This window comes from Dasypus novemcinctus, chromosome 24 (genome assembly GCF_030445035.2).
Source record: "Dasypus novemcinctus isolate mDasNov1 chromosome 24, mDasNov1.1.hap2, whole genome shotgun sequence".
Taxonomy (NCBI): domain Eukaryota; kingdom Metazoa; phylum Chordata; class Mammalia; order Cingulata; family Dasypodidae; genus Dasypus; species Dasypus novemcinctus.
In genome coordinates this window covers 65,950,517-66,019,190 of record NC_080696.1, presented here as the reverse complement: position 1 = coordinate 66,019,190, position 68,674 = coordinate 65,950,517, and the positions used below count along the sequence as shown (strand labels likewise).

The 68,674-nt window shown below is 56.7% G+C and overlaps 3 protein-coding genes across 3 annotated transcripts; 2 read left to right on the top strand and 1 right to left on the bottom strand.

Moving 5' to 3' along the window:
* The first annotated feature begins 18,925 nt into the window (after positions 1-18,925).
* Positions 18,926-34,186, top strand: RBBP8NL (RBBP8 N-terminal like). The gene is made up of 14 exons (XM_058287293.2): positions 18,926-19,052; positions 27,864-28,002; positions 28,669-28,711; positions 29,056-29,151; positions 29,357-29,469; positions 29,933-30,005; positions 30,307-30,449; positions 30,533-30,612; positions 30,750-30,886; positions 31,355-32,027; positions 32,211-32,313; positions 32,745-32,821; positions 32,901-33,030; positions 33,720-34,186. The coding sequence occupies exons 2-14, from the start codon at positions 27,942-27,944 to the stop codon at positions 33,842-33,844; spliced, it is 1,854 nt and encodes a 617-aa protein (XP_058143276.1). The 5' UTR covers positions 18,926-19,052; positions 27,864-27,941; the 3' UTR covers positions 33,845-34,186.
* Positions 34,187-38,106: 3,920 nt separating this feature from the next.
* Positions 38,107-50,696, top strand: CABLES2 (Cdk5 and Abl enzyme substrate 2). The gene is made up of 10 exons (XM_058287292.1): positions 38,107-38,516; positions 44,356-44,427; positions 44,515-44,607; positions 45,637-45,714; positions 45,880-45,988; positions 46,501-46,666; positions 46,864-46,967; positions 47,217-47,323; positions 48,058-48,262; positions 48,476-50,696. Exons 1-10 carry the CDS (start codon positions 38,107-38,109, stop codon positions 48,614-48,616), a joined length of 1,485 nt encoding a protein of 494 aa, XP_058143275.1. The 3' UTR covers positions 48,617-50,696.
* A 129-nt stretch (positions 50,697-50,825) lies between these two features.
* RPS21 (ribosomal protein S21) lies at positions 50,826-52,127 on the bottom strand. Its single transcript, XM_004456826.3, has 6 exons — positions 52,033-52,127; positions 51,813-51,875; positions 51,662-51,725; positions 51,409-51,480; positions 50,974-51,029; positions 50,826-50,885 (listed from the first exon to the last, which is right to left on the bottom strand). The coding sequence occupies exons 2-6, from the start codon at positions 51,860-51,862 to the stop codon at positions 50,876-50,878; spliced, it is 252 nt and encodes an 83-aa protein (XP_004456883.2). The 5' UTR covers positions 51,863-51,875; positions 52,033-52,127; the 3' UTR covers positions 50,826-50,875.
* Positions 52,128-68,674: the final 16,547 nt, after the last annotated feature.

Genomic DNA, 68,674 nt, shown 5'->3' with positions numbered 1-68,674 from the left:
CATGCGCAGTGCTGATGCACACAGGGAGTGCCGTGCCACACACGGGCGTCCCCCGCGTAGGGGAGCCCCACATGCAGAAGTGCACCCCGCAAGGAGAGCTGCCCCTAACGAGAAAGAGAAAAGCGCAGCCTGCCCAGGAGTGGTGCCACACACATGGAGACCTGACGCAGCAAGATGACACAACAAAAAGAGATACAGGTTCCCGGTGCTGCTGACAAGAATGCAAGTGGACACAGAACCCACAGCAAATGGACACAGAGAGCAGAAAATGGGGGAGGGGAGGGGAGAGAAATAAATAAAAAACCTTTAAAAAAAAAGCAATGAGCAGACAGCAAGCAGAAACAAATGAGCAAGGAGCAGATGTGACTCAAGCAGTTGAGCACCCACCTCCCACATGGGAGGTCCCAGGTTCAGTTACCAGTGCCTCCCCCCAAATATAAAACAGACAACAAGCAGACCATAAGCAAAAAAAGCCAAAACACCAAACAACCAGCAGACAAGTGCAAACAACGAACAGATAGACAAGGGAGCCATCTCAGAGGGAAAAATGAAGAAGAAATTTAAGGCGTTTATAGATAAACAAAGGCTAAAAGAATTCGTTATCAGATCTTTCCTACAAGAAATGCAAAAGGGAGCCCTGCAGGCCAAAATAAAAGGGCACTAGTCAGGAACTCAAAGCCAGGAGAGAAACAAAGAACATCGGGAAAGGTGGCTGCATGGGTAAATGGAAAACCTGTGTTACTGCACTTTTTGTTGCAACTGTTCCCCCCATACGACTTAACAGGGAAATGTGTAAAATAACTAGTAAAGTCTAAGTTAACGGGCAAACAATGCATAAAGATGTAATGTGCGCCAATGACAGTGTAAAGGGGCAGGGACGGGCAGAGCGAGCCTGTCCACTACAGAAACTCGGCTGGAACCAGTCGAACAGGTCAGCATTAGTTTAAGATGTTCAGGGCAATTCAAAGGTAGTCACTAAGAAAATAAGAGAAAAGGAGAGAAGAAGGGAATCAAAGTGGCACACTACCCCAAAAGCCACTAAATGTTTTTAAAAGGCAGGAATGGAGTGATTGAGGGACAAAAAAACACACAAGACAGACAGAAAACACGTCTACATGGCAGAGGTAAGTCCTCCTTCTCAGCTACGGCAGTGGGCTAAACGCCTACTAAACGGCGGGGACTGGGAGACTGGCTGCTGGGCGGGACCCAGCGTTGCTCTCTAAGAGGCTCACCTTAGTATAAAGACGCAGAGCTGGACAGTGGAAAAGCATCCCCGGAGCAGTGCTCAGAGAGCTGGAGTGGCTACATTATCTCATAGCCAGACAGAGACTCAGCTGAAAAGTGTTCAAGAGACAAAGAAGGACATTATGTACTGACAAAGAGTCAATCCAGCGCACACACGCACACACTGCATGCACTTCCAATACCAATACATTTTTAAAAAATTCTCTTTTAAAGCAATTTTATAGACATGGGGAATCTAGTTGATTTCATCGTGAGGTTGAAAATACCTGCATTTTCAGAAAATAGGATAGATATCAGCATTACGGCATAAGCTACTTTTTTTTTTACACTTTTTAAATTAAAGTTAATAGATCACAAAGAATGTTACATTAAAAAACATTAAAAATATAAGCGGTTCCCATATAACTGCTCCCCACCCCCCACCCCATCATTTTTGTAAATTGTATTTTTTTGAAGATATATACATCACAAAAAAAGTTACATTAAAAAATATAAGAGGTTCTCATAAGCTCCCCACCCTCCCACCCCATTCCCCCCACACCAACAACCTCCCCCATCATCGTGGCACACTCATCACACTCGGTGAACACATCTTGGAGCACTGCTGCACCGCATAGACAACAGTTTACCCTGCAGTTCACACTCTGCCCCAGCACATTCAGTGGTTTATGGCAGGATATATAAAGTCCAGCATTTGACCCTGTAATATCATTTAGGACAACTCAAAGTCCCAAAAATGCCCCCACACTACATCCCTTCTTCCCTCTCCCTGCCCTCAGCAACTACTGTGCCACTTTCTCCACCTCGATGCTACAATTTCTTTTATTACTAGTCAAAATAGTTTTATAGTAGAATATCAGTAAGTCCACTCTAATCCATATTTTATTCCTCCATTCTGTGGACCCTGGGATGGTGATGTTCCCTCTACCTCTAGATCGAGAGGGGGCTTAGATTCCACATGGCTGATGGATGCAATTCCTCTGCTTGCAGTTGTTGGCACTCTTGGTTCCCTGGTGTGGTGGTTGACCATCTTCACCTCCCTGTTACCTGACCTGGGTAAGTCCAGCAAACTGGAGAGTAGGAGTCGCAACTCTGCTGAGGCTTAGGGCCCAGCTGGAACATGAACAGTCCAGAGATTCAAGTCCCCTGAGTATACACCATCCCTAATGCCAACCACAGGGTCAGTAAAAGTGACGGAAGAGGCATGTGTAGGAAGGTCACATCTGAGTCCAACTCCATCACACTCTGGAGCACAAATTCCAAAGTAGGGCCCTCTGACATGGCACAGAGCTCCAAATCCATTTGCCATGACCATATACTCTGTGGATCTCCATAGCTTTCAGGAAAACCTGCACCTAGGGTTGCATCTACTTTGGCTCTCTCTGGGGTCCTGCTGAGGTGCGCATAAGGGTGACCACTCTGATAACCTCCCGACTCTTTTTGAAAGACTCTTAGCCATATAAACCCACTTGTCTTTGCCACTTCTCTCTTTTATTCAAGGTCAAAAGGCAGTTTTTAACACTTAATCCAATATGTAGGCTGAGATATTCTGCTGGTGTGAGTTGACCCTTTTATTCAAGGTCTCTTTCTAGTTGCATCACCAGCTAGTGATTGATAGTTATCCCTCAGTGCCAGGGAGGCTCATCCCTGGGAGTCATGTCCCATGCTGAGGGGAAGGTAATGCATTTACATGCTGAGTTTGGCTTAGAGAGTGCCCACATTTGAGCAACATGGAGGCTCCCAGGAGGTAATTCTTAGGCACCCTGCAGCTCTAGGCCTAGTTCATATCTCAGGCACACAGGCTCATAAGCATAGTCATCAGTATCAAAGGCTCATCATTGGACCATCCTTCCTTGTTGGTCTTTGCCTTTGCACTTGGGGGATTATTGTTGTTCCCTTGGGGAATGTGACAGAGCTCCCCTGGGTAGGAACTCAGCACTCCCTCAGTTGATGTTTGTAACTGTAACTACTATTAAAAAAACCCAACATATATCAGAACATTTTTATGTCCCCTATATACATGCCCTGGAGAACTCCCCCCCACCCATGTGCCCACCATCAATAACACCCCACACCAGTGTTCCTCCCCTGCCATAGATGAACCTCTCTGTGGTCCAAAACTTTTTCAACAATGAAGTCTAATATTTTGCCAAATTCAGTCAATAGGAAATTGAAATATAGTGATGGGTTTAAAGTTTAGAAATAGAATACATACTAATTTAGAAATACTAAAAGTAAGTAAAAATAAATTGGTGTATTAAAAAAGTGAAAATACTTTAAAGCTTTGATTTTAATGTTTTGCCTTTCATCACTGTCGTAGGTGTTGTCCTGTATGTACAGTGGCAAGGCAGTTTCTTTCATTTCTTCCTCAGTGTCTACATCCTTTCTTATCTTTTGTTTTCTACTTTTTAATTTTGTCTTCAAAAAAGTTTTAGATCACAGTAATTCACATACACAATATAGGGGACTCCCATATATCCAACATCAAACCCTTTTCCCCTTTCCCCAGCAGTGTTTTTTTTTTACATGTTCATGCTATATTTGCTACAGCTGATGTACAGATTTTGAAACATAGCTACCAAACATGGTTCCATTTTGGCTTACATTATGGTTTATATTTTAGACTGTACAAATTTCTAAATTTTTAACATCCTGGTATTTTACATTATGCTTTACATTTTAGCTTATAGACTTTTATACACTTTTGGTGTACGTTCACATGTCCTATATCCATCATTGCATGATCTTGTGGAGCACTTCCATTGACCCCAGTTACCCTGCTTCCATCTATTCTATACCTCTCTCCCCCTCCCCTCAGGGCCCACAGTGACAATCAATCTTCACTAATTGAGGGACTGGATTTACAGATACTTGAAACAATGCTGAGGGCTTGACATACTAGACTGCCCTAACCAATTGAAGCCACCGAGTCTCTCGAGAGACACAATTCCCACTGTTTGAGAACATCAGGTCTCCCCAGCATGTGTATGGGTCTCCACCCAATGATATAACACACTATGACAAAATGAGCACTCACACACTCCCTAGAAGCCAGCCCCTGTGCCAGATGCCCCCCTTAAGCACCTTAAACACTTAATCCTTCCTTATTATATTTTCTAAAGAGTTTTCTCAGCACTGTAGTTTCAGTCACATACCTGACCGTCTCCCACATTCAACTGTTCCCCCCAGCCGTCCCCCCAGTTCCATGGGCCATCTGACCCATCCTCCCAACCCTAGCCCCCCTCAAGCCCGCAAAGCCCCACCCAAAGGTGTCCCTATGCCCCCATCTTATCCCTTCCCTGTACAAATACTTACCTCCAGCTTATCATGGACTTCACCCATGTAGGCCTCAGCTCACAACTTTCCTCTCCCTTCCAATTCCTTTAAGCCTGTCATCCAGTCTCTAGCTCTCTGAGACAGCTTGGGTTGCTTGCTTCCTATCAGAGAGTTCATGTAGTATTTGTCCTTCAATGCCTGGGTTGCTTCACTCAACATAAGGTTCTCAAGATTCATCCATGTTATCACATGTAGTGTATTCATTCTTAAAGCAGAGTAGTATTCCATTGTATGTATATACCACATTTTATTTATCCATTCATCTGTTGGTGGGCATTTGGGTTGATTCCAACTTTTGGCGATAGTGAACAATGCTGCTATGAACATTGGTGTGCATGTATCGGTTTGTGTCCTTATCGTCAGTTCTTTGGGGTATATACCCAGCAGTGGAATTGCTGGGTCATATGGCAAATCTATAGCTAACTTTTCGAGAAACCGCCAAACTGTCCTCCAGAATGGCTGGATCCTTCTGCATTCCCACCAGCAGTGGATGAGTGTTCCCATTCCTCCACATCCTCTCCAGCACTTGTAGTCATCTGTTTTTTTGATAGCTGCCAATCTTATGGGAGTAAGATGGTATCTCATTGTAGTTTTGATTTGCATTTCCCTAATAGCTAGTGATTTAGAGAATTTTTTCATGTGCTTTTTAGCCATTTGTATTTCTTCTTTGGAGAAGCGTCTATTTAAATCTTTTTCCCATTTTTTAAATGGGCTGTTTGTCTTCTTAATTTCAAGATATAGGAGTTCTTTATGTATGCAGGATGTAAGTCTCCTATCAGGTATGTGGTTACCAAATATTTTCTCCCATATTGTAGGCTCTCTTTTCACTTTCTTGACAAACTCCTTTGAGGTGCAAAAGACTTTAATTTTGAGGAAGTCCCATTTATCCATTTGTTCTTTTGCTGCTAGTCCTTTGGGTGTGAAGTTCATGAAGCCATTTCCAATTACAAGGTCCTGTAGATGCTTCCCTACATTGCTTTCCAAGGTCTTTATGGTCTTGGCTCTTACATTTAGGTCTTTGATTCATCTTGAGTTGATTTTTGTGTAAGGTGTGAGTTTGTAATCCTCTTTCCTTCTTTTGCATATGGATATCCAGTTCTCCAGGCACCATTTGTTGAAGACGCCATTCTCTCCCAGTTGAGAGGATTTGGTGGCCTTATTGAATATTGTATGACTGTATAAATGAGGATCTATATCAGAACTTTCAATTCAGTTCCATTGGTCAGTGTGTCTATCCTTGTGCCAATACCATGCTGTTTTCACTACTGTAGCTTTGTAGTATGTTTTGAAGTCTGGTAGTGTGATTCCTCCAGTTTCATTTTTCTTTTTCAGTATGTCTTTGGGAATTCAATGCCTCTTTCCTTTCCAAATAAATTTCATAGGTAGTTTTTTTAGTTCATTTAAAAATGCTGTGCTGATTTTTGTTGGGATTGCATTGAATGTGTAGATCAGTTTTGGTAGGATAGACATCTTAATAATATTTAGTCTTCCTATCCATGAACAGGGAATATTCTTCCATTTATTTAGGTCTTCTTTGATTTCCTTGAACAATGTTGTGTAGTTTTCTGTGTATAAGTCTTTTACACTTTTAGTTAAATTTATTCCTAGGTATTTGATTTTTTTATTTACTATTGTATATGGTATTTGTTTCTCGAGTTCCTCCTCAGATTGCGCATCATCAGTGTACAGAAATGCTACTGATTTTTGTGCATTAATCTTATAACCTGCGACTTTACTGAACTCATTTATAAGTTCTAGAAGCTTTGTTGTAGACTTCTCAGAGCTTTCTGTGTATAGGACAATGTCATCTGCAAAGAGTGAAATTTTGATTTCTTCCTTTCCTATTTGGATCTCTTTCATATCTGGTTCTTACCTCAGTGCTCAAGCAAGTACTTCTAACACAAAGTTAAATAGAAGGGGTGATAGTGGGCATCCTTGGCTTGTTCCTGATCTTAGAGGGAAAGATTTTAGGATTTCACCATTGTAAATGATGTTCGCTGTGGGTTTTTCATATATACCCTTTATCATGTTCAGAAAGTTTCCTTCTATTCCTTTCTTTTGCAGTGTTTTTATCAAGAAGGGATGCTGTATTTTGTCAAATGCTTTTTCTGCATCAAAGATATGATCATGTGATTTTTTTCCTTCAAATTTTTTATGTGGGGTATTACATTAACTGATTTTCTTATGTTGAACCATCCTTGCATACCAGGAGTGAAACCCACTTGGTCATGGTGTATAATTCACTTAATGTGTTGTTGAATACGATTAGCCAGTATTTTGTTGAGGATTTTTGCATCTAGGTTCATTAGAGAGATTGGTCTGTAATTTTCCTTTCTTGTGATGTCTTTGTTTGGCTTTGGTATTAGGGTAATGTTGGCATCATAAAATGAGTTAGGCAATGTTTCTTCTATTTTGATTTTTGGAAGTTTAAGCAAGATCCATGTTAGTTCTTTCCAGAATGTTTGGTAGAATTCCCCTGTGAAGGCATCTGGCCCTGGGCTCTTCTTAGTTGGGAGATTTTTAATGACTGACTCTATCTCTTTACTTGTGATTGGTTTGTTGAGCTCATTGATTTCTTCTTTCGTCAATGTAGGCTGCTTATGTGTTTCTAAGAATTTGTCCATTTCCTCTAAATTGTCTTTCTTGTTGGAATATAGTTTTTCAAAGTATCCTCTTAGGATAGTCTTTATTTCAGTGGAGTCACTGGTGATATCCCCTTTCTCATTTCTCATTTTGTGTTTGCACCATCTCTCTTATTTTCTTTGTTAGTCTAGCCAAGGGTTTGTCAATTTTATTGATCTTCTCAAAGAACCAGCTCTTTGTTTTGTTTATTTTTTCAAGCACTTTCTCATTTCCTATTTCATTTAGTTCTGCTGTGATCTTTGTTCTTTCTTTATTCTTTCTTTGGGGTTAGTTTGTTGTTTTTTAACTGATTCCTCCAATTGTCCAGTTAGTTCTTCAATTTTAGCTTTCTTCTTTTTTGATGTATGAATTTATGGCTATGAATTTCCCTCTCAGTACAGCTTTTGCTGCATCCCATAAGTTTTGATATGTTGTGTTATCATTTTCATTAGTTTCAAGGTAGTTGTTGATTTCTGTTGAGAATTCCTCCTTGATTCACAGTTTTTCTAAGGTGTGTTGTTTAGCTTCCATATCTTGATGCCAAATCTGGGTCTCTGGCCCTTGCAGATTTCCAGCTTCATTGCACTGTGGTCAGAGAAATTATTTTGTATGATTTCAATCTTTCTGAATCCCTTGAGACTTTCTTTGTGGCCTAGCATATTGTCTATCTTGGAGAATGATCCATGTGCACTTAAGAATAATGTATATCCTGCTGTATTTGGGTGTAATGTTCTGTATTTGTCTATTAGGTTCAGATCCTCTAATATATTGTTCAAAGTCCTTGTTTCTTTATTGATTCTCTGTTGAGATGTTCTTTCCAATGGTGATAGTGGTGTATCCCCACTATAACTGTAGAGGCATCTATTCCTTCCCTTAATTTCTCAGTGTTTACTTCACATATATATAGGTGCCTTTGTTAGGGGCATATGTGTTTATGATTGTTTTTTCTTCTTGAAAGATTATCCCTTTCACTGATATGTAATGGCCATCTTTGTCTCTCAGAATAGTTTTGCATTTAAAGTCTATTTTGTCTGATAATAGTATAACTACACCTGCCTTTTTTTTTTTTTTTTTTTTGGTTATTGTTTGCCTGTAAGATTGTTTTCCAGTCATTCACTTTCAGTCTCCTTAATCCCTGGGTCTAAGAGTGTTTCTTGTAGACAGCATATGTATGGGTCATATTTCCTTGTCCAATCTTCCAATCTGTGTCTCTTAACAGGTGAGTTTAATCCATTGACATTCAGTGTTATTACTTTCAAGGAATTACTTATATTAGCCATATTTTCTTTGAATTTGTGTTTGTCATATGTTGTTTGTTTTCTCTTTTTGTTGTCTTAGTTGATCTTACACTCTCCTCCACCTCTGTCTCTCCTGTTTTTTCCTTTTGTCCTGCAGAACTCCCTTTAGTATTTCCTGTAAGGCAGGTTTCTTGTTAGCATACTTTCTTAGTTTCTGTTTATCTGTGAATATTTTGAACTCTCCATCATTTTTGAAGGGTAGCTTTGCTGGATAGAGTATTCTTGGTTGGAAATTCTTTTCTTTTAGTACCTTGACTATGTCATACCACTGCCTTCTTGCCTCCATGGTTTCAGATGAGAAATCAGCACTTAATCTTATGGAGTCTTCCTTGTATATGATGGTTCTCTTTTCTCTTGCTGCTTTTAGTATTTTCTCTTTGTCTTGTGCATTGGATAATTTGACAAGTATATGTCTTGGGGTAGGCCTGTAGGGATTTATGCTGTTTGGGGTGCGTTGTGCTTCCTGGACATGTACATGCATCTCCCTCAATAGGTTAGGGAAGTTTTCAGCCATTATTTCCTCCAACACCCCTTCTGACCCTTTTCCCTTCTCTTTTCCTTCTGGGATGCCTGTAATGTGTATGTTTGTGTGTTTTCCATTGTCCTTCAGGTCCTAAATCCCTGCTGGGTTTTTTCTATCTTTTTATTGATTAATTCTACTATCATTTGATTTCGGATGTACTGTCTTCCACATCACTAATTCATTCCTCTGCCTCTTCAAATCTGCTTTTATTTACTGAGAGTATATTTTTTATTTCTTGGATTGTGCTGTTGATCCCCATCATATCGTTATGTTTTTGTACATGATTACAATTTCTTCTGTATGCTCTCCAAGTGTTTTCTTAATATCCTTAGTCTCTTCTTTCACTTCATTAAATAGATTCATGATACATGTTTTGAGAGCTTTAATTCTTTGTTCAGTGTTCCACTCCTCTTCCTGGTTTTTAGTTTGTTCGTGGGTTGAGTCATGTTTTCCTGATTATTGGTCCGGCTCGTTGCTGTCTGGTCATCATTTTATCTTGTTGGGTTTACTCAGTTCATTAGGTTCTTCAGCTTGGGGTTTAATTAGTTGTTGTTTTTGAGTGCCTGTTAAGTCTTCTCTTTGTCATTTTGTTCTTCTTATTCTATCTCCTTATTGTTGGCTAAGTTCCCTAGAAGGAAAAGATTAGGGTCAGAGAAAGCAAAAGGGGTAAGAAAATAAAATATAGTAGTAGTATTGATAGTGAACATTAGCAGAGGAACCTTGTGAGATCTAGGAGACTGGATATTGAACTCATGTAAGCTGTGTAGAGTTATAACTGTAAAAAAGTGGAGTTCCTGTAATGAGATAATAAACTGAATATGGGGAGGAACATAGTGTGAATTAAAAGGCCAGTGTGGTCAGGAGAGAGGGAAAGAGAAAAGAAAGGACAGTAATATAAGGAGTGAATAAAAGATAGAAAACAGATTAGAGGTATTAGAGATAAAATGTTGGAAATATTGGGGACTAAACAAAGAGAGGTGGAATGTAAGGGAAACAATAAATGATGGAGGATAGAAAGATGTAAAGGAAAGGGGACAGCGTTGGTAGCCAAAACCAGTACACCTAGGAAAGAGGAAATTGAGGATGAGGAAGTACAGCAAATAAGAAATGTTCCCTGCAGCACCTAAAATAAATAAAGAAAAAATAAGAAAAGAAAAAAGAAAAAAGTGAACAAGAAAAAGAGAAAGGAAAAACGAAAAAGAAAAAAAAACAGGAGGCGGGTACCCTGGGGAATACAGGGGAAAGAAAAACAAGAAAACAAACCAGCAAAAGGAGCACTTAAGGCCTCAGGCAAGGAACCCTCTTTGCAGTTGAATAAACTGCTTAGGAATCTGACCTCCCCCCTTTCTCCCTTCCTCCCTTCCCTCTCTCCCGGGGCAGCAGGAAGGCTGAGTGAGGGCTCCCGTAGGAGATTCAAATGGGTCCCTGGTGAACCAACTCATCTCAGAAAATAACGTCTCAATTTCTTGAGAGAGAGCACCCACCCCTTGCCAGGCACCCTAAAGATGCTACTGGAAGCCTGCAGAGCACGTCCTGCTGTCCCTCTCCCTTAGGTGTGCTAAAGGGGGCTAGTTAATTTCCTGACTCCACCTTCTCCCAGACCAAGTTTCCTATCCCAGGGCGTTTAGGTAAATCAGGCTCTCTCAGCAGATTCACCTCTCCTCTCTTCCTAGGCTCTCCCCAAGTCAGCTGGTTTGCTCCTCCAAACTCAATAAAAAGGGGGGACCAGAAAGTTGAACCTGCACCCCTTGGCCCCTCTGCGCCTCCCCCCTAAACCCTCCCATTCCTGGAGTTAGTCCAGGGCCAGAGGGCGAGGGCGGTGCCGGAATTCCGGGAGTGCTGGGTTTGGGAAACAGAGGCCGGAGAGAATGTGGACTCGGGGTACGTGGGTCTGTGAAATGTGGGTTGTGGGGGTTCAGGGAACACGGACTTGGGGTTCACACGTTTGGGGAACGTGGGGCTGGGAACTCTGCTGCGCGACCGGCAGTTCTCAGGGAGCGCTGAGCCCTCAGCCCTGGGGGGAAGGGAGGAACCTTCCACGGCCTCTGAGTTCAGTGCTGGAAACCCGCCGCTCCACCTTGAGCAAGCACCAGCTCTGCCGCTGTCTCTCCAGATCGACGTCCAGACGCTTCCTGCCCCGCGGATTCCGGAACAGCCCGCTGCGTCACCACTCAGCCGGTCCTTGGGAGAGACGTGTGCTCACTCGGACGCCAGCTTCCCGCCTCCACATAAGCGCCTCACTTTTAGAAATCCATGAAAAAGGTGATATAAATTTAAGCTTTTTTTCAGAAGTTTTAAAGTTCCTATAAACCTTTTTGTCCCAATATTCATCATTTTACTAAGGTGCACCAAGGACCCTGAACGCGGCACCGGTGTCGAGGAGGGGCGCCCTCTCTTTTTCACAGTGGAATCGCCCTGACGCATCCTGATCCCAGCACGGCCTGGGTGGCTGGGTGCCCCCTGGGACCCGCCTCCCCACGTGGGAGCACCTTGAGCTGAAGATGCTGCCCCTCTCGAAAAGGTTCCTACACCTCAGACCCTGCGCGGAACGCGCGTCGCCGTCCCCTCCTCCGGCCCCTGCCCCGTCCCCGCGGCTGAGGGACTCTCATCTGCGCGTCCTGATACGAATCAAGGGCCGAGATGAGCAGCGCGTAGTGAGGCCGGCAGGGTTTCACAGGTCACGTCCACGGCGCTTTCTGGTCGGCAGATTGCGTATTTTGAAAGCTTGAGGTATTTTGTTGTGAAACACGCCCTGTGGAATCTTTGAAGCAAGAGTCCGTCCAAACACCTGAGAAAGCCTCACTCACCTGGCCGGGGGGCTCCTCTCCACCACCGAGGCCAACCGGGCAAGGGGCAAACCCATCCCCGCCGCTCCGGGTTTTCACTTCAGAAATGTGCAGAGTCTGGCTTCAGAACCGAATGGAGATAACTACAAAGCTTCTGGGGAAACGGTCAAGCAGTCGGGCTCCCGTCTACCACACAGGAGGTCCAGGGTCCGACGCCCAGGGTCTCCTGGTGAGGGCAAGTTGGCCCACGCGGGAAAGCTGCCCCGCGCAGGAGTGCCAGCCGACGCGGAGAGCTGGCACAGCAAGACGACGCAGGAAGCGACACAAAGGAGAGAAAATAAGAAGACGCAGCAGAACAGGGAGACGAGGTGGTGCAAGAGAGTGATCGCCTCCCTCCCACTCCGGAAGGTCCCAAGATAGATTCCCAGAGCCACCTAATGAGAAAACGAGCCGACACAGAAGAACACACAGCGAATGGACAGAGAACAGACAATGGGGGGAACAGAGTGGGGGTGGAAATAAATTTTAAAAATAAAATAATTTTTTTTAAAAAGTCTAAAAAATATAGAAAACTTCTGAAAAGGAAAGAAGTATAGAGAAAAAGACAAATGGAAAATAAAAACCTTCAATCAAAACGTGCCTAAAAATCACAGCATGATTACCAATGAAGAAAACCAATCAAAAATAAATTAGCTTATGACCAACTCTAAGAAAAATATTAAAGAATAATTTTATAATGATTGAACATTTTCAGAGATTAAAAAAGGAACAGAATTTTTAAAAAGACAACAGCAGACCAAGATCTTTTAAATTAAACAGAGGAAGTGGACTTGGCCCAGTGGTTAGGGCATCTGTCTACCACATGGGAGGTCCACGGTTCAAACTCTGGGCCTTCTAGACCCGTGTAGAGCTGGCCCATGTGCAGTGCTGATGCACGCAAGGAGTGCCGTGCCACGCAGGGGTGTCCCCCGCATAGCAGAGCCCCACGTGCAAAGAGTACACCCTGTAAGGAGAGCCTCCCAGTGAGAAAGAAAGTGCAGCCTGCCCAGGAATGGTGCCACCCACGGAGAGCTGACACAACAAGATGATGCAACAAAAAGAAACACAGATTCCAGTTCTGCTGACAACAACAGAAGCGGACAATGAAGACGCAGCAAATGGACACAGAGAACAGACAACTGGGGTGGGGGGGAAGGGAAGGGGAGACAAATAAATAAATAAATAAATAAATGAATGAATGAATGAATGAATGAATGCATAAATCTTAAAAAAAAAAAAAAGCCCACAGCAAATCCCATACTCAGTGGTGAAGGACTGAAACTTTCCCTGTAGGGTCTCGCCTAGACAAGGACACCCGCCGTCATCTCTGCTGGTCAACATTGCCCTGAAAGTTCTAGCCAGAGCAATCAGGCAAGAGGAAGAAATGAAAGGTGTCTAAATTGGAAAGGAAGAAACAAAACTTTCCCTATTCTCAAATGACATGATCCCATATATCGAAAGTCCTTAAAATCTGCAAGAATCCTTCTAGAACTAATTCAGCCAAGTTGCAGGATACAGGATAGATTTGCAGCAGTCAGTTGGATTTCTACACAATAGTAATGAAGAATCTGAAAAGGAATTCAAGAAACTAATTCCATTTACAGTAACATCTAAAAGAATAAAATACTGAGGAACACATTTAACCAAGGAAGTAAAAGTCTTGTACACTGATACCTACAAAACATCCCTGAAAGAAATGAAAGAAGCCCTAACCCGATGGAAAGGCATCCGTGCCCACAGGTCAGAAGGCTTCACGGCATTGCGAAGGCACCGTCTACAGCAAGCTACAAAGTCACTGCAACTCCTGTCAGATTTCCAGGAAACTTTTTTGACAGAAATATAAAAGCTCCTCAAATTCATACGGAATTGCAGGGGGCCCCGAATGCAAAATCAGTCTTGAAAAGGAGGAACAAATTTGGAGGACTCACACTTGCCGGTTTCAAACTCACTGCAAATGTCCCGTGATTAAAGCAGTGCGGCCCTGGCACGGCGACAGACGTGGAGACCACGGCGGTGAACTCGGCCCAGGGACCAGCGCACACGCCTGTGGCCAGGCGGCTTCCAGCAGGGTCCACTCAAGCGGGAAGGACCAGCCTCCTCAAAACGCTGCTGGGACGGCTGGACGTGCCCGCAGAGGAGTGGCTGCGGCCCCCACCACTCACCATGTACAAAAGGTGGCGCACCACAGGCCGACGACCCAAGAACGAGGGCTGACACTGCAAAACCCTGACGACAAAACCGCGCAGCCCCGTCAGGGCCTTGTGCTAGCAACGGTTTCTTAGAGATCTCACCAAAAGCACAGCAGCAAGAAAAAAAGGTAGATAAAAACGCTCTTCACCAGAATGAAAACCTTTACGCATCAGAAGACATTGTCAGGAGAGTGGAAAGACGATCGCGGGAGGGGAGGAAATACCTGGAAGGCAAGTGGCTGGTAAGGGTCTCATATTCAGAATATATAAAGAACCGTGAGTCAGCAACAGAAAGGCGAAACCCCGAAATTAAAGGGAAAAAGGGCCAAGGATTTCAAGAGACATTTCTCCAAAGAAGATATTCCAATGGTCGATAAGTCCATGAAAAGATGCTTCACATCATTAGTCATTAGAGAAACGCAAATTAGAGCCACGGTGAGATACCGCTTCATTCCCACGAAGACGACTATTATTAAACAAAAAACCCGGGTAGGCGTGTCGGGGAGGCTGTGGAGAGGAGGGACCCTGGCGCGCGGCTGGCGGGAATGTGAACCGCGCGGCCGTGGAGAACGCGGGCGGCGCCTCGAGAGCGGGACAAAGAGCCGCCCGGGACGCGGCGAGTCCCCTCCTGCTCATGAAGCCAACAGAGCCGCACGCAGGGGCTTGGGCGGGCCCGGGGCCCCCGCGTTCAGCGCAGTGCTGTCCACTGCGGCCGAAAGGTGGACGCAAGCCCCGCGCCCGTCGAAACGAGCGGAGGAACAAAGTGCGGCCGTAGAAAGAAGTGCAGGCTGGAACATGCCAGAACACGGCTGCACCTTGATACAAGCACAAAAGGACAAATAGTGTAGGGTTTCTCTTTTCTGAAATACTTAAATAAGAAAATTCTCACGTGTTTCACACGCCCACCGGCACAGAAACCGGCCACCCTGCAGCCTCGGGTGTGACCGCGCAGGGCCGGCCTGGATTTTCCATCTCCCAGGTGCTCCTTGGTGCGGGGAGGGTGGGGTGCACCCCAACGTCACAAAGGGCAGCCCCCCCCCCCCGCTTCCGCGGCCCTCTTAATAGGTGACACATTTATCTGGGGGCCAGGCTTGCAGCTCTCCCCCCTTATCTATCAATCCAGTAACACAAACACCAGGCAGGACCGGCAGCCTCCAGCAGGACCGGCAGCCTCCAGCAGGACCGGCAGCCTCCAGCAGGACCGGCAGCCTCCAGCCGGCATCTACAGGCCGCCTTTGAAGCCTGATCTCGCCAGCCTCCCAGCCCGGATGAAAGCCGGAGCCGCTCCCCGCGCCGGGCACGTTGCCCGCCCCCCCCCCCCCCCCCCCGCCCCCAGCAGGCCCAGGAAGCTGGAGCCCAGGAGAGAGCCAGGTGGACCACTGGGAGCCAGTTCTCAGGTGGCCGCACGGCTGAACGTGGGTGGTGGACGCTGCCACATGTGCCTGCGGGCGGGGAGGCGGGGCCTGGCGAGGCTGGAGGGCCTGCCCTGGGCCCCTGGATGTCCAGGAGAGGCTGTGGACTCCAAACCCAGGCCCTCCGCCCCAAGGGGTGGCCCTGACCTGAGCCCTATCCTGGGCGCTGAGAGGGCACCCTGCCGACGCTGCGGGCTGCGCCGTCCCGACGGGGAGGGGCCAGGCCTCGGTTGCCCTGACCCTCGGGGGCACGGAGGCGGGTGGCAGGGAGAGCGTGGGGGCCCCGTGGGGACCGTCAGGGCAGGGGGTCCAGGAAAGGCTCCCGCTGGCCTTGCCTCCTGCCAAGCGTGCGCACCCTGGCTTCCTGCGTGCCCACGCAGGGGTCCACGGGGGCTCAGACGGGGCGCTCGGGGGGCCAGCAGAGCCTTCAGCGTGCTTGGGTCTGTGCGCCTCCAAGAGCACCCACTTCGGGGGATGCCAGACCCTTCACCCCACAGAGCAAGACGGAGCCCAGGCCAGGACGGATGCACGGAGCTGGGGAGGGAGAGTTGGGGGCGCAGCCACGCTGGGGGGGGGGGTCTGCACCCAGCCCTCCGGGCCGCCTTTGGGCACAGAGGTGGGGGTGGCGCATGGGTGCCTCTCGCGGGTCCACGCCCCTGGCAGGGCACTGGCCCCCAGCCTCGACCTCCTCGCCCGTCGCAGGGCCACTCTCAGGGGCCGCCGCCCGGACAGTGCTCGGACCCCCGGGCCTGCGCGGCGGAGCTCACGCGGTCACTGTCACTGCAGGGAGGCGGCGGGCACAGGGGTCCCGAGCGCCCAGCGAGGGGCACGCGGTGCCACCCACACGGGGGTGTCCGGAGGAGGAGGTGAGAAGGCCCCGTGAGCGTCCACCCGCAGGCGGAGGAGGCAGCTGTGGCCTCTCCTAGAACCCAGGCGAGGCCTCAACGAAAGCAGGCGGCGGGCAGGGCCAACAGGACCATGAGGCCTCCCTGCCTCCCCCACGTCTGCAGCCCAGGTAGGGGCGAGTGCCAGCGCTGCCAGATGGAGGCCGGGGGCCAGGGGCTGCCATGCCCACCTCGGGATCCCAGGAAACACCGGCGTTTTTCTTTAGCCGACCTCACTGTGCCGTAATCGACATAAAGCAAATTTCACCCGTTTCAGGCCCTCTTGGGTGAGTCGTGCCAGATACGACCTCGGGTGGCCGGGCAGGGTCGGGGAGGGACCCAGAAAGCTCCTCCTGCCCTTTCACCGTGGGTGCCGCCCCCGGGACCCGTGCTGGATGCTCCAGCCCCTCCATGTGGCGCTGCCCACCTGCCACCCTCCTGCCACCCACCCGCCGCCCACCCGCCGTGGCGGAAGCTGCTCCCTCCCCATCACTGCTGCGGGAGACGCCGCGCCGCCTGTCGCCGCCTCCTGGGGCACACCTGGGTCCCCCCTGGTTTGGGGCAGTTCTGGGTCAAGCTAGGGGGCTGCGTGGAGGAGCCTCCGTCAGGATGCGGGGAGGGGCAGCCCGCACACCCCAGACTCACCGCATCCGCTCAAGTGCAGGCACTGCCGCGTGGCAGCCACCGCTCACCCGACCTGGGCGGGGGAGCATCCACTTCGGGCGTCCCCAGGGACAGACCTCAGCTGAGGGCTTTGCCAGCCCTTTGCACCTCCCGGACCCCCCGTCTGCTGACAGGGCCTTGGGTTCAGAGAGGTCAGGGAGTGGCTCCAGGCTGCCCAGCACTCGGGCGGAGTCGGGATTCCGACTTGGGGCGGGGCGCGCGTCACAGTGCCAGCCCCCCACCCCTAGCCCCTCACCCAGGGTCTTGAGGCCCATGTGAGGGTCGGCGCCCCCCCACTCCTGCTCTCCCATGGGGACACCCCCCGAAAGGCAGGTGACGGCTGCACAACAGTGTGAATGTGATTAGGGGTAGACTCGGGAGGCTCGAAAGGGGAAAGTGCAGGTTGTCGATGTTCCCAGAATAAAACTTTGCGGAAGCCACAGGCTGCGCCCCAGCAGGGACCCCTAGAGCGGACGTGGGCTGTGGGCGACAGTGTGGCCCTGACAGCACTGCTCCCCCGACTGCAGCCTTTCCCTCACAGGGCAAACGAGCTTCACTAACGACGGGGACACGGGGACACGGGGGCCTGGACCTCCTGCTCCATGTTTGTAAACCTTCAAGGCTCCTCCATGCGCCCAGGCCCCCCGCCGTGCACACGGCACCCCGGCCCCACGCGCGTGATGAGAACGTGCCCAAACATGCGCTCCCGTGCACTCAGCAGGACATACACATGCATGGTAACCACACGTGTGCACATGCCCACACAGGCACAGGTACACACACGCACAGGCACACGCCTCCACGTGCGCACGCCTGCACATGCACACGCACCCACTGCACATGCACACGCACACACACGTCGGGCTGTGTCCACACGCACCACGCCCGCGCTCTCCTACATGCACTGTTCACACCAGCACACACGTGAACACGCCCTGGGGGCCCCTGCAAGGTCCCCAGCAGGCCGGACCCTGGCTGCTGCCCCCCAAGAGCCGTGGTGGGCTGCAGGGGCGCCTCCCGGGGCTGCCGGCCGGGGGCCCGGGCCCTCCCCGCACAGCGCTGAGCAGGCCCGGGCTGATGGGCACCGCAGGGGAGCCGGTCGCCACTGCCCCTGCCCCAGAGCCTCGCCGCGCCTGGAGGAGCCGAGCCAGGTGGGGCTCCGCACTGGCCGCGTTCTTTCCACCCGAGGGTGGCCGCGGCGCCGCCAAAGCCCCACAGGGCCCGGGACTGCAGGCCCCCGCCCCACGGGGCCACCAAGGCCCCAGAGCAGCCGGGACCATAGGGCCTGCCCGCCTCCCCCCGGAGGGCACCCCAGTCCCAGCAGGGACGCCTGAGGACCGCGACGTCCTCTGCTGCCCCCGGCTCTGGGGCAGCCCCCGTGCTCGGGTCCCCGTTTACAGACAAGGAGACGCGGGGGTGGGGGACGTCCCTCGCCCAAGCTCACCAGAGGTGACAGGGGACGTGACGAGCCAGTGGAGGGGCTGGGCGGGCGACCCCCGCCGCCCCGCGCCCCGCTGCCCCGCGCCCCATTCCACGCCTCATCGCCCCGCAAACCCCACCCCACCGCCCCACGCCCCCCACCCGGCCCCCCCCCGCCCCGCGCCACACCGTCCCACCGCCCCCCACGCCCCGCCGTCCCACGACCACTGCCACGTGCGGCCTCCCCGCCCCGCCACCCCACATCCCCTGTCCCCCGTCCCCCACTCCGCCACCCCGCGCTCCCCGCCCCGCACCCCTGGTCCCCCGTCCCGCGCCTCCCGCCCCGCCGCCCGGCCTCCTCCTCCGCCGCTTCTTCCCAGTCCGCAGCTCGGGCCGCGCGCAAACCGGGACAATCGCTGCTTGTGCGGCCGGGTGGACCCGTCGGGCCGGTTCCCGGTGGCAGAGCCCGTCCCGCTCTGCGGAGGCCGCGCCTTTCTGCTCCTGGCTGGGAGAATCGGAAACCAGTCGAACGGGTCGGGCCGCAGGGATGTCTCGTTCCCGCGGGGTTCACGCACTCTCACCTCTCCGCGCCGGCGGTTCCGGCTCCAGCGCGGAGGTCGCGGGCCCGGGGGCCATGTGAGTACCCAGAAGAGGCCGGAGCTGCGGCGGGGGCGCTGCGGGCGGGGGCCCCCGGGTGGGGACAGGGGCCCGGGGCCCCGCACGGGGTGTGTGACTGGCTGCTGGACGGGCCTCGGGGCGGCACGAGGGCCCGGCCACCTCCTCCCGGGGCCGGTCCTGGGGGCCGAGGCAGGGCGGCCCCGCGGCTCCCCGCGTTCTGGAGAGGGTGGGGGCCCAGGTCGGCGCGGCCGGGGCGGCCCCACTGCAGCAGCAGGAAGTTCATGGGCAGGGGCAGCCTCTGGCGAGCCTCGGGGCCCCCGGGAGGGGCCGGGCGGCCGCGGGCAGGAGGGGCGCGGCCGTGGGTGCGGGGGAGCGCGATGCCCCTGCCCGGCGCTGGGCACGGGGCACACGGGCAGCGCCGGAGGCTCCCGGGGGGCGCCAGGGTCGGCTGCAGGACCGCCGTCACCTGAGCCGGCCCGCCGAGCTCCAGGCCGCGTTCCCGTGTGCATGTGCACGCGTGCAAGTGCGCCGCGCGTGGGCCTGTGCCGCCGGCCCTGGGGCCACGCGCGGCGGGGAGGGCCGGCCCGGGGCGCCGCGTGCCGGGGCATTGGTGCGTGTGGCTGCACGAGCGTGGGCTTCTCCCAGCCTGGAGACGCTGCCGCACGCACGGTGGGTGTCGGCGTCACACGTGTGCGCGTGGACCCCATGGAGAGTGAAACCAACTGGGCGGGGACACCAGGACGTCCCCAGAGACAGTGCGGTGCCCACCTCTGCCCCTCGCAAGCCCCTGGCCGTGGACAGGGGCCGTCTCTGAGCCTGCGATTCCTCGACTGTGAGACGGGGCGTCGTGGCACCGTGTGTCGTGGCACCCCGCTGTGTGTGAAGCTGCCGCCGGAGCCTGGGGCTGGGCTGGGGGCAGCGCTGCTCCTGGGGGCCCGGGCCCCCTGCCGGCTGAGCGGTCATCGCTGGTCGCCCACCCCGGGCCAGGGTTCCTGGCAGCCCAAGGGGGCTCAGCCTGCCTCCAGGAGCCAGCACTCGGGGCTCACCTGGTATCTGGACAGGGAAACTGAGGCATGACCAGGATTTCATCACAGAGGGTGGGTGACTCCAGCTGGAATCCTGCCTCGACAAGCTCATCTCTCGTCGATGTCCCACTCTGTATGCAGTAGGTGCAGCATCAGTGCTCTCAGGTGCCAGGCCCTGGGGGGACCTGGAGGAGGCAAGTGGGGCAGGACTCGCCTGGAGCAGGTGCTGAGGGCGGGCGGCAGGCCACGGCGGCGCTCCCGGCTCGGGGTCCTCTGCAAAGCTTCAGGGTGATCGCGTCGGCCCTGCAAGCGGAGGACGTGCCCCCCGAGGGGTGAGCGCGCAGGCCGGACCCCAGGGAGGCGCGTGACCACAGCAGCCTTGCCCAGGCTCCTGTGGGCTCCTTGCTGGGACAGGTGGACACTCAGACAGACAGCCCGGTCCTCGGAGGAGCAGAGTCGGCCCAGCTCGAGGGGCCTCCTGGGGCAGGGGGACCCCAGCCAGGAACGGCGGCCAGCGGGGAGACGCCCTCGGGCCGCCGCGCCCTCGGGCCCCTCTGGGGCAGCACCCGGGGGCGTCGGGGAGCCCCCACCCCCGCGCTCCCCATGCTCAGACCGCCGGAGGGCCCGGGCAGGGCCAGGGCAGCGAGTGGTGGGTGCCCCCCATGGGGGTGGGCATGGCAGCCCCCCCCCCCCGGCTCGGCCACCGAGGCTCAGGGCATGCAGAGCCACGCGGTACCCGGCGGCCCGGAGCTGCGCGGCGGCATGGCGGCGGCTGCGAGCAGAGGCTCCGCCGACCCCGGGGGGGCTTTCATTCCCCAGAAAGGTGGTCTCGAGGCAACGGGACCTGAACTCGTCCAGAAGGAGGCTCGCCTGGAAGCAGCCCCGAGGGCTGTCAGGAGCACGGGCCACCTGCCAGGTTCCAGCTGCCGTTAGCTGCGCTGCCGGGTCGGAGCCTCACAGCCGCCCAGTGTGGGGGGAGGCCCAGAGAGGTCAAGCGACTTGCCAAAGGTTGCACAGAGGGTAAAGGGTAGGGTCGGGAGCCACAAGCAGGGCTGTCGGCTGCGACGTCCGCTCCTTGTGCCGTGGGGGAGGGGTGCACCCGCTCCTTCGGATGCTGAGAATCCAGCCTGGCCGGATTGTCAGCTGCAAACCTCCACCCTCTCGAGCAGCCATTCCGGCAGGTTCTAGGAGGCAGATGGGGGCCCAGGAGGGCAGGTGGGGGCCCGGGAGGCAGGTGGGCCAGTTTCTGACCGTGTTCACGACCCTCTGCCCTTAAAGTCACCTCAGGGCATAAGGCGGCTGGTGGGGCCCAGGCCAGCTGAGTGCCAGCCCCACCTCCTGCCAGCTGGGACCTTGGGCACGACCCCTGCCTCCAGGCCAGTGTCCACTGTCCTCGTCTGTGGCCTGGTGGAGTTGGGGGCAGCTGAGGCAATGGACACAGTGCAGCATCTGAGCTGTCCCCTTCGGAGCCCCTGACACAGGGGCTTCCCACCTGCTCTGCCCTCGCCCGGCTGGGAGCGCAGGTGAGGGCAGGTCGCCAGCCCCGGGCAGCCCCCAGGCCCCCGCAGGAGCCTCAGGCCACCCTCTCCTGGGCATAGCCCCTGCAGGACCAGAGGCAGCCGCCCAGCCCCCTCGGCCCCCAGGCTGCTCCCCTAAAGCATCCCCACTGAGGCCCCGCCCCGCTCCAGGCCCTGGCACCTGCGCCACCTCCAAACCTGACAGCTGTGCCAGAAGCACCAGCACTGGGGAGACCCCACTCCATCTGCAGAGTTCCCTGCACCCCCAGCCCAGCCCTCCCCCCCACAAATGACCCTGCGAGCCCCGGGTCAGGAGACCGCCAGGGTGGGGGCCTGGGTGGAAGCTCTGACAGCCCAGTTCCCCTGACCCGCGCCTCCCCCCCTTCCCTAGGTCACTGCTACAGTCCAGGGGTGCGAGGCTGGGGGAGAAGGGGAGGTGGTGGGGACAGAGGTTGGCATCAGCTCCGTTAGAGCTGCCGGTCATGGAAGGACAGGAAGGACTGTGCAAACTGTAAAGTGCCTGCAGGGGGGTGTGAATGGCAGCCCTGGAGAGTCTCTCCTGCTGTCTCTCGGGGACCTCGAGAGGAACAGCGGGCCTGCCAGGTGCACACCAGGGGCTGGGCCTCCCTGGCCCCACCAGGCGGGCTCCACACCGTGTGGCTTCCCGGGAAATAACGCAGGCCTCTCCCAGCTCAGAGCACCTTGGGCTCGGCCCTCCGCCAGCGTGGCAGGCCTGGAGCAGGGAAGGCTCCAGCCGGGCGGGTCGGGGGTGGAATTTCAGGCCCCGCCGCCTTCCGCCGGGGCACCTCGGCGGGTGGGGCCAGCACGGCGCTGGGCAGGCGCAGCTGGGGGCTGGGCGCAGCGCGGGAGGCGCTCGGGAGCAGAACCCGCCCCTGGCCAGCGGCCTCAGGCCCCACCGGGCTCTCCTCGGCCGCCTCCGCTGTCCCCTTACCCGGCCAGGACGTCGTCCCACCTTCCCAAGGTCCGGCCCCAGCCTCGAGATGGGGTGAGGCGGAGGGTCAACGTGCAGGCTGGGCCCTGCTGGCCCCGGCGCTCGGCCGGGCTCCGGACCTGGGGGGGGTGCTGGCTGCAGAGCCCTGGGGTGACGCAGCTCGAAGAGCGGGACCCGGCTCACTTCGCACCTGGAGGAGCTGGAGAAGAGAAGCAGCACTTACGGGGAGGAGACGGAAGGAGAGCAGGGGAGCGCTCTAACGGAACAGGAGAGCAGTGGAAGGGGACTGATGAAAACAAAATGGGCTCTTTGGAAAGGTCAGTAAAATTGAGAAACCTTTTGCAAGGCCAAAAAAGAAAAAAAGAAGACACAAATAACTAAAATTGGAAGTGAAGGTGGGGACACTACTACTGATCTTGGAGAAATTAATAGGATTACAAGAGAATACTGTGAACAACTGTACGCCAATAATCAGCTAATCCAGATGAAATTGACAAATTCCTAGAAATGCATAATTTACCTAAAACGACTCGAGAAGAAACGGAAGATTTCAACAGACCTGTAACAAGCGAGGAGACTGAGTCGGTCATCAAAGCCTCCCAACAAAGAAAAATCCAGGACTGGGTGGCTTCATTGGTGAATTTTATCTAACACATGAAGAAGAATTAACACCAGTCCTTCCCAGGCTCTTCCAAAAAAATAGAAGAGAAGGGAACATTTCCAAACTCATTCTAGGAGGCCAAAGTTACCCTGATCCCAAAGTCAGACAAAGACACGCACAATACCCCTTAGGAACACAAATGCAAAAACCCTCAACAAAATACCAGCCACCAACTCCAAAGGCACAGTGGAGGGATTTTACACCACGGCCAAGTGGGATTTGTTCCAGGAATGCAAGGGAGGTTCCACAGCAAAATCCATCAACGTACAACCACGCGTAAAAAGGCAGAAAGGAAAAAGCACCTGATCTCAATGGATGTGGATAAGACACTTGACAAAATCCAGCACCTTTTCATAATAAAAACACTCTGGAAAAGTGGAAGCAGAAGGAAACTTCTCACCGTGGTAAAGGGTACAGCCTGAAGACCCACAGCTAGCGCCGTGCTCAAGGGTGAAAAACTGAAAGCTTTCCCCTGAGATCAGGCCCAAGGCAAGGCTCTCTGGCAACACTGTGCTGAGGTCAGACAAATCAGGCAGGAGAAAGAAAAGGCAGCCAAACTGGAAAGGAAGAAATGAAACTATCGACAGGTGGCACAATCCTTTATATAGGAAATCTCAAAGAAGCCGCAGGGAAACCGCTAGAGCTAATAAATGAATTCAGCCCCGTTGCAGGGTACCAGGCGAGCACTCAAAATTCAGTTGTGTATAAACCCACAACTCCTCTAATAATTTTTAAAAATCAGTTGTGTTTCTGTATACCAGCAATAAACAATCCAAAATGGAAATTAAGAAAATTCCATTTGCAATTGCATCTTAAAGAACAAAATATTTAGGAATAAATTTAACCCAGGAGGTGAAAGTTACACACTGAAAACGACACAACACTGCTGAAAGAAATTAAGGAAGACCTAAAGAGATGGATCTACATCCCGCGTTTGTGGATGGGAAGGCTTGGTGTTGTTAAGATGCCAATACTACCCACAGTGCTCTACGGATTCAGTGCAGTCTGTCTTAATTCCAGCGGCCTGTTTTGCAGAAACAGAAAGGCCAATCCCAAGTTCATGTCGAATTCAAAGGCGCCCTGAGGAGCCAGAACCAGCTTGAAAGAACAAACTTCCTACAAAGCGCTAGTGATCAAGTGTGCAGGACGGGCATAAAGATAGACACAGAGACCAGTGGAATAGAACTGGGGTTCAGAAACGAACCCTCACCTCTAGGGCCAACCGATGTTTGACAAGGGTGTCAAGTCCACTCAACAGGGACATATTAGTCTCATCCACAAACGGTGCTGGCAGAACAGGAAACTCACATGCCAAAGAACCAAGTTGGACTCCTGCCTCTCACCATGTGCAAACTAACTTAAAATGGACCAGTGACCTAAGGATGTCAGCTAAAACCAGGAAAGTCCTAGAAGAAAACATAGCAGAATACCTTCATGACCTTGAATTTGGCAATGATTTTATCTATGACACCAAAAGCACAAGCAACAAAAGAAAAAGCCGATGAAATGGACTGCATCAAAATTTAAAACTTTCGTTGATGTGGGAGGAGTGGGAGGGGATGGGAAGTGGGGTATATGGAAACCTTATATATATAAATATATTTTTTAATATTTCTTTTTTATTTATTTCTGCGCCCCCCGCCCCACCAGTTGTCTGCTCTGTGTCCATTCGCTGTGTGTTCTTCTGTGACCACTTCTACCCTTATCAGTGGCACCAGGAATCTGTGTTTCTTTTTGTTGTTGTTGTTGCATCATCTTGTTGCATCAGCTCTCCGTGTGTGCGGCGCCACTCCTAGGCAGGCTGCACTTTCTTTCTCGCTGGGCAGCTCTCCTTACGGGGCGCACTCCTTGTGCGTGGGGCTCCCCCACGCAGGGGACACCCCTGCGTGGCACGGCACTCCCTGCACACACCAGCACTGCGCATGGGTCAGCTCCACACGGGTCAAGGAGGCCTGGGGTTCGAACCATGGACCTCCCATGTGGTAGACGGACGCCCTAACCACTGGGCCAAGTCCGCTTCCCCCTCATATTATTTTTAATGTAACATTTTGTGTTTATTTTTTCTGGATAAGGGTTTTTTTTTTAAAGATACACAAAATGTTATCTTGAAAAAAATCCCTCATCCAGAAATAAATAAATTAAATAAATAAATAATTAAAAACTTCTGTGCATCAAAGGATGCTATCAAGAAACTGGAAAGACAACCTACAGAATGGGAGGAAATGGTTGCAAATCATATATCTGATAAGGGCTTAATACGCAGAATATATAAAAAACAGCTGCAACTCTAAAACAAAAAGACGATCCTTAAAAGAAAATGGGGGAGTAGGTGTGGCAAGCAGTTGGGTGCTTGCCTCCCACATGGGAGGTCCTGGGTTCAGTTCCCGGTGCCTTCTGAAAACAAACAACCAACAAGCAAAACAATTGAAAACACCAAGTCAGGGAAGCCAGTGTGCTCAGTGGTTGAGCGCCAGCTTCCTACATGAGGTCCCGGGTTCAATCTCCAGTCCCAGTACACCCCGAAAAAGAAAAAAAAAAAATGGGTCAAGAATTGAACAGACAATTCTCCAAAGAAGATATTTGAGTGGCCAGTAAGTACATGAAAAGATGCTCGGCGCCATCAGTCGCCAGGGAAATGAAAATCAAAACCACCGTGAGCAGCCCCTTCCCACCCAGGAGGACGGCTACTATTTAAAAAGTGGGGAACGTGCCAGCGGGACATGGAGAAAGACCCTCGGCACTTGCTGGTGCAGCATCCAGCGGAGCAGCCGCCGTGGGAGCCACCCTGGGAGCCGCCGGCGGCCCCCCGGGAAGGAAGCACAGAGCATGAAAATCAAAACCACCGTGAGCAGCCCCTTCCCACCCAGGAGGACGGCTACTATTTAAAAAGTGGGGAACGTGCCAGCGGGACATGGAGAAAGACCCTCGGCACTTGCTGGTGCAGCATCCAGCGGAGCAGCCGCCGTGGGAGCCACCCTGGGAGCCGCCGGCGGCCCCCCGGGAAGGAAGCACAGAGCTCCCCGTGGCCCTGTACCCCCAGCCCTGGGCTCATCACCCCAAAGAGCTGAGACAGGGACGCGGACAGCAGAGCCCCTCGCGGCGCCCAAGAGCCCGGGCGGAGCAGCCGAGGGGCCGGCGGCGGCGAACAGAAACAACGCGTGGTCCAGCCACGGAGAACAGGAAGCCGCCACAGCGACTACGTGGACGAACCTCGAAGACGTGGCGTGGAGAGAATGAGCTCAGACTCGAGGGGGCAGCGTTGGACGAGTCCACCGGCGTGAAATAACTAGATCACGTGCATTCCTGGAGACAGAAGGCACGTGCCTCCCCGCGGTCCCACGCGTCGGCCCTGGGGAGACGGGCTCTGGCCCCTCCTCGGCGCCCCCAGCCTCTCGATATGGGCCTGGCTTCGTCGGGCAGCTGGGGCCGGGGTGTGCCTGTGTGTGCATCCATGTGTGCCCGTGCATCCGTGCCCGTGTAGCCATGCCCGTGTATCCATGTCCGTGTATCCGTGTCCATGTACCCGTGCCCGTGTATCCATGTCCGTGTATCCGTATCCGTGTCCATGTACCCGTGTCCGTGTACCCGTGTCCGTGTATCCATGTCCGTGTATCCGTGTCCATGTACCCATGTCCATGTATCCATGTCCGTGTATCCGTGTCCATGTACCCGTGTCCGTGTATCCGTGTCCGTGTCCATGTACCCGTGTCCGTGTATCCGTGTCCGTGTCCATGTACCCGTGTCCGTGTACCCGTGTCCGTGTATCCATGTCCGTGTATCCGTGTCCATGTACCCATGTCCGTGTATCCGTGTCCATGTACCCGTGTCCGTGTATCCGTGTCCGTGTCCATGTACCCGTGTCCGTGTATCCGTGTCCGTGTCCATGTACCCGTGTCCGTGTACCCGTGTCCGTGTATCCATGTCCGTGTATCCGTGTCCATGTACCCGTGTCCATGTATCCATGTCCGTGTATCCGTGTCCATGTACCCGTGTCCATGTACCCGTGTCCGTGTATCCGTGTCCATGTACCCGTGTCCGTGTACCCGTGTCCGTGTATCCATGTCCGTGTACCCATGTCCATGCATCCGTGCCCATGCATCTGTGTTCGTGTACCCGTGTCCGTGTGTGCTGCCTGACTCTGGCCCCAATCAGAGCTCTGTGGTGGTGGCTGGTGCACACTTGGCGGGAGGGGGCCACAGTTCACCTCCCGTCGGCGGGGGGGGGCATCCGCCTGGGGTGTGTGCTCTGTCTGGGCGTGGCGTGTGTGCGCGTGTTCGTGTCCCCGCGCGGCAGTGTCGCTGGGCTGGCACCTCTGGCCCACCTTCACGGCAAGTGCTGGGCAGGGAGTTGAGATGGAGCAAGGGTGTCCCCACCCATCCTCCCCAGCCCCCTGCAGGGGTGAGGGGAGGGTGCAGGGCAGGTGCTCTCAGGGTGGGTGGTGCAGGGCCCGCTAGGGGTGGAGGGCACTGGGGCGGGAAGGGCAGGACTTCTCGTGGGGACAGGCTCAAGCTTGAGAGGCCCCTCGGGGGGCTCCCAGTGGGGGGTTGGTCTAGGGCCTCCAGCCCCACCCTCCCGGGGGGGCTCCCCTCGCGCAGGCGGCCCCCAGACCGGACGCTGCAGAGCCCAGGCCCCGCCTAAGCTGAGGTGCCCCTCTCCCCACCGCCTCCCCCGCAGGCTGGAAACAGGGGAAGTAGAGGCCAGGAGCCGCGCCCACCCCCGAGGCCGGAGGGAGTGACCGCGGCCGCGGCCGCCATGGAGAGCTTCGTGGAGTCGCTGAACAGGCTGAAGGACATCCATGAGAAGGAGGTCCTGGGTGAGCAGCCAGGGGGCTCCGGGGGGGTCTCCAGCACCCACACGCAGAGAGCGGTCCTGAGGCCAGGGCGGGCCAGCGTCCCCGCGCACACCCCCCAATTCCCACCAGCACTCAGAGCAGCCAGGTGGCCAGCGCCTGCCAGGGTGGCCTGCGCGGCCCAGCCGGAGACCCCCACCGGGGCGCAGCCCCCAGCACCTCTGCGCCGTGCGCCCCAAAGGGCCGTCCCAGGGAGCGGGCGAAAGGCGCCGTCCCTGGCTGCGTGGAACCCCAGGAGCTCCCCTCGCGGCAGAGGAGCAGGGGCGCGCCACCCGAGGCCCCTCCGGAACGTTGTCGGGCCTTGAGCTGAGGTGCTTCGGTCCCCTGCGGGATGCCCCTCCACGCAATCCTCCATCAGGGGTCTCCCCACTGGGGCCCCCTCACCCCCCAGGCAGACACCACGGAGCCAGGGACCCCTCGAGAAGGGGGAGGCATGTGGCCTGAGCGCAGGCGGCGGCTGTGCAGAAGGGAGGCCCGAGAGGCCGGGGGCAGTGCGACGGGGACGCGCAGGGGCGGGGCAGGCTCCGGTCCCGCCCGGGGGGGCGCCAGGCGCGAGAGGTCCACGGGCAGGCGGGGGTCCTCGCCGCGGAGGGTGCCCCGGCTGCGCTGACACTGCGCCCCCTTCCGCAGGCCTGCAGAGCAAGCTGCTGGAGCTGCACGCGGAGCGGGGCCGGTGAGCCAGCGCCCCCCCCAGGCGGGCCGGGGGCCAGGACCGCTGCCGCCGTGGCCCCACGCTGCGGAGGGACACCGAGGCGGGTGGGCAAGCAGCCCGCCCAGGGCCGCGCAGCGAGCAGGTGACGGGGCCGGGCTTGTGCCCAGTGCCCACCGTGGGGTCATAACCACGGCGTTAGTAATCACGTCACCCATCCAGAAGCCCCTGCGACGTCGCCTTGCTCGGCCCCGTGGGGCAGGCCCCGGGGTCCCCGGACGGCTGCGGGCAGGGCAACGCCACGGAGGGGTGCTGGGCCGCCCCGCTCTGGGCGCTGGCTGAGCACCGGCCCGGCGCCCCCGCCCCAGGGACGCCCAGAGGCTGGAGGAGCTCTTCACCAAGAACCAGCAGCTCCGGGAGCAGCAGAAGGCGCTGAAGGAGAACGTGCGGGCGCTGGAGAACAGGTGCGCGGCCGGGGCGGGGGCGCAGGGCAGGGCGCGGGGGCTGCCGCCTGACCTCCCGGGGCCCGAGGCTGCCCCTTCAAGACCCCTCAAGGGCGGCTGAACCCGGGGCGGGACCCCCGGGGCGTGGGGAAGGCAGGGCCAGGCCCGGGAGGGGCAGGGGGCCTGCCCCGGGCCTCCGTCTCCCCTCACGCCCCCCACCCCCCAGGCTGCGGGCCGGCCTGTGCGACCGCTGCGTGGTCACCCAGGAGCTGGCCAGGAGGAAGCAGCACGAGTTCGAGAGCTCCCACCTCCAGAGCCTGCAGCACATCTTCCTCCTCAGTGAGCCCCCGCGCCCCCGCCCGGACCCCCGCCCGCCTCCCCCAGGCACCCCTCCCACCCCACCTCGCCCCGCCCCACCTTGCCCCACCCAGACCCCCTCCTGTTCCGGGCCCCAGTCCCCCCCCACCCCGCCCGCTGGACAGTGTTTTCTCCGTCCCCCTCCACAGTGTCTTGGGGGAGGGGGAGAGAGTGCTCATCCCTGCGCCTTCAGGAGGGACCCCACACCCCATCTTAGAGACCCTCACCCAAGACCTCCCGCTGGGACAAGCCCCCAGCGGGCCCCAGCCACGCCCCTGGCCTGCCCGTCCCCTGGGGGGCCCCAGCTTCCCCCACCCTGTGACGGCCCCAAGCGCCCCCGGGCCAGCGCCCCTGTCTGAAGCCCCCGGGGACGAGCTCGGCGCTGGGGAAGGGGTCCCGCCGCCCCCGGAGCCCCCGCCGCGGGGCTGACCCGTGCCGCTTGCAGCCGGCGAGGTGAACGGGCTGCAGGAGGAGAACCGGAGGCTGAAGGGAGAGGTGAAGCGGCTCCGCGGCCTGCAGTGAGTGGGCAGGGGTCCGCCAGGCCCGGCCACCGCTCCGGGCCCCATGGGCACGCACCCAGCGTCCCACCCGCGGGGGGCCCGGGGTACACGACGCAGAGGGGAAGGGGCTCGGGGAACCCGCGGGGCACCCGGGCTCGCTGCGGGGGGTGGGGGTCCCCGCCGGCCGTCCACCACGGGACCGGCTCCCCCGAGGCCCGGGCGCGAGGCCAGCCCCCCGCCCAGCGGGGCCCCCGGCCTCCCGGGTCTCTCCGCAGGGAGCCCGCCCGGGACCCCAACCCTGCCCGTGCCGCCCCTCCAGGGCCAGGCCCTCGCCCCTGAGCAGGGAGGGCGGCTCGGACACCCCCTCGCCCCCGCCGCTCCCCTCCCCGGGCGGCCGGAAGACGGGCGCCGAGAAGCCGCGGGGGCCCCAGGAGGACGCCGAGGACGCGTCCCCGAGCGCAGGTGCTGTGGGGGCCGGCGGGGCCCGGGCGGGCAGCAGGACCTCGAGCCCCCGCCCGCACCACCAACCTCTCCTTCCCCCGCAGACGGGCCCCCGGGGCGCAGGACGCCTCCGGCCAGAGCCTCCCCGGGCGGCGCCCTGCCCGAGCCGCGGGCCCTGGACACGGTGAGGGCGCCGCCCCCCCACTCCCCTCGCTTGCGCCCGGCCCCGCCCACGGGATCCCTGCGGCTCAGGGCGGGGTGCGCTCAGGGCCCGAGTCGGGCACCGGCCCCACCCGGGCTGACACCCCCCGCCCCGCGCAGGGCCCCCAGCACATCTCCAACCAGCTGCACGGGACCATCGCCCTGGTGCGGCCCGGTTCGCGGGCGTGCCCCAACGACTGCGGTGCCACCGACGGGACGCCCCCGCCGCCTGCGAGGTGCAGCCCCCCCCTGGACAGGTGAGGCCCCTCCGCGGGCTCTCGTCCCACCCTCTGGTAAGGGACCAACAGTCCAGGAAGTCCCTCCGGTTATCCCTCCAGCAGCCCTACCTTTCTCTGACCTGGCTTTTTCTGGCACTGTGGGGTACAAAGCTCCCAAGCAGACACGCCCCGCGTGGCCAGTGTTGGGGTGGGTGGGGAGAAGATGGGGTCCCAGGAGGCCTCTCACCACTAAGACCCCGATAGCACATTGAGAGGCAAGTGCGAGATGGCGGCAGGGGCTGGCGGCGCGGCGTTCCAGCACAGGGAGCGGGCCCGCGGGAGCTTGGCAAGTGGCCGGGGAGCCCAGGAGAGGCGGCCAGGCCTCCCCAGAGCCCGCGGTGGCCTCCAGGCCTCCCCACTGCGCCGAGGGGCCCCGGGCGGCTCGCCTCACCTCTCTGGGCCTCGGTTTCCCACCTGTGAAATGGGGCTGCTGCTTCTCTCAATCAGCTTCCTGCGGGCCTCCCGGGCCCCCGCAGCGACCTACGCGCCCTTGAAGGGCGGCTTCCGGGCCGACGGCCTCAGCCTCCTGCACCGGCACCCGTCCCTGCACTCCCAGGACCCCCGCAGCGCGCCCCCAGCCCCCGCCAGTCCCCGGCCCCCGGCCCTGCAGGCCGGGGAGGCCTGGGAGGAGCCCGCAGGCCTGCTGGACCCACTGGGGGGCACGCGCGACCCTCGGCTGGACAGCGTGCTGCATGCGCTCCTGGCTCAGCAGCAGCTGCGGGCACTGGGTCGCCGGGCCAGGCCGGGAGGTCCACCCCCCTCCCCACCAGCCAGCTCCAGCTCTGACAGCCCCAGGAGCGAGGTGGCCGACGCAGCTCTGAAGGCAGCGGCGCTGCGCCAGGGGCCGCTCCCACGGTGCCCGGCGCTGGGCAGCCCCGGGGGCCAGGAGGCCGCGGCCAGGGTGGAGGGCCATGCCCCCGACACGCCGCTGGACCTGTCGGACCCGGGCCGGCGCCGGGACGTCCCCAAGCCCACCGGCCGGCCTGGGCCCCGCAGCCCCCCAGCTGCCCAGACGGACAGCCCGAAGCCACCACAGGAGCCCGAGGCCGGACCCCTGCCCTCCGGCAACGGCATCAAGAGGGCCAGGGTGGCAGAGCCCGGGCGGCCCCCCACCCCCGCGGTGAGGCCCCCTGCCCCGGCACGGGCACTCGCCGCCTCCACCTCCGCAGGCTGGTGGCCAGGCTGTCCCCTTAGGACCGCCCCGTCCTCCCCTCCCCAGGCCGGGTCCTGCAGGCTGGGTCCAGGGCTGGGGCAGCAGGCAGCACCCCCAAATGAACTCAAGCCACACACGTGTCCTCCCCAGGACCCCCCACCTCCTCTCCCGGGACATGACCCCAGCCTGCCCTCGGCAGGGGGCATGGGAACGGAGGCCTGTCCCCAGCGGCCGGACGCTAACGGCCACCCAGGTAAGGGGGCCCCACCCAGGGTCACGAGAGCCCATCCTGGGAAGGGAGGCCACCTCGACGGCCAGGCCCCGCTCAGCCCCCTCTCTGCCCGGCCAGCGCCCAGGCCTGGGGTCCTGGAAAGGGGTCCAGGGGTCCAGGCTGGTAACACACAGTGAAGGGAAGAGCGTCGTCACCCTCAGGGCCGTCGGGAGGTAGTGAGCTCCCCGCCACTGGGGCGACCAAGCCGAGGTAGGGCAGCCAGCCGGCGGGGTCACTGCAGGTCCTGGACCTGGATTCGAATCCCAGCTCTGTCTCCCAGTGGGGTGGCTTTGGGCAGGTAACTCAGCCCGTTGCCTCAGTTTCCCCATTTGCAGAGTTGTCGGCGCCCACCCTAGTGGTTCACTAGATCCCAGGGCCGCCAGCCTGGACTGAACCTGCCGTGTCTTGTCCAGACGCAGAGCCCTGCAGGGCCGACACGCCGAGGGCAGAGTCCAAAGACCCGGGCGAGCCGGACTCCTCGGACGGCGAGGTGGGCTCAGCCACACGCGGCGGGCGGCGCAGCGGGCTGCCGGGCGGGGGCCGCGCCCTGACCACACCCTCCTGCCCAGGTGGCCACGAGTGCCGAGCTGGGCGCCGAGCCGGGCGCACCGGGGCAAGGACCCAGGTGCACCTGCGCCCAGGAGCACGGGCAGGGGCAGCCGCGGAAGCGGAGACGGGCCTCAGACCCCGGGGGCAGAGGTACGCCGGCGGGGGGGGGGGGGGCATCACCACGCTGGGTGGGCCGCTGGGACCAGGGACTCGGACTCCCCCAGGGTGCCCCGGGCCAGTCGCCTCCACGGCGCCCCGGTGTCCTCACCTACCCAGGTGAGGCTGCAGACCACGCAGGGAGGCTCGGGCAGAGCCGAGGGCGCCGACCGTGCCCATCTCCACCGTCGCCGGGACCCCTGTCCCCCCCAGCGCCCCTGGCTGCCGGGAGCACAGCCCGCAGGGGGTACAGAGTGGCTGGAAGGCACGCAGGGGGCACGGGCCGGGGCGGCACAGCTCTGCCTCCCGCTCCGTGCACGGTGGCCACGGCGGGCCCCGGGTGCCGAGCCAGCCTCTGACGCCCACAGCTAATAGACGGGGGCCCGGCACACGGCCGGCGCAGCGCGTCCCTGTCGCCGGGAAGGCGTCCCCACGGACGGCTGCCCCGGGGGGTGGCGGCGAGGCCCACCCTGCCCGCAGAGCTCGCGCTCCAGCATGCCCTGCCGCCCACGCGGGACGCCGACGGGGCCTGGGTGTCGCGGCGGCCCCGAGCACCCCCGCAGGGCAGCGAGGAGTAGAGGGGCGTCAGGGTGGAGCCGTCCTGGGGACTCACAGCTGGGGGGGTGGTGCCCTGGCCTGCCCTCGGGAAGGGGGGCACCCGCCTGACCGCGCCCCCTCTGCAGCCTCCAGGAAGCCGCCCCGGGGCAGAAGGCAGCCACAGGAGGCCCTGACTGCCAGGCCCTGGAGCCCGAGCGGCGCGGAGCGCGGCAGCCCCTCACCCAGCGACGGGGGCTGGGAGCCTGCCTAGCCCAGCGCCGCGCCACCAGCAGACGCCCCGGCCGGGGGCGGGGACCGCCGCGGGGGGAGGCCACGGGGGCCCCGCATCTGCTCTGGGGTGTCGTGTGGGACAAAGGGGCGCAGAGGGGCTCGCCCAGCCCAGCCCCCACCCCTGCTGCCCACCCCCCCAGGTGCCAGCCGCCCCTTCCCCGCCTGGCGTGCCAGCGACTCCCGCAGCGTTCAGGCGGTCTCGGACGCCCTCTCGTGGGGCCCGGGGGGCGTCTGCGGCGAGGGCAGAGGAAGGCGGGGGCCCCGGGCGCAGCCACCTCCGGGTGGGGCCCTGGGGCGCTGGGAGAATAAACCTGTGAAGGAAGCATGTGTGTGTGTGTGCGCGGCTTGGGGGCAGGTAACCACCCACCGCCCGCGCCCACCCAAGAGGTGCTTGGACGTGTCTGGGTCGGGCAGGTCACTCCCCTGGCAAGAGCAAAACCAGCTGCGACACCGCCGGGCAGGCACACGCCTGCGCAGGTGGAGTCCCATCCTCAGCGGCAGCTCCCGCGCCTGCGTTCAGCCACGTGCCCGGTTCCAGGCAGCCCGCCCAGGGGCTGGCGTCCACCCTGCCACTGAAGGAGGTGCAGGAGACTCCTGGGACCCACCCCCTGACCGCCGAACCAAGATATGCTGGGAGGGCCTGGGAACCTGCATAGGTAGAAGTTTGCACATGATGTTTGAGAGCTGCCCCTTCCAGGGCAATGGCAGCTGGCACTGGCCCCTCAGCAGGCATCAGGGAACCTCTGGGCAAAACGGCAATGGCACCTGTGTCCCTTGAGGAGGGGAGGTAGGGAAGAGGGACGCTGAACCTGGGGAGGTCAAGGAGAGTGGCACCTGAGTTTTGAGGGATGAATAGGAGTGCGTCGAATAGGCACTGTGTTGCGGGAAGTTTGCTAAAATCAAAACTCCAGGAAAGTCGACTAAAGATGAGGCAAACAAGAAAAAGGGGGAGGCAAGGAGAGCGGACCTAGCGGGCGCTCAGGGCGGGGGCACTGGAGCCTCGCGGTAAGTCCCAGCCCCCAGGGCTGTGTGCCTGGCCCAGGTCACCCCAGGGAGGAAGGCAGGGTCCCAGGATCCCAGGGGTGTGCCCGGGGGGTGGCGGGAAGCCAGGCTGCAGGGGAGCCCCAGTGACCCCAGCCACACCCCCACACCCGCTGGTCTAACCTTCACCATGACAACGGAGCCCTCCACGTGCCGAGAGCGCCACCCTTCAGAGCTCGGCGTCCTCCCCGCCCCCTGATGGCGGGTCTCTACCCCTCCTCGGACAGACCCGACCCGAGGAGCCCCCGAATCATCAGGGCCACCCCCGGAGAGGCAACCACAGCAACTCAAGCAGAGAGAGGTGAAGGTTAAATCGCACGATTTGATACCAACTCCTATCAAATTTTTTGTTTAGTTTTTTTAAAATGTATTGAAATACATCACTCATACATAAACATACATAAACAATAAGTGTGTAATAGTTGTGAACTTACAAAACATACTTATATAACATCGAAAAAACATATATAACATATCATCCTACCACCAATAACTTGCATTATTTTCAAACCTTTTTAATGATTAAAGAGCATTGTCAAAGTATTATTACTAAACAAAGTACTTTGCCCCTAACCAATCCTATTATTATCTTTATATCATATATATATGAACATACATAAACAATTAAATGTATAGTAAAGTTGTGAACCCACAAAGGAAACATGCGTGACATCGTACAGGGGTCCCATACATCAACCTTCCACCAATACCCTGCATTGTTATGAGACGTCTGTTACAAACTATGAAAGAACACTGTCAAAATCTTTTTGCTAATCATAGTCCTTAGCTTATATTTGGTGTATTTTCCCCCCAACCCACCCTATCAATGTCCTATTAATTTTTTTTTTAAAGATTTATTTATTTCTCTCCCCTCCCCCCCCACCCCGGTTGTCTGTTCTCTGTGTCTATTTGCTGCATCTTCTTTGTCCGCTTCTGTTGTCAGCGGCACGGGAATCTGTGTTTCTTTTTGTTGCGTCATCTTGTTGTGTCAGCTCTCCGTGTGTGCGGTGCCATTCCTGGGCAGGCTGCACTTTCTTTCATGCTGGGCGGCTCTCCTTACGGGCGCACTCCTTGTGCGTGGGGCTCCCCTACGCGGGGGACACCCCTGTGTGGCACAGCACTCCTTGCATGCATCAGCACTGCGCATGGGCCAGCTCCACACCGGTCAAGGAGGTCCGGGGTTGGAACCGCAGACCTCCCATATGGTAGACAGAAGCCCTATCCACTGGGCCACGTCCACCGCCTCCTATTAAGTTTTAATGTAACAATCTCTTTAATATAAAAATTATAACGGGATCAGTATAACAGAGATTGGCTCAGAACAAGGGGCCAGAAAGGAGCTGGAAGGAGCAGCCAGGGTCCCTGGGGCTGGCGCACAGCCCCTCCCCTGCCCCGCGCCCAGGGCTGGGACCCGCGTGCCCTGGGGAGGGGCAGCCGTGAGTCACCGGCTAGAGAAGCCCACCCTCCGGGGTCCAGCAGGGAGCCAGCCACAGGGTGGCGTCCGGCCGGGACCTGCTGCAGCGCCGTCGAGGGGCTGCCCGGGGCACTGCCAGCCACTGGGGCTCGCGGAGCCGGGCAGCAGGAAGCCGCCGGCCGCAGGACCCTGGGGAGAGGGGCACACCGGCCCCTGGGAGACACCCCCTGAGCCCCAGCACCCACCCTTGCCAATGGAGCCACATGACCAGCCCCGCCCGGTCGCCACGAGCAGCCGCGAGCGCGGGACGTGGGGGCAGTAAGCTGGGAACCGACTCCTGCCCGCCGCTCCCTGCCCGCCTTGCCCCCCAGGGCCGGGCCCCCCTCGCCGCCCTGCCCGGGGCGCTTCCCAGCTGCGCTCGCTCACGCCGCCCTTCAGGAGCCCCGAGATGGACCAGAGGGGCCCTCGTTTTAGAGGAAGAAACCGGAGCTCGGGCAGGTTAGAGGGCTCGGCCCGGGGGGCCTGGCTGGGACCCACACTCAGGCCCCGGCTTCAGACCCGGGACGGGGGGCACATGACCCCCCGGGGGGCTCCCGTGTGCAGGGCCCTCCGACCACTCCCCAGGCCCCCTCGCCCCTGTGGCTCAAGCCCCCACCCTCCTGGCGGCCCATCTTCCTTCCAGGCCTGGGAGGGGCCTTGAAGGCTGAGCAGAATTGGAAGGACAGAGGGAATGGGGCAGACAGAAGGGGGCTCTGTGGGGGCAGGAGGGGAAGGGGCTGAGCGGGGGCCGCCCAGGGGGCCCGGGGCCACAGCCAGGCCTGGCCTCGGCCAGCTCTCAGGGCCTCCACTGTCCCCCGGTCCGCACCGAGGGCCAGGTCCCTGCTCCCCCGTCCCCAGCACCTGGCGCAGAAGGTGCACTGGCGGCCGGCTGGCGGCACCTGCTGAGCACGCCCTGCAGCCTCGCCGTGCGGGAGGGGTGCCGCCATCCCAACAGCTCCCCGGGAGGTCCCACCGGTCAGCGAGGAACGGGAGCCCCCCAGCTCCTCAGGGTGCTTTCTCCACGGCTACCTGCAGAGAGCCGTGCACCCCAAGGCAGCACCCGGGCCTGGCGCCAGGCCAGAGGAGGCCAGAGGAGGCCAGGCCGGGCAGGCTGGAGGCCGGGCTGCAGGGAAGTGCGGGCTCTGCCGGCTGGAGGCCCAGAACTGCCCCGGCCAGGCTGTCGCCGGGCAAGCACCTTCCCCCAGGACCCTCTGTGTCTTCTTCAGCCAGGGACACCTCAGGCCATCCCGGGAGCTGAGAGGCTCCTTGAGGGCACACACTTTGCCACCTGTAGCAATGCCCAGGTCAGAGGCTATCTAGAGGGGCCTTCAGTCCCCAGCCCCCCACACACCTTCCTCCCACTCACAAATGCAGGAGGAAGCGCCACCTGGGGGCCGGCCCCGCGGGCCTCGCCGACCCCACCCCAAGTCCAGAGCCGAAGAAGTTTGACTCGGCCGAGGCTGACCCGCCGTAGCCCAGTAAGAGTGTCGGGGACCGGCGCCCCGCGGCCGCACCTTCCGCCGCCGGGACTCGAACCCGCGGGGCCGCCCCCTGCTCGCAGCAGCCCAGGCTCCGCGGGGCGGGGGAGGAGGGGCGGTGCGCGCGAGCTCGGCGGCTCCGGCCTGGCCAATGGGCGGGCTTGGCGGCGGCTCATTTGCATGGCGGCGCGCCGCGGCCAATGGGCGACGGGCGCGGGCGCGTGCGCGGGCGGCGGCGCGGGCGGCGGCGGCGGCGGGCTCAGTCGGAGAATGGCCGCGGCCGCGGCGGGTGGGGCCCCGGGCCCGGCTCCCGGCGCGACCCCCAGCCCCGGGCCCGCCGCGCCGCCGCCGCCCGCCGCCCCCGGCCCTGGCCCCGGGCCCGCCGCCGCCCGCGCGCTGCGGAGGCGCGGGGACTCGCGGCGCCGCCAGGCCGCGCTCTTCTTCCTCAACAACATCTCGCTGGACGGGCGGCCCCCGAGCCTGGGCCCGAGCGGAGAGAAGCCGCCGCCGCCGCCCGCCGAGGCCCGCGAGCCGCCCGCGCCGCCGCCGCCGCCGCCGCCGCCCGCCGGGCCCGACCCCGGGCTGCCCGGCCCCGCGGGCAGGCCCCCCGGCGCCCCCCAGGCCCTGCTCAGCCCCTCGCAGGCGCCCGCCGGCCTCGCCCTGGACGTGCAGCGCCAGAGGTGAGCCCGGCCACCGTGTGGGGGCCCCGCGGGTCCTCCCGCCGGCGGGGTCGGCCCCCTGGGTGGGAGGACAGGGCCCCCAGGCCGGATCCCCCCAGGCCTGTCCTCTGCTGTGTCCGCGGGACGCTGGCCGCCCCTTGCTGGGACCCGGGCCCCCCCAGCCACACAGCCCTGACCTCTCTCCCCGGGGCCCCCACACCAGGCCAGCCGCGGTCCCACCGCCTCCGCTGACCCCCGGGCCCGCCGGTCTGCATTACTCCCAATGCCCTGACCTCTGGAGCCCCCCCAGACTGTCCCCCTGTTCCCCCTGCCCGGCCCAGAGACCCTCCTGTAGCCCCCCAGAGTTCCGCAGCGTTCACTGCCCTCTGGCGCTGGCCTCCAGGTGACCCTCCTGGGCCCTGGGGACCACCCTCCAGCCCCACCCTGGGGAGTGACCGGCTTCCGGGCGGGGACGCTTGGCCCTGGCTGCCGTCCTCTCTCTGGGGCGGCCCCAGGGAGTCTGGGGTGGGGGAGAGGACGTCGTAAAGGACAATGTAGAGGACGACGGTCCAGCACGGGTGAGGCGAGGCAGGTGCCATCCCCGAGTCTCGATGCAGCCGCCGTCCCCTACCAAGTCACCACAGCCGCACTGGCCAGCTCCGTGGCCTGGCCCTCAGGCCGTCCAATGGGAGGGGGTCTTCTGAGGGCCTCTGGTGGTTTGCCAAGCTCTTGAACCATTTAGCGGCCAAGGCTAAGCCCGTGCCCGTTGCCCTCAACTTGCCGCACAACCAGACCTTCACCTTGGGGGAGGAAGCGGCTGCCCCGGCAGGCCGTGCACCTGCTCGCTCCTCCTGCGGCCGGCAGGCTGGCAGGGGTCAGGTCTGTCCGCGTGTGCGGTCACCGGGCACACATGCGCTCAGCCTGCTGGCCTTGTCCTTGGGAAGCAGGAGAGGAGGGATTGCTCGTCCGAGGGGACGGAATGAGAAGAGCCTCTTGGCTGGGCAGAGATGCGCTGTTCCGGCAGAGCCCTGGGCCCTGCCCATCCTGGGCCGGCAGTCCCACGGAGGCCGCGGTCACTGCTGCAGCCAGCCCTTGGCCCCGAGGAGGCTGCACCTGGGGTGCTCTTTGTGTGAGGATTCCGGGGTCCCCGGGGCTTCAAGACCGGGCCCGAGCCATCCCTGACCGTCCTGTTGTTGGATGTGGAGCTGCCCTCTTCTGCTTGGCTTGTTTGAGTGCTCAGGTTGGAGCAGTGACACCAGGCCACTGTCCATCAACGTGGAGCAGTGACACCAGGCCACTGTCCATCAGCGGGCCCATGGGCCCCTGTTGCCACTGGCCTGGAAGCTTGCCCCGCCCCTGCGAGCCCATGTTCTGGTGGTCGAGGGTCTCGGGGCCTGGCTCTGGGCGGTGCTGGGGACAGGTCAACTCTGTGGCCGAGGGCTGCCCACGGCCCACGCCCCCCCAGCTCTAACTGCTCGCCCACCCGCATCCACGTCCACCACCCCTCGCCTCGCCTGGCCGTGCCTGCACGCGCTCCCGCCTGCCCCCTCCCACTGGGTCTGCAGCGCCCGTTCCAGCGTCCTTCCTCACCCTTTCGGGGCCACGCCTGCCCAAGGCGGACTCCCGCTCTCCTGACCTTGGGCCTGGGGGTCCTGGCCTCCCCTGACAGGCAGGTCCCCAGGGTGAGGGCTGTCCCTTTCCCTCTGGGCTCCCCAGCAGAAGCCGCAGGGGGGGCTATAGCTCGGTGAGGGAGGGGCAGCTGGGCCTCGAGAGCGCCAGGATCTGGTTTTTAAGGAAACAGGAGTCACCCCAGATGCCCAGACCGGGCCGGGAGGGTTAAAGCCCAGCTCTGCGGCAGCCCTGTGTTCGAATCCTGAGCCTGTGATCACAAGCAGGTGAATTCACCTCTCAACGCGCCACCGCCTCTGAGATGGCGTCAGGGTCACGTGAACCCGCGAGGGCCACTCTGAGGGCCAGGTGTGTGAAAGCGTGGGCCGGGCACGTGGCGCTAGAACAAGGGACGCCAAGATGGTGACCACACAGCCGCGCGGGAGCACGCGTCTCCGTCTCCTGGGAAAGTTTGTATCTCAGCTTGTCTCGGTGTGGGACATCTGTTTTTCGGGTAAGCCAACGAGCCACTGCAGTTTTTATTTTCCTCACAGGACTTCTAACGTCAGCGTTTATTTCTACTTTTAACATGGCGATGGCTCTCGGAGGCTCCCACGTGGCCCAGAACAAGGGGTGGGTGCTGCTTTGTGCAGGCGTGCTGCATCCCTTCTACCTGGGAGGTGCTGCGTTGTGCAGCAGGCCTGCACGGGGCAGGGCCCCTCCGTAGGGACGGCAGCAGGTGCAGGGCTGCACGGGCAGGCGTGGGCGCAGCGCCAGCGGGGTGCAGAGCTGGTTCCGAGACGCCTCCGGCGTCGGCTGCAGGAGCTGCTGGCTCTAGGCGCCTGTCGAGTTCAACTCGCTTTCGTCTATCTAGCAGCTCTGGGCTGGAAAAGCAGTGAGGTGGGAGCCTGGAGGCCCTGGACCACCCCCCGCCTGGGGTGGCTGGATTTGGGGATTGGCCCTGCCTGGAGCGGCTCAGAGCTGGGGCCCAGGACCCCTTGTGCCGCGGGCATGTCGAGGCGCATCGGGGGCAGACGCGACACCTGGGGCTGGCACCATTTGCAAGGCTATTTCCCCCACCCGTGCTGCTCAGGGGTGCCGATGGGGACGTGGTTTCGGGGAGCAGCCCTGCTCCAGTCTCCCCGGGGCTGCTTCACCCACAAAGTGGGCAGTTCTGACGCTGGAAACACATCTCGTGGGGCCCTCCTCCCCTCCCCGCCGCGCAGTCCTCAGGAGGCACTGGTGGCCGCAGCAGGAGTGGCTTCCGTGCTCTGAAGGGGGCATTTCCAACGGTGAGTCGGTGACGTGGGCGCAGTGTGACGCCATGATGGCCGGTGGCCACCTCGCCCTGGAGACCGCTGTGACTTAGAGCAGAGGTGCTCCCGGGACCCTGGCATGGCGTGCGCTGGCACCGGCGTCAAGGAGCAGGTGTTCGTCTGTGTTTCGCGTGTGGGAGCTGAGACCGCACAGCCCAGGGGCGGTGCTCGCGTGGCTTTTAGCCTTGTGGATCGGAGTCGTGGGAGTCCACGGTGAGGGGTGTGGCGCGCAGCTCGATGGACCGTGTGTGGACACGGCGCCCCTGCCGCTTCCAGCCCCGACGACCCCGGTGTGTCCCCTAGCGAGGTTCGCCTGGGTGCGGGCTGCTCGCGAGCGGAGCCTCTTCTCTGGCTGCGCCCGTCCTGCGCGGACCGCGGGCACTTTGCTGCGCATGTGTGGGTCATGGCGTGGGTCTCTCTGGGTCTGCACTCTCGGGGGTCCTGCGGTGGAGCTGGGTCAGGACTGCTGTCACCGGGTGGCGTGTCCACAGGCAGGGAAGTCAGGCGAGCGACGCCACAGGGAGCAGCCAGGCGGTGGCAGGCAGTGGAACCCAGAGGGGAGAACATCACCAGGGGCATTGCCATGTGGGGGCAAAGCCAGGAAACCCCAAAATCGCCGGGACACCCGGAGCGCATGCCCGGGGGAAGGCAGCTCCTGCCCCTGGCGCTGGGAGCCACCGTGGCCCATTAGGCCAGCTTGTTGGGCGGGCTCTGGCCCCTGCTGGCCTAACTGGAAAAATAAGATAAAAAGCAAACCCCCCTCCCTCCCTGCCCGCCCCCCCCGCCCTCCTCTCTCCCCCTCTGCTCAGGGTGCTCGTGCCTTAATGCTCTCTCAAGCACAGCCTTGTACCTTCTGGGGCCACCCCGTAACCGTCTTTGTAGCAGTCACCCGAACGTCCTTGACCAACTTCAGTATTGCCTCTGACCCTAAGGATTTCTCGAAACAAAGTGGCCACAGAAGCGCAGTTCCCCACCTCCCCGGCGTCCTGGACCTTGGCTCCCCCGTGCCCCCTCCCTGCCCATTGGCGGCTGGCAGGATTCCCGTGGAAGGGAGAAAAGCCAAGAGCCCTGGCCTCCCGTGCTTGGCTGGCACACCGCTCAGCGTCGGGTGCCGCAATCAGATTGTCAGTCCCGGATCCAAACCCAAAACCCACGGCCTGGGATGGAGAACGGTTCGGAGAAGAGCCCCCTGCGAGGCTGGACCGGGGCGGAGCTGCCAGGCGGGGGCAGCGCGCCCCATCGCCGGAGCCCGCTGGGCGGCCTTGCCAGCTGCAGAGCAGCTCTGGCTGTTTTCCCACCTGAGCACGGGACCTCCGGCCACCCTGAGGGTCACGGGGGTTGCGTTTACCCACGATGCACGCGGGGGCAGGAGGCCGAGGAAGCCGCAGAGGCAGCGGCCTGGGAAGCCAACCGGGCGCAGGGCAAAGCGGGCAGACGAACGCACGTGCGTTCCGGGGGGCTGGCCCTCCCTGGGGATGCCTGTGGAGCCCCCGTCCCACAGCCCTGCAGCCCTGCAGCCCTGCAGCCCTGCAGCCCTGCCTCGCCTCCCCTCCTCTGCCGTGCTGCCCCCAACCCCTTCCTTCTAGACAGGGCCCAGGCCCAGCACACAGGTCCAGCTCCCCGGCCGTGCCTGACACCTGCCCACCTCCGTAGCCTGGCCCGGCGGGTCCTGCCTCCCCCACCGACATCCTCTCGTTTCCCGGCTCCCCCCCGCCCCCCGTCCTTGCTCAGAGAGCCCCAGGCTGAGTGTGGCCTGGACCCTGCCCCCTGTTGTCGGCCTGGGGGCCCTGCCCGCTCCCTCGGGCTCTCCCGGCCTGCGCCCCCGGCCCTTCTCGGCTGCAGCCCTGCGGTCTGCACTGGCCAGAGGCCATGGGCCGGCCGATGGCACCTTCCTGGGTCTGCCGCTCAGTTCCTTATGGGCTCTTTTCAATGAGCTCCTGTCGCTTTCATCGTTTCAAAATCTTAAACCACTCTTGTGAGTGAAAGGAGAGCCTGGCCTTGGGCGTTGGGGCGGGCGGTCCTAGACCTGCCAGCGGCGCCGCCCGGGCCGGATGCGGCCGCCCCGTGCCCCCGTGAGACAGCGTGAGAGGGCGTCGCCGTCACATCCTGAGCTGCTGAGCGTTTGCACGAGGTGGGGGCTGTGATAGGCTCTGCCACGGCAGCACCTGGGTGCCCACGGCTCCGCACAGGCGACACCGGGCCTTGTGGAGGCACACGGCGCGGGGGACAGCACAGGGCCTGGGGCCTGACGCACGGGGTGTGAGGCTTGGGGTTTTGTGGCGGGTGGCTCTGGGTCTGACTAGGCTCCCCCAGCCTCAGCAGCCAGCCTGCTCCCACCAAGCCCTGGGGCTGGGGAGCATGGCGTGGACAAGTGGCACGGTGGCACAGGCAGCGCACTCCTCTGGCTCGGCCATGCGGGCCAGCTCCCCGGGCTGCAGCGGCCTCTGGTCAGTGACGGGCTTGGCGTGGCAGGTGCCTGCTCTGCAGAGCGAGGCCAGGAGGGCCAGAGGGCTCCTAGAGGGCTCCACCAGTCCCCGAACACGAGTGGGGCCGTCCCGTAGCCTGTCTCTGCTCCACCTGCTGTGGCCTCCGGCCCCTCTGCCCCGGCTCCCTGAGGGGCAGCAGGGCAGAGAGCAGCGCCCACATCCGAGGACAGACCGAGACCAGCCACCCGGCCGCCACCTCCCATCGCGTGACCCAGAGGTGCTTGTGCAGAACCGGGGCCTGGAGTGGCCCTTTGTGGCCCCCACGAGCCCAGCCCGGGCCCATCGCCCACCAGGCTGGAGCAGGACAGGCCGGGCAGAGCCCTTGACCTCGAGCGCGCTTGGCTCAGGCCACAGGCGGGCAGGCTCCCTCGGGGCGGGGGCCGTGGAGCATGCGCGGCCTTGCCCCCGCCTGGGCCGCTGAGCCGCTCTCCTGTCGCTGTGCCTCTGCAGAAGGCGCGTCGCCTCCCAGCGCTGCTCCCTAGAGTTTCTGGAAGATGTGGTGGGATGTGCCTCGGCGCCCAGGTACCCTCCCCGCCCTCGCCCCGAGGCCCCACGCGCGGCTGCCGCGGGCCCGGAGGGAGGCAGGTGCTCTGGCCTCGTGTCTTGCAGAACCAAGCTCGCGCCCGGGTCCCCCCGCCACAAGGGCCTGAAGAAGACGCACTTCATCAAGAACATGCGGCAGTACGACACGAGAAACAGCAGGTGCGGGGTCCCTGCCCCCCGGGGGGCCCGGAAGGGAGAGTCTGCATCCATCACCAGGGCCTCCCCAGCGTGGTGGGCAAAGTCCTCGTCTTGCCCGCCCCTCCCTGGGATCCTGGAACCTTCCTCAGAGCTGGGGGGGGAGGTTTGACACGTGAAGAGTAGGTCTAACGGTGGAGTTAGTCCAGGACGCGGTGGCTTGGCTTTACTAGGCAGGCACAGCAGGGTGGTCCAATTGGAAACTGAAATCAGGCTGCCCAAAATTGGGGTGCAGGGTGGCAGCCAGGGCGCAGGCATGACCCCAGGGCTTGGGGCAGCTTGCACGGTGTGTGCAGGGGATGAGGGCCGGGCTGCCAGGCAGGGTCTGCTCCAGCCACCTGTTCCCTCCCTCCCCAGGCCGCTAGCCTGACCCACACGGTCCCCAGAAAGCGCCACGTTCCCCGCTCCCAGCCCTCGCCCGTGGCCTGTGGGGCGAGCGCTGTGAGCTTCCCAGGAGGGGCTGTAGCGCGGGCAGGTGCTTTTCCACCCAAGTCCACACTGCCACGCCTGGCGGGCCCGGCTGGACGCCGAGGCGCTGTGGCTGGCCCCCACCCCGCTCCAGGGCGGTCCGGAGCCGCGGGCCCAGCCTGACACTGCGCAGAGGAGCGCGGCTCCCTGTTCCTTGTGGACCCAGCTCAGGCCCAGGCCAGGGCTGCCAGAGCCGCAACGCAGCAAGCGGCCGCAGCAGCACCTCTGGCTCTGCCCGAGGGCCCAGGCCCGGCTCTCCGGCACAGCTTAGGGCTGCTGCTCCGCTCGGCTCCGGGTGGTCACAGGAGCTGCTCTCGGCCTCCCCGCCGCACCCCCTTCTGCCTCGGGGAGGATCAGGAAGCGGCTCAGAGGCGGACGGCTCCTGGTCGGCCGGCAGCCCTCTGCCCTCATCCTCGTTACCAAAGCCCAATGTTCACGGGTGGACGGAGGCCCGTGCCACGGGGCCTGCAACTGGTTGAGCGTGGGGCTCCCCCCAGCCAGCCCTGACAGCCCCTCTCCGCACAGGATCGTGCTCATCTGTGCCAAGCGGTCCCTGTGCGCAGCCTTCTCGGTCCTGCCCTATGGGGAAGGCCTGCGGATCAGGTGAGGGCCGGCCCGGGAGTGGGGCTGCGTCTCGGCCAGGTGGCCCTGAACGAGGCCGGCTGCACACGCTGCTGCACAGCACGGGGGGACCGCAGCTGCGCAGGGCAGGGGTGGGACCCTGCGCTGCCGGCAGCACCGATAGCCCTCCCGTCCCGCGCATTGCAGCGACCTGCGGATAGACAGCCAGAAGCAGAGGCACCCGTCCGGCGGCGTCTCCGTGTCTTCCGAGATGGTCTTCGAGCTGGAGGGCGTCGAGCTAGGAGCGGACGGAAAGGTAAGGGACGCTCGGCAGGCTGCTGCTGCGGCACGGGGTGGGGGGTGGGGGACAGGGCTGCGGCTGTCGCGGCGGCAGACACGTTTGTTCTTGAGATGCGGGGTGTGGCCACCCGGCTGGGACGGGCTCCCGGGGGCCCTGGAGGCCGTGCCCCTGCAGCTGGCCATAGCGTGAGCTGCCTGCGGCTGCCCGGCCCCCTCCTCGATGCGAGATGCGGGCCTCAGGGACCCCCGTGGGGGTGGGCTTCAGATGAAGGGGAGGCATCGCTGTGCTGCAGATCCCGCATAAGGGGTGGTGGTGGTGGCGTTCTGGAACATTCTTGATACGTGGGAATGCTAACCTCAAGCGAGGGAGCAGCGTCCAGCTCGAGGGCTGCCCTGGAGAGTTTGTGGATCGTCCTTTGCTCTAAGGGGCGGGCGCCTCCGGCGGTGCCTTCGGAAGCAGGGAGAGAAGCGGAGCCCGCCGCGCCCCTGGTCTCGGGTTGCCGAGCCCTGACGCACTTCCTTCTCTAGGTCGTGTCTTACGCACAGTTCCTGTACCCCACCAACGCCCTGGGCGCCCACCGGAGTGACAGCCACGGCCCGGCTCCCCCGCCTCGGTCCAGCGCCCCCCGGGCTCTGCCGGGGCCCAGACACAAAGCTGTCCCCTCCAAGTCGGCACCAGCTGGCACGGAGCTAGGTAGCCCGCCCTCCGTCGGCCCCGTGTCTGGGGAGGGAGACGACCCACCAGGCAGGCAGCCCCGGGCCTCTCCGTGTGCCGAGGGCCGCCTGCCCTCGGCTGCCTTGCCTGCGGCCTTGGTTCTCTGACAAGCTGTGGGGGTTGGGTGGCCCCGGCCCCACCGTCCGTGCCGGGCTCAGTGCGGGCTCTGCCTCCAGGCACGGACCCGGGCGACGCCCTGGAGTACAACCCCAACCTCCTGGACGACCCGCGGTGGCCCTGCGGCAAGCACAAGCGCGTGCTCATCTTCGCCTCGTACATGGTGAGCCCCGGGCGCGGGGGGGCGGGCCCTGGAGCCGGGAGCCCGCAGCGGCTGGGGCTGGCTTCGGCCACCACGGGGAGCTTCTGAAAGCCGCTTCGGGCAGGGCTCCCGGCCAGACTCGTCTGCCACGGGTGCAGCGAGGTTCCTGGCTGCAGGCTGGGGGGAGGTCGGCCCCCGCCAGGGCAACAGGACGGATGGATGGGCGGGGCTGTGCGCGGAGCCGGGCGCCACGTCCTGCCTCCACCGCAGACCACGGTCATCGAGTACGTGAAGCCCTCGGACCTCAAGAAGGACATGAACGAGACCTTCCGGGAGAAGTTCCCGCACATCAGGCTGACGCTGAGCAAGATCAGGAGGTGAGGCGCGCCCCGCGCTCGGCACGCGGGCTCTGGCCCCTGCCCGGGCCTGCGCGGCGGCTCTCGCCCCGGGCTGCAGGCTGCGGAGCCGCGCCCCCTCCTCGCACGCCCAGTGGTCGGCGAGCGGACGTGGGCTCTACGCCTGCCGCGTCCCACTGCTCGCCGCACCCTCGCGGGGCTCTCCGGCCCCCACCGCCTCGTCCCCACAGTCCCCACCGGGCCTTTGTGCAGCCTGGCGGGCAGGGCCTTCCCACGGGCGGCCATTGAGTTTGGTGTAGAGCAGGGTGGTCCTCGCTGAGGCTGACCGCCTCACCTGCCTGGCCCCCGCCCACGTCTGCAGGTGCTGCGCGCGTGGCAGCCTCGGAGGCAGCGTGGCCCCCGTTAGTAGCCGAGGGGAGAGGCGCTGCCGGGGCGCTGTCCCAGCCCCTGGGCCAGCGGCCAGGCTGGCCCTCTCGCACCCAGCTCCTGCCCTGTCGGGTCCAGGGCGCGGTGCGCGCACCTCCCTTTGGGACCGGGATGCGCGGGGCAGGACCTTCCTTCTCGGTCGTGGCCCACAGGTGCCCCCCGAGGGGCGGTGGGGACTGAGAGGCGCAGTTCCCCATGTCCCCGGAGGAGCAGCACCTCTCCTCAGCCCCGAGGCCACCTGGCCTGGCAGCAGCCCGAGATCAGGGCTGGCTCGGGGATGGGGGACGGCGGCTCCTCAGCCGCACCCCAGCCTCCGCCTCCACCCTCAGTTTAAAGCGGGAGATGCGGAACCTCTCGGAAGAGTGCAGCCTGGAGCCCGTGACGGTGTCGATGGCCTACGTGTACTTCGAGAAGCTCGTTCTGCAAGGCAAGCTCAACAAGCAGAACCGCAAGCTGTGCGCGGGCGCGTGCGTGCTGCTCGCCGCCAAGATCAGCAGTGACCTCCGGAAGAACGAAGTGAAGCAGCTCATCGACGTGAGTGTGCCCCGCTCGGGCCTCGCCCGGGCCTCGGCGCTGCGGGTCAGCGCTCGCCCAGCCACGCCGACAGCTTGAGGAGCGGCCGGGGGTGGGGGGGCGGAGGCTGCCCCTCATGGCGGGGCCCATCTCGCGGTGCAGGCGGCGCTGGCGCCCATCTCGAGCCCCGGTGAGACCCGTCCCGGTCAGCCTCGTTTCTCTTCTCCACTGCAGAAGTTAGAAGAAAGGTTCCGGTTCAACAGACGAGACCTCATCGGGTTTGAGTTCACGGTGCTGGTGGCCTTGGAGCTTGCGCTGTACCTGCCCGAGAGCCAAGTGCTGCCGCATTACCGACGCCTCACCCAGCAGTTCTAGCCCAAGCGGGGCCGTCGCGCTGAGCAGGCCTTCAGTGGTGCCTGCAGCCCGCGCAGCTGCCTGGCGCAGGGGAGGCAGGTGACGTGTGCTGGCACAGACGGGGGCGCCCACAGCACCTAGGCTTAGGCCAGCGTCGCCTCCATCCCACTGGCCCTCATTTCTCCCCCCACCCGGCACACAAACCCTGCCCCTTCCGGGCTGCCGAAGCCCTTGTTTCTTTCCGCTCTTTGCGGCCTTGAACTCAAGCCGGTCCCTTCCAGAGCACATCCCGCCTCCAGCGGCCACTCGAGCCGTTCCTGTGGACTCTCAGGTCGCCCAGATGGGGGTTTCTGTTGTTCTCTGTCTGGCGTGTCTGAGCCGGACTGTGGCACCAGCACCTCTCGTTCACGCCGCAGAGTAGCGGGCTCTGACTGTACCGCACGTTCCCCGCCCTGGTGTCCGCCTCGCCCTCGGCAAACCTTCGCGGCCCCTGCGGCGGCACCTCGGCGGAGCTCGGGTGTCCAGAGCGTACTGAGCTGAGGCGGCTGAAGCGAAACCTGTTTAAGCTTCCTGCTCGGACAGTTCGGGTTTGGGGATAGGGAAGCTCAGCCTTGGGGTCTGTCCCTGGGGTCAGCTGCTCCAGGCTTCCTCCCCGAAGCAGAGCCCCTCCAGGAGGGTCTCCCGCACACCCCTCAGCAGCGCTCCAGCAGCAGCAGGCAGGGCCCGCTGTCAGGTAACACCCCGGGACCAGGCCTCCCGTGGTCTCTAACCCTGTTACTTGCTCCTGACTTGCGTTCTTCCGAGCCTCGTGTCACTGTGAGATCCCCAATGGCCACGTGTGCCACAGGACTCAGCGGCATGGGCCCCAGGCCCTACGCAAGTGCCCCCCCAGCCTGGAATGTTCTGGGCCTGTAGGAACACTAACCGCGCATTCTTAGCTCTTCATTCCTTGAAGCAATACCGGGCCTGTTTATCATCTGGGATCCAGTCCTGTGGGTTTTTGAAGGAGCGAGAACAGACGTGAGGCCTGCTGAGGTTATGACCTCAGACTGTACTGGACCAGCGGTGGGGACTGCACTCGTCACGGGCCCCAGGCCACCCTGGCACCACGCGGGCCTCAGCAGCCCGGCTGTTTCCGTGCAGGGCTGTGCCCCACGCGTCAGGCCTGTCCTCAGCTCTTTCCAGGTGGTCTGTCCTCCTTTGGGTGACCCCGCTGAGCGTGATCCACTCCTGCTGGCTGCCCCACCCAAAACTGAAGAGCCGAGGCCTGTCCCTGCTGGCCACAGCCCCTTATCTCCTGGAACTCCTTTAATCCCTAACCTGCCTGCCTGGGCCACACCCTGCCGCTGCCCTGGGCTGGGATGTTTGCAGCCCTGAGACCAGCTGGCAGTTCAGCGTCCACTCATCAGCTTCCCATAGGCCTGCTCCCAGCCACCTGGCCACCCCAAGAGCCAGCAAAGGGCAGGACACTAAAGGGAGGCTAGCGGAAGACCAAACAAGTAGTCAGTGTTCATCGTGGGGTACAGCTGCCCCTGCCAAGGACACAGCCCTGGAGCCCGTGCCCACATGGGGACTCCACCAGAAAGCTGCTAGCCATGGGACTTCCGGCCTAGTCCCAAGGACCCTCTGGGAGGCCACCTGTCGTGCCACCAAAATAGCATCTCGAGGATGCTTCTGTTATAAGCACTGGAAGAGGCTGATCTCCAAGCTGCTCGTCCGGTTTACAGCTGACCCTGGAGGCACAGTCTCCTTGGTAATTCAGACTTTAAAAGCAGAACAGCTGACAAGCTGTCACTTGATTCGTGGGTTTACATAGCTTAAGTTGTTTACCAAACTGGTCTGACCTCCTGAAGTCCCTCCCCTCAGTGTTGCTGCAGTAATGCCAGGGGCAGCCACCGTGTGGTACCAAGCAGTTACTTCAAGACCAGTGTTCAAACCAAAACGAAGCCCCAAACACAGCTGGGATGTTGTGCTGGGCACGGCGCTTCCCTCCAGCACGCCGGCCCGCACTGGCATCCACGTGCAGACTGAACCACAGAATGTCTTAGTCATTGGATGGATGTGATTTGTGCTTTAAAGTAAAGCTCAGTTTTGTAACACAGAGTAGTGTTTTCTTTCAGCTAACTGGGTAGTGCCCTGCCGGCACCTGGTCAACCATTGAGAGCACAATGTCAGCCCATTCCAAGTCCAAAGCAGCACGTCTCACAGGCACAAAATGAACTCACACAGATGGCTTTTTACTCTTTATTTATGACAAGTGTTCCACACCCATGGCTCTTGTCAGAAGTTCCTAGAGTAAAGAGAAGACCAGTGTTAAAAATCACATATCTGGAGAAATCTTAGGCCTCTGCACCCAAACAGGACTGACTCCTCCTTACTTTGAGACAATGCTGTCGGCTTTGGCCAGTCGGAGAATGGAGTCATCTGATTCACCCTTCAAAGAAAGAAAAAAGCACATTCAAAATTTTTCCACTATAACTGCCTCAAATCGCAGGCACGATGGGAATGGCACATTCTAGCTGGCAGTGCGCGAGCTTAGCCTCAGGTCTCCTGCACGGCAGTGAACGGGAGTCAGCAAAGGCAGGGCCTGCGTGTGGGGACACCTCACAGCTGCGCTTTCCTGGGTCCCGGAGCTGGGAGAGGCTTCAAGCAGCAGGGCAGGGGTCCAAGGAAGCACCCAGGACGGGCCCAGCAGCCCGCGCAGCCCCGGGCTCCAGGCTCTCCTGCCAACAGGGTGGGTGGAGACGTGGTGGGGAAGGCGGGGCTGGGGTGAGAGCTGGGCCTGCAGTGGGCAGGGCCCGGGAAGCACTCACCATCCTGCGAATGGCCCCGCAGATGGCGAAGGTTTTAAACTGGCCGTTGAACCTGCCTGTGACCTTGTCCACCTACGGAGAATGAGGGATCCCGAGGTGAGGCTTACCCAGAGGGACTTCAGCGCTAAACCCAGTGCGTGGAAGCCAGCCCCCAAACAGCCCCCCAACTGGTTCTGCCCGGTGGGCCCGGCCCTCGCACGTGGCCCCCACACCCTGACCTTCCCGCGGCCAGGCAGGGCCCCCCGCGGCTCACCTCGGCCACGTTCATCTGGATGGACGCGTGGTCCTTGGCGCCGATAATGCGGTTGCTGGCGGAGCTGCGGGGAGGGCTCGGTGAGCGCGGCCGGGGATGGGGTGGGACGGGGCGGGGGTCGCGCGAGGGGAGACGCGCGGGGGGCGCTCACCACTTCCGCGGCACGTAGAGGTCCACGAACTCGCCAGCGTCGTTCTGCATGTCGAGGCCGCGCCTGCGGGGCAGCCCGGGCCTGTGAGACCGCGCCAGCCGCGCCGCGCCCCGCGTGCCCGCCTCACCCCGTCCCGGGGCCTGCCCCGGCCTTGGTCCCGACCCGGCCCCGGCCCCGACCCGGCCCCGGCCCGAGCCCGGAGCCCGGACGCGCGGCCCACCTGCTGCCACCACGACGAGCGCGCGAGAGAAAGAAAGCGCCCCTGCCCCCGGCAGCAATAGTGGAGGGCGGGGCGGGGCCTCGGCAAGTGCTTCCGGTTCGCGGCGGGCCGCAATGCGCCTGCGCAGAGAGGACGCGTGCGCAGTGCGCCCCACCCGGCCCCCGCGAGCCTCTCTGCTCCGGCACGAGGCTCGGGATGCGGCTGCTCCCGACGCGGAGCGGGAGGCGTCGGGGTGCAACCCGCGCCCGAGGGCCCCGGGACAGCCCCCGCCGGAAATAACAGCTGATGGCCACACTGCCCTTTGCCTTACCAAACCCATCCAAGTCTTGGCACAGTGCCACTCTGTAAAGGACTCTCCCATAACTGGCTTTTCTGCCTCCCCATGCCCATCTGTTTGTAGTTAAACATTCGTTTGTGCAACTCTTCGAAGTCATCCCCAGGTAGACTGAGCTCCCTGGGGCTGGCGCCAGGTCTATGTCTTCTCATCTCCGCGGCTCCTGTCCCTAGCATTGCACACAGTAGATGCACAAGGCTCACAAGTGTCCGGTCAATGTGCAAACAGGCCTTTTCAAGTCAGCATCCTGTCTCAGTCGCTGCCAGCATCACAACTGTAGGACAGTTTAGCCGACCACTGGGCCTAGTCAGGGCTGAGGCTGCAGATTCCTGCATTGCCTGGAAACCAGGGGTTCCCATGGGCAGCAAGCCTGCCATTGCTTCCACTGGACCCCCAGCAACCGGGCAGGAGGACTGAGGTCCCTGAGGCCCCATCTCAGGAAGTCCGCTGGGTGTGTGTATGCCTTCAGAGGTCATGCTCTTTCTGTGCCCCCACAGATGTCTCGTTTATGTGAGTGGTTGGAGACTGCACAGCTCACCTGCCTGAGGGATGGCCCAGCTGGGCCTGGGGGTCATGACTGTGTACGGAGCTGAGAAGCCGGGGACATCAGGCAACTAGAGTATCTAAGAGTAGCAGAGCTTCACAAAGAGCACCCTGATAGCCACAGAGGGTCTCGCGCCAATTGAGCAGGTTACTCATCAGTGCATTTCCAGGGGCTGGGGAAGAACCATCCTAAGAGACTTTGGGAGCAGAGCCCAATGCTCACCAGGACTGGGAACTGTGCCTGTTCTCTTTCACCAAACTGGAAGCCTCGTAACTGATGAGGCCCTCAGTCCTCAGGGAAGTCTTGCCGCAGTAATGGGGGAGAAGTAGCCTTGATTAAATTTGTTAGGTCCCATGTAACAAATGGTAAAAGCAAGAATGAGAGGATCAAAGTGTTTCCAAGTAACTTAATTACATCCTGGAAAAAAACTTAGGAATTTTTACAGGAAAACAAAAATACATAGCACCCAACAAGGTAAAAGTCACAATACCTGGCATTAAAGTTGCCAAACATGGGAAGCAGATGTGGCTCAAGTGGTAAGGCCTCTGCCAACCATATGGGAGGACCCAGGTTCGATCCCTGGGGCCTCCTGGTGAAAAAGGGTGAGCCAGGGCCCGCATGGCAAGCCAGTGCCCACACAGCAAGCCAAGTGCCCATGTGGTAAGCTGAGTGCCCACACAAGTGACCACGTCGCGAGCCAAATGCCCATAAGTGAGCCAGTGCCCGCGCAAGTGCGTCACGCAGCAAGATTATGACAACAAAAGAGAGATGAAGGGGAGAGTCAAGGTGAAGCACAGCAGAGACCAGGAGCTGAGGTGGCACAATTGACAGGGAACCTCTCTCCACGTCAGAGGTCCCCAGGGTCAAATCCCAGTGAATCCTAGAGGAGAAAGACAAGAAGAGAAGACAAAAAGAGAAATAGATACAGAAGATCACACAGTGAATGGACACAGAAAAAAAAAAATGGTGTGGCATATATAATATGTAAGTAAGATATATGACAACAATCACAGGCTGAAAGGGGAGAAATGAAAGTATGCAATACATAGTATGGTTTCTGTACTATACAGGAAGTGTTGCAATATCCCTTGCTAAACATACTACAATGCACAGGCCATCCATCCACAACAAAGAATTATATGACCCAAAATGTCAGTAGTGTCCTAAAGCAACCACTAAAAAAACAAAAAGGTATAGGTGGGAAGCTGAATTGGCTGAACTGATAGAGCGTCCACCTACCACAAGGGAGGTCCAGGGTTCAAACCCAGGGCCTCCTGACCCATGTGGCGAGCTGGCCCACACATGGTGCCAATGCGTGCAAGGAGTCCCATGCCATGCAGGGGTGTCCCCCGCATAGGGGAGCCCCATGCGCAAGAAGTGTGCCCCGTAAGGAGAGCCGCCCCATGTGAAAAAATCACAGCCTGCCCAGGAGTGGCACCGTACATGGAGAGCTGACGCAGCAGGACAATGCAACAAAGAAGTGACACAGATTCCCGGTGCCATTGATAAGAATGCAAGCAGACACAGAACACAACAGCGAATGGACACAAAGAGCAGACAATGGGGGGGGGAGGGGAGAGACATAAATTTTTAAAAATCTTAAAAAAAAAAAGTATAGGTAGTAGGCCACAAAAGAGAAAATTCATAAAAAACAATCCAAAATAAGGCAGAAAAAGGGGGAAAAGAAACAACAGGTAGAACAAATGGAAAACAAGTAGAAGGATAACAGAATGAAACCTAACTATATCAATAATCACATTAGATGTAAATGATCAAAACACCCCACTTAAAAGGCAGAGATTGTCAAATTAGATTTAAAAAGCAGGATCAGATCAACTGTATGTTGCCTACAAAATATACAAATTGAATATAGATTAAAATTAAAAGGGTGGAAAGAGGCATACCAAAACTATAGTTATATTAATAGTAGACAAAATAGTACAGAACAAGGAACATTACCAGGGATAAAGACAGTCATTTCATAATAAGATGTCAATTCACCAAGGATATAATAATCCTAAATGTTTGTATGATTATTTTGTTGTTGTTGTTGTTGTTTCATTTTATTTTATTTTATTTTTATTTTTTTAATTGATTTTGTAAAAATGTTACATTAAAATATATATATATATATATGAGGTCCCATTGAGCCCCACCACTCCCCTCCCAGCAACACTCACTCCCCTCATCATGACACATCCATTGCACCCAGCAAATACATCTCTGGGCATCTCTGCACCTCATGGTCAATGGTCCACATCATGGCCCGTACTCTCCCCCATTCCATCCAATGGGCCCTGGGATGATTTACAATGTCCAGTGATTGCCCCTGAAGCACCATCCAGGGCAACTCCAAGTCCCAAAGGTGCCTCCACATCTCATCTCTTCCTGTCACTCCCCATATCCATCAGCCACCATGTCCACTTTTCCCACTCCAATGCCACCTTTTCTCTGTGGGCCTTGGATTGGTTGTGTCCATTGCATCTCTATGTCAGGAGGAGGCTCAGATTCCACATGGATACTGGATGCAATCCTCCTGCTTTCAGTTGTAGGCACTCTAGCCTCCATGGTGTGGTGATTGTCCTTCTTCAACTCCATCTTAGCTGAGTGAGGTGAGTCCAATAAATCAGATTTTAGGAGCTGGAGTCTGTTGACGCTCAGGGCCTGGCTATCATATTGTCAGTCCAGAGATTCAAATCCCCTAAATATATCTTAAACCCCAACACCAACTACAATTCCAGTAAAGTAGGATGAAAGTCTTATGAAAAGAGATCCCATCTGAGTCCAGTTCCATCACGCAGAAACACCAGCTCCAAAGAAGGGCCATCCGACATGGCAGTGAACCCCGTCTGCCATGACCATAGAACCCATGGGTCTCTTTAGCCCTCAAAGGAACCAATACCTGGGGATTGTATCTACTTTATCTGTCTCTTAAACTCTGCTCAGTTGTGCATAAGGGCAATCCTTCTGACAGCCTCCAGACTCTTTTTTAGAGACTCGTAGTCATATAAACTCATTTCTGCTTTCCATTTCCCCCTTACATTAGGTCAAACAGCATTTTAAAGTCATGTTATTATATGTAGACAGGGATATTCTGCTGATCCGCATTGAACCTTTAATTCAAAGTCATTTTCTAGTTCCATCTTCACCTGGTATTTGGTAGTGATCCCTCGGTGCCAGGGAGGCTCATCCCCGGCATGTCCCACGCTGGGGGGAATGCACTGCATCTACATGCTGCGTTTGGCTTCGAGACTGGCCACATTTGAGTAACATGAAGGCTGTCAGGAGGAAATTCCCAGGCACAGTGCTGCTCTAGGCCTTGTTCTTATTTCAGGCATATAGGCTCACAAGCATAGTCATTAGTATCATGCTCTCACTGTTGGAACCTCATTCCTTCCTGGTCCTTACCGTTGCACCTGGGGGACTGCCGCTGTTCCCCTAGGGACCACGACAGAGCACCCCCGGCCAGGAACTCAGTACCCCCCCAGCTGTAGTTTTTAATTGTTGCCACTATGAGTATATCCAAACATTACCATGCACCCTGGGCATATGCCCTGTACAGCTCGCTGTCAGCCATATATCACCTGTCAATAGTATCCTATACCAGTATTCCTCCGCTGCCATTGTTGAACCACTCTGTGATCCAAAACTTCCTGAAAATTGAAGTCCAGTGTAATGTCAGGGTCCCTTACTAGTAAAATGGCATATAGCGATGGGTTTAAAGGTTAGATATAGAATACATATTGACTTGGAAAAATTCTACATCCTATCTTTTTTTTTTCCCCCTATTTATTGAACTTCTCTTCACAAGAGCCCTAGATCACAGTAATTCATATATACAATATACAGTACTCCCCCACATCTACCATTAAACCTTTTCCCTTCCACAGCGATATTCTTATAACTTATTCATATCATATTTACTTAAAGTGATGTACAGACTCTGAGACAATAGCTTTCAAACAAGGTGACATCTGTGCTTACATTGTGTTCCATACTTTAGGATATACAGTTTTCTAAATTTTTAGTTATCCTATGTTTTACATTATGGTTTACTTTATTAGTCTGTCATCCCCTATATGTTTATGGTGTAATATTACATGTTTTATATCCATCCTTGTGTACTCTCGTGAAACTCCTCCCTTACCCCACATTTACTTTGGTTCCACACACTTAACATCCATTTTCCCATCCCCTTGGTGCCCACAGTGACAGCCAACCTCCGTTTCCCAAGGACCCCCGTCCAGAGACACTTGCAACATTGCTCAGGGCCTAACTTGCTCAATTACCCCAATGCCCTGGGAGCCACCTTTTCTCTCGAGAGATACAGTTCCCTCTATCTGATGGCATTAGTCTTACCCAGGATGTGGGTCCACCCCCACTCTCATTTCTTGGGTCTCTACCCAATGGTACCACCCACTCTGGCAAAATGAGCATTCAGACATTCCCCAGGAGCCCGTCCCGCATCCGACCATCCCCTCCGAGCATCCTAAACAGGTAACCCTCTTAATTATATTTTGATATGATTTTCTCAGCATTTTACTCTCGACCAACACCTGACACTCTCCTATGTTCGTATGCTACCCTTCCCTCCCCCCACTTTTTGGGCAATATTACCCGTCCGCCCATCCCCAGCCCCCCTCAAACCTGCAAAGCCCCACCCAAAGGCAACCCCTTACCCCATTTTATCTCTTCTTTGTGTTCATACTTACCGCCAGCTCATCATAAATTCCATCCCTGCAGACGTTGGCTCACATCCTTCCTCCACCCCCCAATTTCCTGTAAGCCTATCGTTCAGTCTCTAGCTCTCTGAGGCAGCTTTCTTATTTCATATCATTGAGTTCATGTAGTATTTGTCCTTCAATGCCTGGGTTGCTTCACTCAACATAAGGTTCTCAAGATTCATCCATGTTATCACGTGTGTTTGTAGTGTATTTGTTCTTACAGCCGAGTAGTATTCCATTGTGTGTATATACCACATTTTATTGATCCACTCATCTGTTGATGGGCATTTGGGTTGATTCCAACTATTGGTGATAGTGAACAATGCTGCTATGAACATTGGTGTGCATATATCGGTTTGTATCCTTGTTTTCAGTTCTGCTGGGTATATACCCAGCAGTGGTATTGCTGGGTCATATGGCAAATCTATGGTTAGTTTTTTGAGAAACTGCCAAACTGTCCTCCAGAATGGTTGGATCCTTCTGCATTCTCACCAGCAGTGGATGAGTGTTCCCCTTCCTTCACATCCTCTCCAGCATTTGTATTCTACTGTTTTTTTCATGGCTGCCAATCTTATGGGAGTAAGATGGTATCTCATTGTAGTTTTGATTTGCATTTCTCTGATAGCTAGAGATTTGGAGCATTTTTTCATGTGCTTTTTAGCCATTTGTATTTCTTCTTTGGAGAAGTGTCTGTTTAAGTCTTTTTCCCATTTTTAAATGGGTTGTTTATCTTTTTATTTTCAAGATATAGGAGTTCTTTATATATGCAAGTTATAAGTTTCTTATCAGATATATGGTTGCCAAATATTTTCTCCCACTGTGTAGGCTCCCTTTTTACTTTCTTGACAAACTCCTTTGAGGTGCAGAAGGATTTAATTTGAGGAAGTCCCATTTATCTATTAGTTCTTTTGCTGCTCGTGCTTTTGGTGTGATATTCATGAATCCATTTCCTATTACAAGGTCCTGTAGATGTTTCCCTACACTGCTTTCCAAGGTTTTTATGGTCTTGGCTCTTATATTTAGGTCTTTGATCCATCTTGAGTTGATCTTTGTATAAGGTGTGAGATGGTAATCCTCTTTCATTCTTCTACACATGGATATCCATTTCTCCAGGCACCATTTGTTGAATAGGCCATTCTCTCCCAGTTGAGAGGGTTTGATGGCTTTATCGAATATTATATGGCTATATATACGAGGTTCTATATCAGAGCTTTCAATTCGATTCCATTGGTCTGTGTGTCTCTCTTTATGCCAATACCATGCTGTTTTCACTACTGTAGCTTTGTAGTATGTTTTGAAGTCAGGTAGTGTGATTCCTCCAATTTCGTTTTTCTTTTTCAGTATGTCTTTGGCTATTCAGGGTCTCTTTCCTTTCCAAATAAATTTCATAGTTTTTCTAGTTCCTTAAAGAAGGCTGTGTTGATTTTTATTGGGATTGCATTGAATGTGTAGATCAGTTTTGGTAGGATAGACATCTTAATAATATTCAGTCTTCCTATCCATGAACAAGGAATATTCTTCCATTTATTTAGGTCTTCTTTGATTTCCTTGAACAGTCTTGTATAGTTCTCGGTGTATAAATTTTTTACCTCTTTAGTTAAATTTATTCCTAAGTATTTGATTTTTTAATTTACTACTGTGAATGGTATTTGTTTCTTGATTTCCTCCTGATCTTGCTCATTATTGGTGTACAGAAATGCTACTGATTTTTGCGCATTGATCTTATAACCTGTGACTTTACTAAACTCATTTATGAGTTCTAGAAGCTTTGTTGTAGATCTCTCAGGGTTTTCTATGTATAGGATCATGTCATCTGCAAATAGTGAAATTTTGGCTTCTTCCTTTCCGATTTGAATGCCTTTTATATCTGGTTCTTGCCTCAGTGCTCAAGCAAGTACTTCTAAGACAATATTAAATAGGAGTGGAGACAATGGGCATCCTTGTCTTGTTCCTGAGTTTAGAGGGAAGGATTTTAGGATTTCTCCATTGTAAACAATGTTGGCTTTAGGTTTTTCATATATACTCTTTATCATGTTCAAAAAATTTCCTTGTATTCCAATCTTTTGGAGTGTTTTTATCAAGAAAGGGTGCTGTATTTAGTCAAATGCTTTTTCTGCATCTATAGATATAATCATGTGATTTTTTTCCTTCAATCTGTTTATATGGTGTATTACGTTGATTGATTTTCTTATGTGGAACCATCCTTGCATACCTGGAATAAATCCTACTTGGTCGTGGTGTATAATTCATTTAATGTGTTGTTGGATACGATTAGCAAGTATTTTGTTAAGTATTTTTGCGTCTAGGTTCATTAGAGAAATTGGTGTGTAATTTTCCTTTCTTGTGGTGTCTTTGTTTGGCTTTGGTACTAGGTTAATGTTGGCGTCATAGGAGTTCGGCAATGTTCCTTCTGTTTCGATTTTTTGGAATAGTTTCAGCAGGATTTGCGACGGTTTGCTCGGTCGGTAGAGGTGGGGTCTGGCTGCGGACGAGGGGTCGGTCCAGCTCTGGACGAGGGGTCGGTCCCGCTTGGGATGAGGGGTCGGTCCCACTTGGGACGAGGGGTCGGTCCGGCAGCAGACGAGGGATCAGTCTCACAAGGGGTTGTGCGGTTCGGCTGACGGGGTTGCCCGGCGAAGCCGGCGACGAAGGGGTCGCCCGGAGAAGCAGGCGACGAAGGGGTCGCCCGGAGAAGCAGGCGACGAACTGGGGACAAGGGAGGCCAGGCCCTTGTCGGGGGCTCTCAGGACTGGAGGGCGCATGGCAGAAGAACTACCGCGGAGACAAGGTAAACACGCAAGTCCACTTTACTGAGGGAGAGGCAACAGTTTTATAGGGGCTGGGGAAGGCTGATTGGTCGAAGCCACGCCCTGTTCTGATTGGTTGCCGGCGAAAGGTCAGTGGGCGGTACTGGACGGGGGAGGGGTGGTGGTTAAGGATTGGCTGTCGCTGTTGCTGGGGGAAGGGGCAGGGTTTAGGGATTGGTGGCTGCTGTTGCTGAGGTGGAGGGCAGACTTGAGTTTCCCGCCCACGCCTGGCTGTTGCCGCCGTCGGGGGAGGGGAAAAGGGCAGACTGGAATTTTCCACCCTGTGCCTGCGCAGGGATTAGGAAGAAGAAGGGTGCCGCCCCACAAGGCATCATGTGGCGCCACCCGGGAGGAGGGGCGGCCGCGGAAGCATGGCTGCCGAGAAGGGGAGACCCGAGGGCACTCTGCGCCCATGCCGAGCTCCCTTCAGGGGTGGCGGTGAGTCCGACCAGCCACCCTATTATGGGGGCAGCGGCTTGGCCTGCCGCGGCCGCTCCCCTGCCAGGCCAGCAAACCACACTTCAGCCCGAGGGGTGACCGCATTTCCCCCTTCTTTTCAAATAAGGACCAGGATGGCAGCAACAAGTAGCTGAGGCCCAAGAGGCAGTAAGCAATGAGGGAAGCGGGGCTGAAGAGGGAGGTGAGTATGACGGGGATATAAATGTACAATTTAGGGGGTGGTATCTTGCCGTTGCAAGCAAGGGTGGCAATGTCCAATTCTTGTTGATCTCGGCGGCTATAAGATCCATCTGTTGCTAAAAGTCCAGGATGACAGCGCGTTGCAGGTAGTTGATCTCTCCTTGGCAGTGAAGACATTGTAGGAGAGGATTACTTTTTCCTACCAGAGGCTTACTGTCCAATTAAAAGGCTGATGGCTGGGGTTGGTGAGTGCAATGGGGAGTGTGAGGAAAAGAAGGGTGATGGTTTTGGACAAGAGGAGGCTTGGTGAAGTCATTATGGGAGGAAGATAAGGAGTAAAGCATAAAAGAGGATAATAAACAGAAAGGCGATGGAGAGTAGAATTCGTTGGCCAAGGTTCCAATCTTCTGGGGCGGTAGCGGCTAGACAGATGGCGGAAAATATTATCAAGAAAGCAAAGGTTATGAGGAAGAAATAGAGTATTAAAGGCTGTGGGGGAAGTGAGAAGATCATTTAGAGGATAGGGTTGAGAATGGTATGTTTAAGACAGAAGCTTTGTGGTTTGTAGGAGACTGCTTTATAAACGAAGGAGAATGAGGGCAGTAAATATAGTAACGATAGATAGGAAGATGACAGTGAGGAGGAGTCTTTGTTTAAGGTTCCAATCGTCCGGCGCAACAGTGGCTAGGCCCATAGCGAGGGGTGTTGCTAAATAGACAATGGCTGCAAAGACAAAATCATCTTCTGTTTCCTTAAGAATAACTTTTCTTTAAATACTTAGTAGCATGCAATATTAGAAACCGTTTCCTAAAAGCAAGTTGGCAGGGGAGCTAGGTTGCTGTTAATCTTTCCTGTTATAAAATTACCTTTTATTATTATTATCATCAATTTAGTTTTATATATATATATTTAAGAATGACCTTTTGGAATTAGCCATTTAATACTTTAATGTAAACTATTGAAGATAAATTTTATCTTTACAGAACACATTCCCTTACATAAAGTTATCACAATACCTTTTACACTTGCCGCATGCAAATTAAATTTCAAGAGTTTATGAAAAATTAGCCATCTTACTTTAGGACAAAATACGTCTTTTTGCAAAACTTATTACATTTCCGTTAGCATTTTTACAAACTTTTAACCTTTTTAATATTCATATAAGTTTTACATTCTTTATATTATCCTGTGAAGAAAAATAAGTTATTCATTTTAATCTAGGCAAGAACAACTTTTTATGAAGACGTACAGTTAATTTTGTTAATTAAGACTTACAATTTTTTAAATTGTAGATATCTTATTAACATTTAAACTTATGTATTAATATAATAAACTTAAGTATTAATATAAGCACTTATTTAATTTTTGGCCATTTGAATAGAGCTCTTTTAAAGATTTCTAGTAATTTATATTTACCATCCGGAGGTATCACAATATATGTTGACATTGAATGAACAGACAGACAAACACAGAACAATTACAACACATTAACAGAAATATATAATTTATTTACAGTTGACTCATAATTCTTACTTTCTTGGTATAGCTGCTTTTAAATCCTTTTTTATATAGCATATCATAGATTATACCCTTCAAGATTTCTTCTGGACTTCATGTTGCCTGTAATAAGCCAGGAGGGAATCTTTTACCTTCCTGCTCCACAGCAAAAGTGACCCTATCTATAAGGCGAGTATAGGTGTCCAGGTCCCAAAGCTGACACGTGGTAAGCCACGGATTAAAGGGGAGAAGAAGGTCCCAATATACTTGGAGCTGTTTGAAAGAGATCTTACACTGGTGAGTGTCTAGGAGACCGGCGAGGGCCCGAACTTGTGGGGCTTGCTTAGCAGATAGGATGTTACCCATTGCTAATGGCCTTTTGGAGCCGATAAGAAAAGGGGCCCTTACCTTGAGAGCGCGGCGATGGGAGCCGAGGTGCGCGGTGAGATGAGGGGTCGGAGCTGGTGGGGCTCCGACGGTGGTCGCGGGCCAAGAGAAGGCCCCGATGAGGGGAGGGCAGGACGACGAGCAGTGGAGCAAGGCAAAGGGGAGCAAGCGCAGAGGGGAGGAGGCAGAGGTGAAGGCAGGGGTGGAGGTGCTCAGGCACGCGCTCCTGAGAGTTTTATTGGCGCCTCTTAATCATAGCGTGTCGGTATAAGCCCCCGACATGGAAGGAGAAAGCCATCCAGCGATTCTCCCAGACCGCCGTGGATCATATGAGGTCACCAAGGTTCAGGAGCAGCAATGCAGAGCGAAAAGATAGGGGTGAGAAGAGAGGAGAGCGTAGGGCTATGGTAGGGTTACTTCAGACGTACAAGCGCATGCTCCTGAGAAATCCAAGGCTCCTCTTAATCATAGCGGGTCGGTATAAGCCCCCGACATGGAAGGAGAAAGCCATCCAGCGATTCTCCCAGACCGCCGTGGATCGTATGAGGTAGCCAAGGCTCAGGTAGCAGCAATGTTGCACGAGAGAAGTCCCAAGGTGAGAAGAGAGGAGGGCGTAGGGCTATGGTAGGGTTACTTCAGATGTGCAAGCGTGTGCTCCCGAGAAATCCAAGGCTCCTCTTAATCATAGCGGGTCGGTATAAGCCCCCGACATGGAAGGAGAAAGCCATCCAGCAATTCTCCCAGACCGCCGTGGATCGTATGAGGTAGCCAAGGCTCAGGTAGCAGCAATGTTGCACGAGAGAAGTCTCAAGGTGAGAAGAGAGGAGGGCGTAGGGCTGTGGTAGGATTACTTCAGACGTGCAAGCGCACGCTCCCGAGAAATCCAAGGCTCCTCTTAATCATAGCGGGTCGGTATAAGCCCCCGACATGGAAGGAGAAAGCCATCCAGCGATTCTCCCAGACCGCCGTGGATCGTATGAGGTAGCCAAGGCTCAGGTAGCAGCAATGTTGCACGAGAGAAGTCCCATGGTGAGAAGGGGGGGGGCCCGCCAGGTTATGGAGTGAGGCTGTGGTGGAGTTGCCTTGCCCCACGTTGGGCGCCAACTGCGACGGTTTGCTCGGTCGGTAGAGGTGGGGTCTGGCTGCGGACGAGGGGTCGGTCCAGCTCTGGACGAGGGGTCGGTCCCGCTTGGGACGAGGGGTCGGTCCCACTTGGGACGAGGGGTCGGTCCGGCAGCAGACGAGGGATCGGTCTCACAAGGGGTTGCGCGGTTCGGCTGATGGGGTTGCCCGGCGAAGCCAGTGACGAAGGGGTCGCCCGGAGAAGCAGGCGATGAACTGGGGACAAGGGAGGCCAGGCCCTTGTCGGGGGCTCTCAGGACTGGAGGGCGCACGGCAGAAGAACTACCGCGGAGACAAGGTAAACACGCAAGTCCCTTTACTGAGGGAGAGGCAACAGTTTTATAGGGGCTGGGGAAGGCTGATTGGTCGAAGCCACGCCCTGTTCTGATTGGTTGCCGGCGAAAGGTCAGTGGGCGGCACTGGATGGGGGAGGGGTGGTGGTTAAGGATTGGCTGTCGCTGTTGCTGGGGGAAGGGGCAGGGTTTAGGGATTGGTGGCTGCTGTTGCTGGGGTGGAGGGCAGACTTGAGTTTCCCGCCCACGCCTGGCTGTTGCTGCTGTCGGGGGGAGGGAAAAGGGCAGACTGGATTTTTCCGCCCATGCCTGGCTGTTGCTGCTGTTGGGGGAGGGGAAAAGGGCAGACTGGAATTTTCTGCCCTGCGCCTGCACAGGGAGAAGGAAGAAGAAGGGTGCCGCCCCACAAGGCATTGGGTGGCGCCATCTGGGAGGAGGGGCGGCCGCGGAAGCATGGCTGCTGAGAAGGGGAGACCCGAGGGCACTCTGCGCCCATGCCGAGCTTCCTTCAGGGGTGGCAGTGGGCCCGACCAACCACCCTATTATGGGGGCAGCGGAATTAGGCCTACCGCGGCCGCTCCCCCGCCAGGCCAGCAAACCACACTTCAGTCCGAGGGGTGACCGCAAGGATTGGTGTTAGTTCTTTCCAGAATGTTTTGTAGAATTCACCTGTGAAGCCATCTGGCCCTGGGCTTTTCTTAGTTGGGAGATTTTTAATGACTGATTCTATCTCTCTACTTGTGATTGGTTTGTTAAGATCATCAATTTCTTCTTTCATCAATATGGGTTGTTATGTGTTTCTAGGAATTTGTCCATTTCCTCTAAATTGTCATTTTTGTTGGAATATAGTTTTTCAAAGTATCCTCTTATGATAGTCTTTATTTCTGTGGGATCAGTGGTGATATCGCCTTTCTCATTTCTTATTTTGTGTATTTGCATCTTTTCTCTTTTTTTCTTTGTTAGTCTCACTAAAGGTTTTTCAATTTTGTTGATCTTCTCAAAAAACCAGCTCTTGGTCTTGTTTATCTTTTCAAGTGCTTTCTTATTTTCTATTTCATTTAGTTCTGCTCTTATCTTTGTTATTTCCTTCCTTCTTCTTCCTGTTGGGTTACTTTGTTGTTGTTTTTCTAATTCCTTCAAATGTGCAGTTCTTCAATTTTTGCTCTTTCTTCTTTTTTGATATATGAATTTATGGCTATAAATTTCCCTCTCAGTACTGCTTTTGCTGCATCCCATAAATTTTGGTATGTTGTGTTATCATCATTTGTTTCAAGGTAGTCATTGATTTCTTTTGAGATTTCCTCTTTGACCCACTGTTTTTCTAAGATTGTGCTGTTTAATTTCCACATCTTGGTGTGAAACCTGGGCCTCTGTCCCTTGAAAATTTTCAGCTTGACTCCACTGTGGTCAGAGATATTGTTTTGTATGATTTCAATCTTTCTGAATTCATTAAGCTTTTCTTTGTGGCCTAGCATATGGTCTATCTTGGAGAATGATCCATGTGTGCTTGAGAAAAATGTATATCCTGCTGTGTTTGTGTGTAATGATCTATATATGTCTATTAGATCCAGCTCCTCTAATATACTGTTCAAATGTTTTGTTTCTTTAGTGATTCTCTTTTGTGATGTTCTGTCCAAGGTAGATAGTGGTGTATTAAAATCCCCCACTATAATTGTAGATGCATCTATTCTTTCACTTAGTTTTTCCAGTGTTTGCCTCACGTATTTAGAGGCACCCTTGTTAGGAGCATAAATATTTATGATTGTTCGATCTTCTTGACAGATTTTCCCTTTCACTAAAATGTAGTGTCCTTCTTTGTCTCTCACAATTGTTTCACTTTTAAAGTCTATTTTGTCTGATATTAATATAGCTACTCCTGCCTTTTTTTGGTTACTGTTTGCTTGTATGATTGTTTTCCAGCCATTCACTTTCAATCTCCATGAGTCTCTGGGTCTAAGATGTGTCTCTTGTAGACAGCATATGGATGGGTCATATTTCCTTATCCAATGACCCAGTCTGAATCTTTTGATAGGTGAGTTTAATCCGTTGACATTCAGTGTTATTACTTTCAAGGAATTATTTGTGTTAGCCATATTTTGTTTGGATTTGTGTTTGTCTTATTTTGTTTGTATTTTTTTCCTTCTATTTTTGTCTTTTTTTGTTGCTCTTATACTCTCCTCCAACTTTGCCTGTCCTGTTTTTTCCTTTCTTCCTGCAGAACTCCCTTTAGAATTTCTTGAAGGGGAGGTTTCTTGTTAGTATACTCTTTCAGTTTCTGTTTATCTGTGAATATTTTGAACTCTCAATCATGTTTGAATGCTAGTTTAGCTGGATAGAGTATTCTTGGTTGGAAATTTTTTTCCTTTAGTATTTTGATTATATCATACCACTGCCTTCTTGCCTCCATGGTTTCAGATGAGAAATCAGCACTTAATCTTATGGAACTTCCCTTGTATGTGATGGTTTTCTTTTCTCTTGCTGCTTTTAGGATTTTCTCTTTGTCTTAAGCATTGGATAATTTGACAAGTATGTGTCTTGGGGTGGGCCTGTTGGGGTTTATGACTAGTGGAGTGCACTGTGCTTCTTGGATATGTACATCTGTCTCTTTCAGTAGATTTGGGAAGTTTTCAGCCATTATTTCCTGCAACACTCCTTCTGACCCCTTTCCCTTCTCTTCTCCTTCTGGAATGCCTATAATATGTATGTTTGAGCATTTTGCATTGTCATTCAGGTCCCTAAGTCCTAGCTGGATTTTTTCTATCTTTTTATCGACCCCTTCTACTATATGATTTCTGATGTACTGTCTTCCACATCACTAATTCTCTGCTCTGCCTCTTCTAGTCTGCTGATATTTGCTGCAAGTGTATTTTTGATTTCTTGAACTGTGGTGTTCATTCCCATCATATCTGTTACCTTTTTGCGTATGTCTGCAATTTCCCCTCCGAGCGTTGTCTTCATGTTGTTAACCTCTTCCATTACTTCATCAAACTTGTCGGTGATAAATGTTCTGAGATCTTTCATTGCTTGAGCGAAGTTCTGCTCCCCTTCCTGATTTTTAGTTTGTTGATTGGATTCAGCCATGTTTTCCTGATTGCTGGTTTGGTTTGTAGGTTTTTGTTGCTGTCTGGTCATCATTTTATCTTGACGGGTTTAATCAGTTCCTTAGCTTCTTTGTCTACCCTTGGAGATTAATTAGCTGTTGTTTTTGCATAAGTGTTATATCTTCTCTTTGTCACTTTATTCTTCTTATTCTAATTTCTTGTTGCTGGTTAAGTTCACTTTAAAGGAAAGTATTAGTGCTGGGGAAAGGCAATTGTGTAAGCAAGGAAAAAGTGTAAAGTAGTATTGGTGATATATGTTAACAAAGCAAGAATATGAGATCTGGGAGGATGGAGGTTAGATTCATGTAAAATTGTGTAGAGTTATAGCAGTAGGTAGAGTACCTATTATGAGGTAGCTAACTGAATATGGGAGGAATATGGTATGAGCTAAAAAGCTATTGCTTTCGTGAGAGAGGGAAAGAGAAAAGAAAGGTAATAGTTTCAAGAGTGGATAACAGACAGAAAACAAAGCAAGGTTATTAGGAATTAAGAGTTAGATACTTTGTGGATCAAAGAAAGGGAGATGGGAGGTGGAATATAGGAGAGACAGTAGATGATGGCGGATAGCAAGATGTAGGGGAAAGGGGATAGTGTAGGTAGCCTAAATCAGTTCACATAGAAATGAGGCAGTGGAGGATGAGAAAACCCAGCAAATGTGAAGTGTTCCCTGCAGCACCTATTGTATAATCGAGTTGAAATAAAATAAGTAGAAAATGAAGGACAAGAGGGAGAGCGAAAACAGAAAAAGAAAAAACAAAAAATGAAGAGAAAAAAAAAAAGAAAGAAGAGAAGAAAGTTAAAAAGAAAAAGGGGTGTGGGCAAAGGGCGGGGAACAGGTAGGGGAAAGAAAAAAACAGATATACGCGAACCACAATTGCAACACCAACTACAACAACAACAACAACAACAAAAACCCTAAATAACTGAATAAAAAAAAAGACTTTGGGGAATATGCTGGGAGAAAAGACTAGGGGATAATGCAATATTAGCACTCAGGACATTTAAAAAAGTAAAAAATAAGATAAAATGAAAATAGAAGCAAAACAAAATGAAACGTTTAAGAAAAAATGCAAACGTTGAAGGCTAGGGCATTCAAGGACCTCAGATGGACCTCAGGGCGTGATGGATTCAGGGGTGGAAAGTCTGAGATATTGAAGACTCAAGAGGTGTGAGTCTCTGGGGTGTGGGCCACCA

Bases quoted from the DNA above. Each gene is read 5' to 3' on its own strand.
- CABLES2 (XM_058287292.1), top strand. From the start codon at position 38,107: ATGGCCGCGGCCGCGGCGGGTGGGGCCCCGGGCCCGGCTCCCGGCGCG. The intron at 44,608-45,636 runs GTGCGGGGTCCC...CTCTCCGCACAG, and splicing joins TACGACACGAGAAACAGCAG to GATCGTGCTCATCTGTGCCA. The intron at 47,324-48,057 runs GTGAGGCGCGCC...CTCCACCCTCAG, and splicing joins ACGCTGAGCAAGATCAGGAG to TTTAAAGCGGGAGATGCGGA.
- RPS21 (XM_004456826.3), bottom strand. From the start codon at position 51,862: ATGCAGAACGACGCTGGCGAGTTCGTGGACCTCTACGTGCCGCGGAAG. The intron at 51,726-51,812 runs GTGAGCGCCCCC...CCCTCCCCGCAG, and splicing joins CTCTACGTGCCGCGGAAGTG to CTCCGCCAGCAACCGCATTA. The intron at 51,481-51,661 runs GTGAGCCGCGGG...CATTCTCCGTAG, and splicing joins TCCAGATGAACGTGGCCGAG to GTGGACAAGGTCACAGGCAG.
- RBBP8NL (XM_058287293.2), top strand. From the start codon at position 27,942: ATGGAGAGCTTCGTGGAGTCGCTGAACAGGCTGAAGGACATCCATGAG. The intron at 29,152-29,356 runs GTGCGCGGCCGG...CCCACCCCCCAG, and splicing joins GTGCGGGCGCTGGAGAACAG to GCTGCGGGCCGGCCTGTGCG. The intron at 30,006-30,306 runs GTGAGTGGGCAG...CCGCCCCTCCAG, and splicing joins AAGCGGCTCCGCGGCCTGCA to GGCCAGGCCCTCGCCCCTGA.